This window comes from Ovis canadensis, chromosome 10 (genome assembly GCF_042477335.2).
Source record: "Ovis canadensis isolate MfBH-ARS-UI-01 breed Bighorn chromosome 10, ARS-UI_OviCan_v2, whole genome shotgun sequence".
Lineage (NCBI taxonomy): Eukaryota > Metazoa > Chordata > Mammalia > Artiodactyla > Bovidae > Ovis > Ovis canadensis.
In genome coordinates, this window is record NC_091254.1 from 68,528,343 (window position 1) to 68,600,431 (window position 72,089).

Sequence of the window (72,089 nt, forward strand, 5' to 3'; positions counted from 1 at the left end):
TTTGTGCTGATTGAACAGGGTCGTGTACTTGTAGAAACCACTTCTTAGGTTAGGTAGGACTCAAGGGCCCTTGGGGTTAGGGGTGTTGTGAGGTAATGTCTGGGAGCACTTTGAGCTCCATTGAGAAAGGTGCTATGTCAATATCATGTATGATTCTGCATTTTCAGCGTGAGAGGAAAGGTAGGCAGGAGATGCTTCTGTCTCCTCCCCTGGGCACAATAGTGCGGTGGCTTTAGGTAGATTTCAGCTGGAGGAATGTTCTGGCACCTGCAGGCTTGGATGGAAAGGATGCCGGCTGCTTCAGGAACATTCCAGGAACAGAGGATCAGTGTAGTGACACAGATGAGGAGGGACAGAGTCTGTGGTTGTGCATGCCCAGCGTACTCTCTCTTAACAATGACTGGAAGCTATGCTAACCATACCGGGGGAATTGAAGTTTGCAGGGGAGAGGGGATGGATTTTGTGTATCTGGCAGTAATGAAGCACTCTTAAAAAAAAAAAATCAGATATGCAGTAACATCTGACCTGGAGTCTGTCACACCCTGTTCAATTCTGTTTGTAAAATGCATGCACATCCCAAGTTAACCAGATTGAGCTCAAGTTGTCCCTCAGTGTCCCCAGATGAACCTCATCCTTCTTGGCTGCTCTAAAATTCAAGTTATCTTTTAAGTCCCAGCTTACATGTCATGATTTACTCCTTGTGTGTGTTAGTCAGTCAGTCCTGTCCAACTCTTTGCGAACCCCATGGACTGTGGCCCACCAGGCTCCTCTGTCCATGGAATTCTCCAGGCAAGAATAGTGGAGTGGATTGCTCTTCCCTTCTCCAACGGATCTTCCCGACCCAGGGACAGAACCAGGGTTTCCTACATTGCAAGCAGATTCTTTACCATCTGAGCCACTAGGGAAGCCCTGATTTCTCCTTAAGCTTTTCTAAATAGCTGTTTTGGGGGAATGGTGTCCCTCATAGTATTTACATACTGAAGTTGAAATTTCCTGTCTTTGAACATGACTGTATTAGGACATAGGGTCTTTAAAGAGGTAATTAAAGTTAAATGAGGTCTTTGGGGATAGGCCCTAGTCCAATATTATTGGGGTCCCTATAGGAAGAGTAGATTAGGACACAGACAGTCACAGAGGGAGGGCCATGTGAAGACACAGGAGGGAGAGAGCCATCTGCAAGCTGAGGAGAAAGACATTAGAAGAAAGCAACCCTGCTGACCCCTTGATCTTGGACTTCTAGTCTCTAGAATTATAAGAAAGTAAATTTTTGTTTTCGAAGACACCCAGCCTGTGGTACTTTGTTATGGCAGCTCTAGCAGGCTAATAGCCAAAAAGTAATTAAAGAAAAAGATTACATTCTTACCAAAAGTTTCTGCTTAAACTGCAGGTCATAGGCCAACAGCATTCATATCACCTTTGCCTGGTGAACGCTGCAGACTCTCAAGACTCACTCAGACCTTTGGAATGCAAATCCGTCCTTTGACAACATCTCTTAGTGATAGGTCTGCCTGTTAAGGTGAGAAGAGCTGCCAATGAATCGTTCAGCTTGCCCTCGAAACCAACCCCAAACTTAGTGTTTAAATGAGCAATGATTTATTATTTCTCATGATTCCCTGGAGAAGGGAATGGCAACCCACTGCAGTATTTTTGCCTGGAGAATTTCATGGGCGGAGGAGTCTGGTGGGCTACAGTCCATAGGGTCGCAAAGAGTCAGACATGACTGAAGCAACTGAGCGTGCACCCACAACTGTGCCTTTGGTCTTCTGGGCACTGCTGAGTGAAGCAGAGTCAACAGTAACTGCACGATGTCCAGGAAAGGGCAGAACCCGTGAATGGAACCTTGTGGTGGAGACTCACTGGCCCCAGATTCAGGACTGTTGATTGTTACACCAGTGTCCTTTGCAGGCCTGCCTTCTGGTCTTGATGGAGCCCTATAATACTTGACAATATCATGTGCCCTCCACAGCCCTCCCTGTCCTTCAAGCCCTAATTTGAATCAGAATTTCTTTCTCAGGTCCCTTGCGGTGGGATTTCTCTCCCTGTCTCTAAGCGTGTGTTGCGTGTTCAGTCCCTCAGTAGTGTCTGACTCTTTGCGAACCCATGGACTATAGCCAGCCAGGCTCCTCTGTCCATGGGACTTTCCAGGTAAGAATATTGGAACAGGTTGCCATTTCCTACTCCAGGGGAATTTTCCTAACCTAGAGATTGAACCTGCACCTCTTGTGTCTCCTGCACTGGCGGGCAGATTCTTTATGACTAGCCCCACCTGGGAAGCCTCTCTCTCTTGGAGAGTTTCCTAGAAATGTTAAGGTTTCCCTATTATACCATTTATTTTAAATGACTTTGTTCTGGCATTGGTTATGATTGTGTCTATTTCTAGTCTGTAAGAGCTGACATGAAATTCTACCCATGTATATATTGGTCCCAGCCCCTGGATGGGGGCTTTGTGCCCCTGACAATAGAACATGATACAAGGTATTGGATTGACCATAAAGTTCATTGGGTTTTTCCACGAGACATTACTGGAAAATCTGAATGAAATCTTTGGTCAACCCGATATTACCAAACAAAGAAAAATTCTAACATACTGTTTTTCATCAATATCTGTTTGAAACTTTTATATTTTGTAAACTGTAGTCCAGGGGTAAACTTCCGTGGTATAATTCACTTTTACATTTTCTATCATCCCTTGTAGATGTGGAAGTTCAGGGCCATCGAGGAGCCAAGGTTAAATCAAATGCTGCAATCCTGTAGGTCTCTGAGCGGATGTTTTAAATTTTAAATTTGTAAAAATTTCCACTCCTTAACTAAGTTTTAAAAATTGTAGGCATACATTTTATGAAACATTGCTGCTTTTCTTAGGGAGTTATGTAGTTCCTTAGACACGCTTATGTGTTCAGAATATTCCAGATGCTATCACTTGAAGAAGATCATAACTGGTGGAAATAATACTACAGATGACAATTTAATAATTTGCACTAGAGTTATGATTGATTGAACACTCAAAATAAAGACTTTAAATAAGCAGGCATAGCATTGTGCAGTTACCTTTTAAGTTTCTGTGTAGCCTGTAATGAAATGCTAGAAATCTTCCAGTCATTCTATGGAACAAAAACTTGAATTTCTTTCAACACCTGGTTTCCATCTGAGGATGGCACTGGACCTTTTAATTACCAAGTTCTCTGGTGGCTCAGGTGGTAAAGAATGTCTGTAATGCAGGAATTCCAGGCTCAATCCTTGGATTTGGAAGATCCCCTAGAGAAGGGAATGGCTACCCACTCCAGTATTCTTGCCTGAAGGAGTCCATGGACAGAGGAGCCTGGTGGGCTACAGTCTATGGGGTCGCAAAGATTCGGACACAACTGAGCGACTAACACTTTTTTTCTTCCTGACTTTTACTAAAGGAACGTGTCAAGCATTATTTCAAGGCTGAAGAGTGTTTCTGATGATAAGCCCTGGACACATTTTGTTTGTGTGATTACTCCTCTTAGCTGTGAGAATCTGAAAGTGCAGAAGTGCAGATTCAAGAACAAAATCTGCTCACCTTATTGTATTTGTTCCATATGTGGATTAAAAAAAACCCCACATATTCTGTAGTAAGATGATGATAAGCTAAAAATGGTCCCTAAAATGTCCTTTCCCAACTTCCCATGGGAAAAAAAAACACACAATGAGCTTTATGTCTTTTAGAGAACACAGGTTCTTTTAAACTTCCAAATTGTGTTGTGGGGAAGTGAAATGTACAGAAACAGAAAGAACTACAGAAGAAAATAACTATTGATTGATACTTCAAAAAACAAGGGAAAGATGGGTTAAGATGTATGTATTTTAATCAAAATTAAAAGTATATTAAAGGAAATTTAAATGGAAAATTTGAAAGACTTGAACACTCTTGAAAATTAAAGCCAACACTCAACCATATGGCAGAATCCAGGAGGGGTGTTTGCCATCTGTGGTTTGGAGACACTAGTTTGAAGAACCTAGTTATAGCCCATATATGCACTCTGAATGTGAACAGCCTGGCTGGCTTGTAAGTAGGATGGGGGTCATGCGAGTCTTTGCTTCAGCCTGCCTCTTGGGTAAAGGAGTAGGGTGAATGACCGAGCAGCTGTCGCCTGCTACTTGGAAATGTCTCCTTGTTTGGCCAAAACAGAAGCAGCCTTTCTTTCTGTACCTGCTATTACTTCTAGCATCAGTATACCTGGAGTGGAAGAGTGGACTGGAGCATTCTACAATTGTGGAGCAAATGTTGTTATAGACAAAGGTTAAGTACACACACAGGCTTCCTGGATGGCTTCACGGTAGAGAATCTGATGCAGGTAAAGTGGATTAGATTCTTAAGTCAGAAAGATTTCCTGGAGAAGGAAATGGTTCTTGCCTGGAAAATCCCATGGATGGAGAAGTCTGGTGGCCTACAGTCCGTGGGGTCATAAGAGTCAGACACGACGTAGTGACGAAATGACAAGTACACACACTCACACATGAGTGTACATGTGCTTATGTGCCCTTAGGGAAATTTTAGAGAATTTGGCAGTTGTCATTTGTAAGATTATTAGGCCACATCCTCTCAATAAGAAATTTTAAGCTATTTAAATAGAAATTTCCAGGCCCTTAAAAATTAAAAAAATTGCTTTCCTAATAACTTTGTCAATGTAGAAAACAATGAAGTTGTGGGTCACTTCAAACACACATATATGAGAATATTATGTATCAAAACATGAATAAATTTAAAGGTATGCTCAGAAACATTAGTTATTAAAAGAGAGAAAGTGAATCATTGAATGATTGAGTTTAACATTTAGAAGAAAGCAAAGAAAACCCCACAAGGAAAGTAAAAAGATGAAAATAAGAAAACTAATGGTAGAAATTAGTGATATGGAGAACACCATGCATGATCAGAAAATGAATATAAAAACTGTTTTTTTTAAAGAAATTCAGCAAACTAGATAAACACTTAACAAAGCTAATGAATAATTAAAAAGAAAATACAAGTACATGAAATTAGAAATAAGAAAAAAGTTATTATAATGTCTTGCATGAGCATACTGTGGACAATTTTATATGAATAATTTGTCTAAATGAAATATATGATTCTTTGAGGAAAAAGATATGCACACAAAGGTGACAATAGAAAGCATGCAAAATAATTTTAAAATCATAAAAAATTAGGAAATCAATCACCAAGACAATTGTTCAACTCATAATAAGAAAGGCTGCAAAATTCACTGAGGACAAATATACAGAGAAAAAGGGATACATATTTGGGCAGACAGTAACATGACTTCAGTGACTCCAGAAGCAGGTGTGAAGATGGATCAGCCTGGATTCCTGTTGACTATGATAAACAGAGCCCTACTGACCCCAGAGTACATGTAACCTGAGTGAGATACAAACTTTTTTTAAACCATTGATAGCTGAGGTTCTTTGTAACTATCTATTCTAACTTGATTGACAACACACTAATATAAAAATACAATCAACAGCGTAGAAAAAAACTTAGGCTCATCATCCAAAAAGAATACTGTATGTGGTATAGAGGTATCACAGATAAGTGGGGAAAGAACAAAGATTAGTTATTTAGACAAAGAGAAATTTTAATTCACACTTCACACCGTAGAACAAAGTTCATGTGGATTAAAGAGTTAAACGTAAAAATTCAAGACTTAAATGTAAAAAGAACAATGAAAGTGATTACTAAAAGTCTGAATAGGGCTGTATGTTTTTGAGGGGCTTAAAAAGACTTTGGAACTGACAAAAGTTATGCCAAAGAAAGCCCCATAAAAGTCAAATTAATAAATGCTGAATTAAATATTAAGAAACCAAAATCTATTCAATTGCCACTCAAATGTAATTATATATGAGTTTAAATCAGAAGAATAAAGTCAAATAAATAATTTATGCTCAGCAAAACTCATATTTTAGCTTATAAGAACTTATAATCAACATTGAATTCACATTGAATTCATCTCCTAGAATTCCAGGGCATCACTTGGTAAGAGTTAAGAGTATAGTTTCTTGACTTGACTTTTCTATATACTAATTAGCGCCATGAACTCCTACAGTCATTTAACCTCTAAGAGATAGTTCCTTTTACTGTAAGTAAGTGTACTGGACTAGATGAATTTAAGGTCTTTCCCAATTGTTAAATACTGTGACAAAGTAGTTGTCACTGTGACTAGTGAAGCTATCCGCAGCAAACAAAGTATTAAGAAAATATTGTAATAAGGGGACATTAAATAGTAAGCAAAACAAGCTGGTTAAAGGGAAAACATTTATAAAAGTATAGTTGTATTTTTCTCTTAGGATTTGAATATATAATATGTGTGTATACTTAGATAAGGTACAAAGAAAATACGTTATTTCTTTACTGAAGCACAACTCCAGAATTTTAGTCATAAATTCACCCCAGTAACATGATGACCTATTTTTGCTGGGTGATTTTTTTGCAGATTATCCAGTAAGCAAGCCAACCCATAAAGTAAAAGGATAATATATCATAGAAAGTAGGAAAGTTTCTATGAAACTTAGGCCATTCATAGAAAGTTAGGCCATTTTTTTGGATATGTGAGGTTCGATTTTAATTATTTATACAATTTCATAGTGCAGTAGTAAGTATCATGTAGTATTTTTCTAAAAAAGTAATGAAGATGTCTAAACATGAGCTCTCACTAGTTTTTGTGTTAAATTTTCACAAAAACATTTATTTAGTGAAACTTACTGAATCTGAAAATAAATTATATTTATTTATTTAACTTTACAATATTGTATTGGTTTTGCCATACATCAACATGAATCCACCACGGGTGTACACGTGTTCCTAATCCTGAACTTCCCTCCCACTGCCCTCCCCATACCATCCCTCTGGGTCATCCCAGCGCACCAGCCTCAAGCATCCTGTATCCTGCATCGAACCTAGACTGGCGATTCATTTCTTATATGATATTATACATGTTTCAATGCCATTCTCCCAAATCATCCCACCCTCTCTCTCTCCCACAGAGTCAAAAAGCCTGTTCTATACATATGTGTTTCTTTTGCTGTCTTGCATACAAGGTTATCGTTACCATCTTTCTAAATTCCATATATTTGCATTAGTATACTGTATTGGTGTTTTTCTTTCTGGCTTACTTCACTCTGTATAATCGGCTCCAGTTTCATCAGTTGGGTTCTGATAAACAAGATGTGTTTTTCACTTACAGAATGAGGAATGCTAAAGAGGAGGAAATGAAGTTACCCAATAATAATTCATACCTTTACTCATTTGAGCCCTGCTTCTTCTCAAGACCTTTTGTGAGACTTTGGACTTGGGAATGAAATCCGAGCTTTTCCTACCACATTTAAGGATGAGAAGTCTATCACTGATGGAAGAATGATTGTCAGCAAGCAGTTGTGTGTGTATCCACTCAGTTGCTAAGTCATGTTTGACTCTTTGCAACCCCATGGACTGTAGCCCATCTGGCTCCTCTCTCCATGGGATTTCCCAGCCAAGAATACTGGAGTGGGTTACCATTCCCTTCTCCAGGGGATCTTCCCAACCCAGGGATCAAAATCACATCTTCTACACTGGTAAGCAGGTTCTCCACCATTTGAGCCACCTGGGAAGCAGTTATGAGGCAGCTTCTCTGTGTCAGGTACCATTTGGGCTCCAGGAGTATAAAGGTGAACACAGAACAGTTCTTACTCTCAGTGACCCCAGAGTCTACTGTGGAGATGAGTATATATTTATATATATATAAAATAATATAAACATATAAATAAATAAATATATAAAATATATAATGTATAATATATACATATGCATATGTATATATGTATAACATGTATATACACATACATTATATTATATAATATATAATACACTATATATAAAATATATATAATAATATGTATATAAATAAATATATATATATGGGTAAATAACATTATGTTATATAATGTATAATATATACATATGCATATGTATATATGTATAACATGTATATACACATACATTATATTATATAATATATAATACACTATATATAAAATATATATAATAATATGTATATAAATAAATATATATATATAAGGGTAAATAACATTATGTTCTGTAATACAGACACCCAAAGTTTAGTGGCTTTCAGTTTAGTTCAGTTGCTCAGTCGTGTCTGACTCTGCGACCCCATGAATTGCAGCACGCCAGGCCTCCCTGTCCATCACCAATTCCCGGAGTTCACTCAGATTCATGTTCATCGAGTCAGTGATGCCATCCAGCCATCTCATCCTCTGTCGTCCCCTTCTCCTCCTGCCTCCAATCCCTCCCAGCATCAAAGTCTTTTCCAATGAGTCAACTCTTTGCATGAGGTGGCCAAAGTACTGAAGTTTCAGCTTTAGCATCATTCCTTCCAAAGAAATCCCAGGGCTGATCTCCTTCAGAATGGACTGGTTGGATCTCCTTGCAGTCCAAGGGACTCTCAAGAGTCTTCTCCAACACCGCAGTTCAAAAGCCTCAGTTCTTTGGTGCTCAGCGTTCTTCACAGTCCAACTCTCACATCCATACATGACTACTGGAAAAACCATAGCCTTGACTAGATGGACCTTAGTCGGCAAAGTAATGTCTCTGCTTTTGAATATGCTATCTAGGTTGGTCATAACTTTTCTTCCAAGGAGTAACTGTCTTTTAATTTCATGGCTGCAGTCACCATCTGCAGTGATTTTGGAGCCCAAAAAATTAGTCTGACACTGTTTCCACTGTTTGCCCATCTATTTCCCATGAAGTGATGGGACCAGATGCCATGACCTTCGTTTTCTGAATGTTGAGCTTTAAGCCAACTTTTTCACTTTCCTCTTTCACTTTCATCAATAGGCTTTTTAGTTCCTCTTCACTTTCTGCCATAAGGGTGGTGTCATCTGCATATCTGAGGTTATTGATATTTCTCCCAGCAATCTTGATTCCAGCTTGTGTTTCTTTCAGTCCGGCATTTCTCATGATGTACTCTGCATATAAGTTAAATAAGCAGGGTGACAATATACAGCCTTGGCGGACTCCTTTTCCTATTTGGAACCAGTCTGAAGGACTGTCCTGAAGACCACTTGCCAATAAGAACTAAATTTATATTGTGTTAAGCCACTAGCACAATATAAATTTAGTTCTTATTGGCAGGTGGTCTTTAGGACAGTCCTTCAGAGTCTCAGGCTTCCCCTATTGTGAGTTTGCTTTGTCCTAAGACAGTGGGGTCCTCTGCTGAATCCTGGTACCCAGACAGAAAGGAGAGTGTGGAAGATCACACAAGCAGACGGGGATTGATATACATCAATTTTGCCTACATTCTATGGCCCAGAACTTGGTCACAATGTTATGCTTAACTGGCAAGAAGGCTGGGGAACGTGTACCAGGCTGTACCTAGGAGGTAACAGAAATGCATTATCAAAAACACATTTTGTGTCTGCCATAACACAGGAAGAAAAGGGCCCCCAATCAGTGTATAGCTACTATTACAGTTCATTGTGAGGGCCAAAGGAAGGAGAGGATGATCCCAGCTGGGTAAGCTGACACATGATAGGAATTCCGTAAATGGCAAATGTCAAACTTCTATTGAAATTACAGACTCAATACATCCTTATAGAATAAAAAGAACAGAAAATACTCCTGTCGTTCAGTCGCTAAGTCATGTCTGACTCTTCGTATTATGTTCAATGAAACCTCAGTTACTTTATAAAACAGAACCATAGCATTTTAAACATTGAAATCTTTACTGAGATACTTGTTGATTCATATTCTGTTTCAAGAAACAAAAGAGTGATCTCTTGTGAAACTTTAACTGGTTTCATCTAATGGTCATATTTTGAAATAACTCTAGTAGAGTATCATGACCAGGAAATTGACATTGATGTAATCCACACCATCTACCAAATATATTCAGGTTTCCCCAATTTTATTGGTCTATTTATTTCTGTCAGTGTTTATCACATGTATGGATTCATGTACCCACCACCACAATCAAGATACAGGACAGATCCATCACCACAAAGACCCTTCCACCTCCCTCCTCTATTTCTGACCTCTGATAGCATCCTGCTTTTTTTCAATTTTATTAAAGTATAGTTGATTTACAATGTTGTGTTAATTTCAGCTGTACAGCAAAGTGATTCAGTTATACATATATATTTTTTTACATATTCTTTTCTGTTATGGTTTATCATAGGATATTGAATATAGTTCCCTGTGCTATACAGTGGGACCTTGTTGTTAACTCCAACTATATAGAATAGTTTGCATCTGCTAATCCCAAACTCCCAATCCTTCCCTTCTCCACCCCCTCCCCTTTGTCAACTGCAAGTCTGTCCTCTATATCGATGAGTCTGTTTCTGTTTCATAGATATGTTGATTTGTTCTGCATTTTAGATTCCACATGTAAGTGATATATGGTATTTGTCTTTCTCTTTCTGACTTACTTCACTTTGTGTGATAATCTCTAGGTCCCTCCATGTTGCTATAAATGACATTATTTTGTCCTTTTTTATGTCTGAGTAATATTCCATTGTGTAAACATGTATACCACATTTTTAAAAATCCATTCACCAGTCAATGGACATTTAGGTCACTTCCATGTTTCAGTTCAGTTCAGTTCAGTCACTCAGTCATGTCCGACTCTTTGCGACCACATGAATCGCAGCGCGCCAGGCCTCCCTGTCTATCACCAACTCCCGGAGTTCATTCAAACTCACATCCATCGAGTCGGTGATGCCATCCAGCCATCTCATCCTCTGTAATTCCCTTTTCCTCCTGCCCCCAATCCCTCCCAGCATCAGAGTCTTTTCCAATGAGTCAACTCTTTGCATGAGGTGGCCAAAGTACTGGAGTTTCAACTTTAGCATCATTCCTTCCAAAGAAATCCCAGGGCTGATCTCCTTCAGAATGGACTGGTTGGATCTCCTTGCAGTCCAAGGGACTCTCAAGAGTCTTCTCCAACACCACAGTTCAAAAGCATCAATTCTTCGGCCCTCAGCTTTCTTCACAGTCCAACTCTCACAACCATACATGACCACAGGAAAAACCATAGCCTTGACTAGACGGACCTTAGTCGGCAAAGTAATGTCTCTGCTTTTCAATATGCTATATAGGTTGGTCATAACTTTCCTTCCAAGGAGTAAGCATCTTTTAATTTCATGGCTACAGTCACCATCTGCAGTGATTTTGGAGCCCAAAAAATTAGTCTGACACTGTTTCCACTGTTTCCCCATCTATTTCCCATGAAGTGATGGGACCGGATGCCATGATCTTAGTTTTCTGAATGTTGAGCTTTAAGCCAACTTTTCACTCTCCTCTTTCACTTTCATCAAGAGGCTTTTTAGCTCCTCTTCACTTTCTGCCATAAGGGTGGTGTCATCTGCATATCTGAGGTGATTGATATTTCTCCTGGCAATCTTGATTCCAGCTTGTGCTTCTTCCAGCCCAGCATTTCTCATGATGCACTCTGCATATAAGTTACATAATAGGGTGAAAATATACAGCCTTGATGTACTCATTTTCCTATTTGGAACTAGTCTATTGTTCCATGTCCAGTTCTAACTGTTGCTTCCTGACCTGCATACAGATTTCTCAAGAGGCAGGTCAGGTGGTCTGGTATTCCCATCTCTTTTTTTTTCCACAGTTTATTGTGATCCACACAGTCAGATGCTTTGGCATAGTCAATAAGGTAGAAATAGATGTTTTGGAACTCTCTTGCTTTTTTGATGATCCAACGGATGTTGGCAATTTGATCTCTGGTTCCTCTGCCTTTTCTAAAACCAGCTTGAACATCTGGAAGTGCACAGTTCACGTACTGCTGAATCTTGGTTTGGAGAATTTTGAGCATTACTCTACTAGCGTGTGAGATGAGTACAATTGTGTGGTAGTTTGAGCATTCTTTGGCATTACCTTTCTTTGAGATTGGAATGAAAACTGACCTTTTCCAGTCCTGTGGCCACTGCCGAGTTTTCCAATTTTGCTGGCATATTGAGTGCAGCACTTTCACAGCATCATCTTTCAGGATTTGAAATAGCTCAAATGGAATTCCATCACCTCCACTAGCTTTGTTCACAGTGATGCTTTCTAAGGCCCACCTGACTTCACATTCCAGGATGTCTCGCTCTAGATGAGTGATCATACCATCGTGATTATCTTGGTCATGAAGATCTTTTTTGCTGCTATGAATATTGGGGTGCCTGTATCTTTTCAAATTATAGTTTTGTCTGGACATGTAGCAACCATTATTCTTTAACTTCATTTCTAAAATTTTATTACTTAAAAAAAAATGTTTTACATACAGAAGCAAACAGGTATAACCTTTGGTTACTAGCTTCTTTTCCCACTTAGCGTAACTCTCTGCAATCATCAAAACTGTGTTTATCAATAATTCCTTCTTTTTATTGTTGAGTACTATTCCATGGTTTGGATGTACCACAGTTTGTTTAACCAGTGGCTAGCTGAAAAACATCTAGACTAATTCCAGTGTTATGACTATTACAAGTAAAGCTGCTAAGAACACTTCTGTATAGTTTTCCTGTTTTTTTTTGTTTTGTTTTGTTTTGTTTTTTGAGAGGAGGCAAGAGGGAAAGTCTCCATTTTTGTGGGATAAATGCTCAACAGTGCCATTTGCTAGGTCACATAGAAGTTGCATATTATATTTTATAAGAAATTGTTAAAATGTTTCCCAGAATGTCTTACAATTTTACATTTTCTTCAGAAGTATATGAGAGATCCAATTTCTCCATACCTTAGCCAGGATTTAATGTTGTCCTTATTTTTAATTTTGGTTATTTTGATGGTTGTGGTTTCAATTTGTATTTTTCTACCTGTGCTCATTTGCCATCTGAATATCAGAACCATAGTGTTTTTTATTTGAAACAGATTTTAGAAATTTTCTCATTCTTGCAAATAACTTCTTCTTTTTAACTTAAAAATTTCTGGAAAATTCCCATTGATTCTCTTACTCTCCATCTGAAAGCCCCATTTTCTTTGAAGCACTCTTCAACTCCTGAGCCCGAGTTAATTACACCTTTCTTTGCAGATAAATTTACAATGTATGTCTGTCTTCTCTGGATTCCAGTTTGTTCTCTTTCAATTGTAGCAGTTATTAAAGTGTGTTTTCATGAAGATATTTACCTGTCTGTGCTTCCCACTAAACTGTGCTCTGAGAGAAAGGATTGTCTTACATATTTTTGCTTCTCTGGCCCCTTTTATGGTGTCTGGTACATTTAAATGCTTAATAAACATTTACAGTCAGCTTGGTTACTTCCTTATGTTCTGCCTCTTTCTCAGAAGAATTTGAACATCTACGACACTGGGCACCTGCACAAATGCTAACTCATTTAGAACTCATAACCAGCCTGAGGAATAGGGATCTAACTCAGAGAATTAAGTAATTTGAAATTTTCCATCCCAGAAAGTGGTGGAGCTGAAGCTTGGCTGTGGATCTTCTTGTTGCTATGTCACAGTTGTCCAGAGGGGGAGCAATTGAGTTGCATTCTTTTCCTTGCACCATGTAGATGGTGCATCCTTTTCTCATTCATTGGCTGCTATAGAGTTTGCTCAGGCATCCTATTGACTGCTGCACCTCCTTGGCCCATGACCAACTCAGAATGGGCAAAAACCATTTCTACACTTCCCTTCCCCACAAGGCTTTGCTCTGAACACCTCCTTCCTCACCAGCCTTCAGGCTTAAAGGTTCTATTAACCATTTAATTGCCAGTTGCCCATGACCTTCCATTCTCTCTAATAACTCCTGTGTCCTTGGCCTTTGGATTTTCCCTTCACATGTCACCTCCTTTTCCCCTTCATTCTTCTAGTTTTACTCCAAGGCCATGATTTTGCAGGACAATAGTGCTGAGTTATCACAAATCTGACTTTGCCTCATCAAAGTGAAAGTGAAAGTCACTCAGTCGTGTCTGACTTCTTGCGACCCATGGACTGTAACCTGCCAGACTCCTCTGTCCATGGTATTCTCCAAGCCAGAATACTGGAGTGGGTAGCCATTCTCTTCTCCAGGGGATCTTCCCAGCCCAGGGACTGAACCCAAGTCTCCCACATTGCAAGTGGATTCTCTACCGTCTGAGCCACCAGAGAAGCCCAAGAATATTGGAGTGGGGCTTCTATCCCTTCTCCAGGGGATCATCCCAACCCTGGTGATATCACCATTTTCTTGTATCATCAAGAAAAAACTAAGTACTTAATATATGTCATTTCAGATTAAGGGAGAGTTTAGAACTGATGAAAAGCAGCTTCTAAAAATGTCCACCAAAATAAGAGAAAAAGATGAAAACATTTCAATATGCTTCAGAACAAAATGCTTTTCTGTTAAATATTTACTAACTTAATGTAGGTTATATTTAGTTAACTGAACTTTTCAAGTTTTAAAAGATGATAAAGTTGTAAGTATGGGTATTATATAAGGAAATTTGTTGTATAAAAAGTATTATTTTTGTTTGTATTTTGAGAACTTTGTTTTAGTTCTTATTTGGACCTCTGAATCTCCAACTATAAGAAGGAAAGGGCTCTCATACTTCAATGTGAACAGAAGAAAGTGACTTTCTAAAACAGAAAAAAGAGAAAGGGTACAAATATATGTCCTTTTCTCCTTATGTCTAATTAGTAAGATAACTATTATCAGGTTCTCAAATCATTTTTTGTGCTAATGCCCTGGTAAAACAAAGTTTAAACTTTGAAATTACTTCCAATATCTAGTAATAGACTAGATACCAGTGAAATTCGCTAACCTGTTTGCCAAAGAGCAAGCAGTTCTTCCCTATGTCCACCACGTGGCTCCAGCTCTTTAGCGCCCCCTGGCTATTGCTCACTCATGCCTGGCATAACTTCTGCTGCTGCTGCTGCTGCTGCTGCTGCTGCTGCTGCTGCTGCTGCTGCTGCTGCTGCTGCTGCTGCTGCTGCTGCTGCTGCTGCTGCTGCTGCTAAGTCGCTTCAGTCGTGTCCGACTGTGAGACCCCATAGAGGGCAGCCCACGAGGCTCCCCCGTCCCTGGGATTCTCCAGGCAAGAACACTGGAGTGGGGTGCCATTTCCTTCCCCAGTGCATGAAAGTGAAAAGTAAAAGTGAAGACGCTCAGTCGTGTCCGCCTCTTAGCGACCCCATGGACTGCAGCCCACCAGGCTCCTCCGTCCATGGGATTTTCCAGGCAAGAGTACTGGAGTAGGGTGCCATTGCCTTCTCCATAACTTCTGTTGGTTAGTCGCTAAAGTTGTGCCCGCCCCTTTGCCACCTCAAGGACTGTAGTCCACCAGGCTCCTGTTAATCTAAAGCCACGTCAAACTTCTTATAAATGGCTAAGCCTTTGCCCTCTCCCCTTTCTCTTTTTATCCTGGTGAGACACTGTGTTTTGCAATTATACTATGTTTATTTGATATCACCAAGGAGTAAATTCTTATTGACTAGGGAATTTCAAGAACATTAAAGTGTCAAGACTTTTTGGAGTATTACTCAGCCATTAAAAAGAATTCATTTGAATCAGTTCTGATGAGATGGATGAAACTGGAGCCGATTATACAGAGTGAAGTAAGCCAGAAAGAAAAACACCAATACAGTATACTAACACATATATATGGAATTTAGGAAGATGGCAATGACGACCCTGTATGCAAGACAGGAAAAAAGACACAGATGTGTATAATGGACTTTTGGACTCAGAGGGAGAGGGAGAGGGTGGGATGATTTGGGAGAATGGCATTCTAACATGTATACTATCATGTAAGAATTGAATCGCCAGTCTATGTCTAACGCAGGATACAGCATGCTTGGGGCCTCTCTGCCAAAGCAGAAGCAGTATAGGCCCGGCAGATGCACCTCTAAACACACGCTGGAATAGAATCCAAAGCTTTTAATTCTCTCTGGTGCATGGGGATGACCCAGAGAGATGTTATGGGGAGGGAGGTGGGAGGGGGGTTCATGTTTGGGAACGCATGTAAGAATTAAAGATTTTAAAATTTAAAAAATAAAAAACTAAAAAAAAATGTGCTATTGATGAAAGTTTTTCACAATATATCACACATTTCCATGCCTATGAAACTGACCAAAGTTTGAATTTTTCTTACAAAACAGTTAGGTGAAAATGTAAAACAGTGTCTTAGAAACTGAGTTTTATAGGCTCAGTTTACTTTTATTTATTATTTCAACTAAGATTTATTAAGCACACATTATATTCTACATACCCATTTGTGTCTTCATATTTAATTTCTCCTGATTGCCATGAGGCTACTGAAGCAACCAGGACTACATAATTTCCCTTACATTAAGGTTTTTGTTTGTTTGTTTTAAGGAAGCAAGAGAGAAAACAAGGAAAAAATCAGTCAAAACATACTAGAATTTGACATATTTACATGATATCTATTCAAGCCATTTTATCTGCTTTTCTCAGTCTCAGCCACCCTCACCTTCCTATGCAGACTCAAACACAGACGAAAAACAGAAGAAAGTGAAAATGTATCTGAATCTGATAAAATAATTATAGTAGAGACCAAGGATATCACTCTAATGAGATGAAAGGAGCAATACCCTGCTTTTTCAAGAGACTATATTTGATCAAATGTAAACACAGATGAGACTCTCTGCTTATACTTGACAACCTTCAGTCCTGCGGGGAAGCAAACAGCAGAGACTACAGACAATTATGATGATTTTAAAAGTGGCTAGTGTGATGGCTGGGAGGGTAAGTGGCACTAAAGCCCACTGGTACATGGTAGCAAGAACCAACCAAAGTATAACCACCGATTCTGCTGATAAAGACTGGATTTTAGCATGAACTTGAGAAATTGCAAAGAGCAACTGAAAAAAATCTTCAAGCGACTTATACAAGCCAATCAGAAAATATTCAGAAATATCTTCGGTAATATTTTTGATATAATGGTTTTCTGTGAGTACACGCACACTTTTTTATTTTCTATAAAAATGGGATTATGCTTTGTCTTCCTTTTGTTTATTATATTGTGCACTGTTCTGTGACCTTATGCTGTTGCATGGCTGCACTGTAGAGGCTGGGTGGTTTTGGAGGCAGGATATCTGTGGGATCATCTCTCTTCTTATCCTGCCCAGGTCTTGCCCGGCTCCAAGGCTCAACTTCCATGTCAGCCCTGTTGTGAACCACTTTGTCCAGGAATCCCTTCCTTCTTTGAACCCCTGTGACAGTGTCTGTTCTCATTCAACTGTTTGTTTCCTGACCTATTTCAGAGGAGGACTTAAAATATTCTTTTTTTAAAATTTAATTTATTTTCAATTGAAGTATAATTGCTTTACAGTGTTGGTTTCTGCAATACATCAACATGAATCAGCCATAGGTATACATAGGTCCCCTCCCTGTTGAGCTTCCCTCCCACCTACCGCATCATCCCACCCCTCTAGGTGGTCACAGAGCAGTGGGTCTGAGCTCCCTGTGTCATACAGCAAATTTCCACTGGCTCTCTGTTTTACATATGGAAATGCATATGTGTCAGTGCTTCTGTCTCAATTCATACTACCCTCTCCTTCCCCCACTGTGTCCACAAGTCTGTTCTGTATTAATGGAATATATAAATGGAATCTAGAAAGAGTGCTGATGAACCCACTTGCAGGATAATATAGTCTTTATAAATATGTTCTGTCTCCCCAAGCGGAGGGTATTCCTCGTCTCTCACATATCCCAGTGCCTTACACAGAGGTGATTAATAGATGATAGTTGATGGTAGCTGCTCAGTGTAGACAGAATACTTCCGAAAATCAATCTGAGTTTCTAGGAATTATCTCTACTTCTAGGGTAATTTTATATTGTGACTGGTGATTGACTACACTCGAAGCCATAGAGGCAGGAAATAGACAGACCTATTTCTGTCTCCACATTTAAGCGTTCTTGAGTGAGTATTCTTTTCAAGATCACAGGCTAAACTGTAGCCTCCATAAAAGGGAAGGCCCTTGTATGTGAGCCCTATAGAAGCCAACTGCATAGCACACAGGTATCCCGTCTTGTTCATTCCCTTCCTGCCACCTGCTCAGCACCCCTCATCTCATCTCCCTGATTGGCTGCTTGCTGATCACCCTGTCTCTTTCCCTCAGCTGCTATGGTTTGGGTGCCTTTCTTTTTGCCTCCATAAAGTCAGGTCTTCGTTCCTCAGTGGGGCTCCATTATCTGGCCACAGATGACCATTTCCAGCCTGATGAATCCCTGCATTTCTTCATACATCTACAGCGAATGAACCGCATGTCATCCCAGGAGTGAAAGTGAAAGTTCAGTCGCTCAGTTGTGTCTGACTCTTTGCAACCCCATGGATTGTAGCCTACTAGGCTCCTCCTTCCATGGGATTTTCCATGCAATATTACTGGAGTGGGTTGCCATTTCCCTCTCCAGAGGATCTTCCCAACCCAAGAATCGAACCCAGGTCTCCCACATTGTAGGCAGACACCATCTGAGCCACCAGGGAGTACCAAGCCATTTAATGCTTCTTTGCTTTTGATCTTGCTGAAATACCATGTTCTTAGGAATTCCCTGGTGTTCAAGTGGTTAGGGGGGCTTCCCGGGTGGAGCTAGTGGTAAAGAACGCATCTGCCAATGCAGGAGATGAAAGAGACTCAGGTTCCATCCCTGGGTCGGGAAGATCCCCTGGAAGAGGGCGTGGCAATCCACTCGAGTACTCTTGCCTGGAGAATGTGACAGACAGAGGATCCTGGTGGGCTACAGTTCATAGGGTTGCAAAGAGTCAGACATGACTGAAGCGACTTAGCATGCACGCACACAGCAGTGGTTAGAACTCTGCACTTCCACCCTGTTCTTTTCTTCCTTTGCTCCTCTTCTGTTCCATGTATGGAAATCATGCTCACTCTCTGAGTAAGATTTCAGCTCAAATGTTATCTTCCAAGTGAAGTCGGAATTCTCCCTTCTTCTGTGTGTGTGTGCAGCACTTTTACTATACGTTTATTCCACTGTTATATTTTATTAAGGGTTGTATATTTCTCCTAGCTTCCCTGGTGGCTCAGTGGTGAAGAATCTGCCTGCCAATGCAGGAGACACAGAAGATGCAGGTTCGATCTCTGGGTTGGGAAGATGCCCTGGGGTAGGAAATGGCAACCCACTCCAGTATTCTTGCCTGGGAAATTCCATGGACAGAGGAGCCTGGCAGGCTACAGTCCATCGGGCTGCAAAGAGTTGGACACAACTGAGCATGAACCACAATACTAGGTATGGCAAGGGTGCTACAAAAGTTGAGTGAAAAGAGCAAGCTGGGTAACAGGAAGTAATTCCCACGATGCGGGGAACAATATGGTTAAAAGATGAGGATAAGATGGACTTTCCTGGTGCTCCAGTCGTTAGGAATCCACCTACCAATTCAGGGGACCCAGGTTCAATCTCTGGTCTGGAAAGATCCCACATGCTACTGGAGCCTACATACCCTAGAGCCCTTACTCTGCAACAAGGAAAGCCACTGCAATGCACAGCCATACACTGCAATTAGAGAAAGCCTGTGTACAGTAAGGAAGACTCAGGGCTGCCAAAAACAATAATTAAATTTAAAAGATGAGGCTAAGAATGATAAAGAGGAGTTAGATCAAAAGGGTGTAGTAAGCAATCTTGCAGGAGGGAAGTTAGGAAACCATTGAAGGTTGAAGCTCAGGAATGGCATGATCAGATTTGTGTTTTGAAAAGATGATTGGCAATAGGATGAGAGGAAAAAGAAGGTGAGCCTAGAGGCAGCCAAGATACTGAAAAATGACAAAACTCAGGCAACAGGGGCTGATGGCTTGAATGATGTGCTGGTTTTGGAAGTAGAGAGAAATGGACAGTTTGCAAAAACATTGGGGAAATTGAAGCATTAAAACTTGGTAATTGATTGGAAGTAGGGTGAGAATTTGAAAAACACCTTAAGAAAGGTGTTTTGTTGTTTCTCTTTAGGATGGCAATATACATGCAAAAGCTATAGGATTTGAAACATTTTACTGCAAACTAGGAGCCACTGTATATACTTACCTGTCTTTCTAATTTTACTACTTTTCTGAAGCTGCACAGAAAGTGCTTACAATCCAAACTTCTGTTTTTGAAATGCAGTTGGATCTGCATTAACTTGGAATATTGATAGGCATGTTTGGTCTGCAACATTGAACGCCTATCTGGAACTTTAAAAGCAGAGCTGAAATGTGTTTAAATATGTGGAACATATGGAAATTGACATCTAAGCTTACATTTAACTGTCATCTCATAGCCTTTTATGTAGCAATTGGTCTATACAGTGCTGAAAATTTGCATGTTATTGAGAAGTCATATTTAGAGACTTAGGATATCTCAAATTTGTTGCCTTTAGTTTAGAAATAGATTGCTGGTGGCGAGAACCTATATAATTGAGTTCACAGAGAAATAATTCGATGAAATTAATAAAGTTAATGTTCTCCAGGCAGTTGTAGGCTGCCAACATGCTAAATCTTTGTCCGTTAACTTATTAAATTATTGTTTTATGAATCTTCTGTAGGACTCTATCCAAATTGAATGTTTTGCCAATATTAATCCCCTACCGGTGGTTCTAACAAAGAGTTCTCTTTCAGGGACAGGTCTTTTTCCTTGGGGAAGTAAATAGAGTCAGTGATTTACTGATAAAGCCACCCAGTATATACATCATCTCTGTCCCATATATCAATGTCACAGGCAACAGCTTGCTTTACTAAGTGATTCTGCAGTATCTTCTCAAAGACTGTTTTGTTTAGCAATCAGATTGAAGTGCCAACATGCATATATTTTAGCATCCTTTGAATTGTTTTTATCTTTAATAGCACAATCAGTTCAGAGACATTTTTATGGAATGGTTTCCACTGCTGCAATTTTATCCAGCCGTATTGGTCTACTTAAAAATAATGTTAGCCAGTACATCACTTTTGTGCACATTGGGCATGCTTTCTTTGCAGCAGCACACTATATACTTAAAGCTGAGATGTTATTCTTGTTAACAATTGGAGAATGCTCCTATTTGCAGCTCTCCCTAACTGGCCAGTTTTTAATTGGGTGTTAATTATCTAAAACTGTTTGGGAGACAAAACTGCCTTTCCGTTTTGTGCGATTAAGTGGCATTAAACATTCCCTCCTAAGCCTTGAACATGGACTGTGAAACTAATGAGTGATGGCTTTGTGAAAATTTACATGGGGGTGGATAGAAAACCGTAGAGGAAAAAAGGGTCCCTTTGATGATGACTGACAGTTAATGACAGAGTCTTTCTGTCTTGGTTTGAAAAAGGTTTTTCTGAGTGGGTAGTTCAGTTTAACATCTTTGTAGGTCGATCCTGGAAAGGACTTCAGGAAGATGACTGAAGGACACAGATTTTTTTTTAAATAAAACATTAAGACAAAAGTTTGCTAAAAATCATATTTTAAAACCAAGTTATTGATTTTCTTTTGGTATTTGTGAGGCAGGCTTTCTTAACGAGTACCATTTCAAACTGTTTCTCGGGAGAGGCGTGTTGTGCTATGTACATAATCTTCGGTAAGGAATTCTACTTGCAGCATATTTTTCTTCAAAGGCTTTGCATTTCTGCATAAAAAGCTTATTAATTATTTGTGGCTGCTTGTCATCGTGTTCTGATAATAGAAGGCTGGTCAAGGATAATAATTACCACTTCACCTTTTTGGATCATATATATCCACTATTCCTACTGCAGTATTACCCAAAGCATCTCTCTTCTCCCTGTACACAGGACCAAAAGTGCAGGCACATCATTTATTGATAAGACAAAAAGAATGTAATGAAATTATCAATGTTCTTGAATTAATTATGAACATGATTAAGAAAGCTAAAATCTCAGGAGCCAGGATCTCATTACCCATTCAGTCTTAGGGATTGCTTTCATTCAGCTAGGCAAAAAGGCTTCAAGCAGCCCCACAATTGCCTTTCTCTCATTTATTTGTGCTAGAATTAAGCTTTATTTGTTTTCTGTTTTCTTCTCCTTCAGACCGTTTCCTCTGTCTTTATCCATTTAACAAACTGTTTCCTCCTGTATCTCAGAAGGCTACAGCGACAGGGCCTACATCTGTCTGCAGCTGCTCACCTTCTTTTGAGTGCATTTCTCTCACCTCATTTTGTTGGAGCTCCTAAATATCTCTCAAGGTAAGTCTGAGAATGTAGCCAAAAAGTTCTTTCAGATTTATGTCTGCAGCTATACAACAGTTCTGTCTGAATCCCATTCAGCCAGGAGTCTTAATGACATCATTATTACGCTGTCTGTACTGGGCTAGATTTTACTTGGCGCCTGCACTGTATTATTACTTATCTTCCTTTCTGTGTGAATGTACGAATAATACTTGTTTAGGGTGGGGGAAGTGGTTCAAACCTAAGAGGGGAGTACATTTTTTATTCAAATCAAATTTCCACAAGTAGTATAAACAGGAAGCAAAAGCAAATCTATTTAAAATTTATATTTGCTGTACAGATATCCTCATTGCACTGGAATGCCTGCCCTCTCCTCTGTGCTATTATAACTGAACTGAGAAAGACAACCAAAATATGTATTCTATTTAGATTTATTTAAAGATTTCCAAGTGTTGCCTTTTGAAAGGCCCTCTGAATTCCTGGGATTGTAATGTAAAATGCAGAGGAATATTGAATTGGTGTCTGATATAAATGTCTTGAAATTGTCCTCATAACCCCTGACTGAATTTTTTTTTTTTTTTTTTTTTTTGGTAAAATTGGCCAAAGGTAGTTTGACAGCAAACTTTTCTGAAATGTGACCATAGGTCACTTCCTAACAAGGTCACGTCAGCATGTGCTTACAGTCACATCCAGAGTGATGGAAAAATCATACAGTTGGATGTGACTTTGGTTTAAAAATATTAGTACAGGACTCCTTGTTTGAGAGAATTAAGTCTTGCAAAGATAAGACAGGAGAGAAGAATGATAGCTTTAGGCCACTGAATAAATATGGTGTATGTGATACTAAATCCATTGATCCTGGTTTCCTTTAACATCGAGGTCTGATAAGATGGCTAAAACATCCAGGAATCTCAATGCATAAAATCATTGAAAAACCCAAGCATGTCAAAGCGATAAGTGACAAAGTGATTTGATTATGGCACACAAAATATAAAAATGCCCATCTCTTAAATCTTAGGAACAACCTTGACGTTTGAAGATTTGCTAGAAAATGGGGTGAAGGAACACAAAGGAAAAAGGCTATTTGACTGTTTCTACAAACCTGCAGTCTCTGCATACAATAGTTAGATAATTACGTATGTTACATGAAGAAATGTTTGCTTCGTATTAACTAAATATCTAAGATATTAAAATGTTATTGTGGGGTATTATATGGTTCATGAGCATCATATCTTTTAATTTGGGGGCACATAAAAGCTTTTGGTCTTTGTATGCTTCCTGCTGCATTTTTGAGTTTTATTTATTTGGTAAGCAGATAGTTAGTGGTGTTTACTGAAACTGCAGTTGCTAGTCTGCTGCTATTAGTTCTCATGTTAATCAGATCTACCAAGATAGCTGATTACATTTGAAAGGGTAAAAATGCAGAAGATGCCATATCTTGTTTTCAGACATCAAACAAAAATAGCAGTAAAAATAATTTTCTTTTTTTGTGGACCCAGAATGCCAGGGGAAAAATAAAAGCATGTTTCTTAAATAGAAGCTCCTTGTACTTCCATCTCATTCGGAGAAAATGGAAATATCTCTGAATTTCTTTTGATATTTCTTTCATATCTTATCAAAAAGAGAAAAATGAATCATAAAATATCCTGCATGCCGTTTTGACATGAAAGGAAGGAACAAAAATCCCATGTGGCTCTCTCGAGGGAAAGCCCATTATTGTGGTTTTCTAGGTGGTCGTCTGCACTTCAGCAATTGGACACCATCAGGTGAAGGAGTCTGGGAGCTGAAAGAGACACAAATAGCAGAAGCTGAGGTGGAAGAGAAGGTGGAGAAGAAGGAACTAGCAAAAAAGTTGGTAAAGAGCATTTTTCTTTTCAGTTCATTGGCGTCTAGTATCAGTACATTTCTAAACAATAAAATACAAAAATATCAGTATTAGTGCTGTAGTGGGCCAGATGCAATGAATTAGTGGAACCTTTAATAAACTTTAGAAAAGTTGCATTAATGAGATGTGTTTCAATGCTGGTCTCAGAAAATCAAAAAGCAGGCTTCTGTTTGACAAGGCAATTGTGAGAAGCATTGTGGCTTACAGGTTTCATTAATTTCTATTGCTGTAAAATGAAATGACAACCTAGTGTGTCATCACTAACTTCGAGTTCACAGAGTCTGAAAACGAACAACTGAATAACAGTTGAATAATAATTGGAGAAGTTTGAATATTTACCCCATTTTTTGACGGCAACATTATATGGTGCAGGGGGGTAGGGATGCTGTTCAAAACTGGGCCGAGTTGTTGCTGGATTTTATTTTTCTATATGTATCTGACATTGACACTTTACAGTCCTGATACTGAGTGAAAAGGTGAATGTATTCAAATCTAATTGATATGGAAATAAAACATCAACCAAAAGTCAACATAACTAATCTTAAATATTTAATACATGACTACTGTTTTTGTTCATGGCTTGAATTAGTTGTGAACCCCAGAAAGTGCTAAAATCTCATATGTATGTGGAGTTATGTATATTCACAAAGACTTCTGTTTAAAAGCAGCAAGTATACAAGAAAAAGCATTAGCAAGTGTTAGGAGATTTCAATTCTGTCAATATCTAGTGGTGACCTTGGATAAGTTATTGAATGTCTCAGAGCCTCCTTTTTCTCTCTGTAAAACTAGTGAGGTAAATTGGTAATATTTAAGGGCACTTCACACACTGAAATCTATTATTTTATAACTACAGGTGTAGGGAAAAATATTTGACCAAACAAGTAACACTGAAATCTATCTTTAGCACTTTTTATCCAGCTGTTAAGCTATTCAAGAACATTTTTTTGTTTAGAACCTCTAAACCATATGCCCATCTGATAACCTCAATAACTTAATTCCTGAAATGCAGGGCTTAATTTGCTCTTAAACATTCCTCACATTTATGCTGAATTGTGCCTACCAACAGTGGGGGCTTGTTTCCTAGCAAATGCATCTTTAACAAAATCCCCTATGTGTAGAAAGAGGAAGTTATTACATCTTCAAGTTCCTCACAGCAAGTTGTTGGGTCTTAGCAAATTGCTAATAGGCTCATTAAGCTCCTGCTACGAATATCTACAGAGCAAACACAGAATTGATCATGATAACTAAAACTGGGTTTCCGATTTTGGTCAGGAGCCTCCATTCTGCAGTCTTTCAGAGCGGTGAGGTGTTTTAAAAGATGCTTGGTTTAGAGGACGCAGTGTTTTGCTGTTGGTGTCTCGCTAGTGAGTTTCTGTATCTGGGGAGTGTTTGAAGTTCTCTGTGGTGGGGTCAGGTCTGCTCTGAATGGGTTAAGGAGGACTACCTGCTGGAGATTGACTGAAATCAGTAATGGATCATCTCATAAAACTGCTGTTACTAGATACTACCCCGCTATCTCAGTCCTTTGATAGCACAGATAAGAAGTGCTTACCGCAGAGGAGGTTCTGAGAGGACAGATACAGTTTCCTGTACCTTAGGGAGTAAAAAGCCATAGTGCTGGATCAGTGACTTTTCCTAACAGCAAGTAAATTCAGGCCTTATCAAGTTACAGCACAAACTGCACTCATGTTTTATTATTCTCATTAGAGATTTAAGGACTAATTCCAGTTGTTAGTGCTTAGCAGTTTAATGTTTTCCATAGATAAGAATTAAGATTCTTCTGGGGGATTTTTTTTTTTTTTTTTTTGCTAAAGCTTGCAAAATAGAATGCAGTGATGCACTTACTGTCATGTCAGGCAGTAGATTTTCTAAATGTCCTAAGCATTCTGAAGGCACACATTTTAAAAATTTAAATCTGATGACTGTATTTTTCCAAGTTGGATGTTCACCCATTCCATGGAAACATGCCTTTCTTTGTCTGAAAACCCAAATCTGCTGTCCCTCAGGAAATAGGACACCAGAGATGGGACGGGAGACTGCGGGGTAACTCGTCTTTAACTGTCTTGTATTTTCTCAAAGTAAATTCACTTAATCAAGAGACTGATTCTAAAGAAAAGACCTGTTTTGTAGTAAACTTGGCTTTAAATTCATTCCTTATAGTGAAGCTGGCTTACCTTCCCAAACAGGTGGAAGAAAGCTGTGACTGGCATGTTCATTCTATTTCTGTTTTCAAAGAGATGACAAAGTTTGGGTTGAAAAGCAAAAATTTAGGCTTACCGTCTGCTTGGATATTAACATTAAATCAATATTTCAGTGACTTTTCAGTAATGTGAGCCTGTAGTTTCCCCAAATTAGTCTTCCTGACATTCTTGAAGGAAAAAAAAAAAGATTTTTGAAAAAGAACATTTAATGTAAGTCACAAGTGTGATAACATTGTTATTGGAGTTAAAGCTCAATGATTAATGTCTTATCTGGAGGTTATATTTATTAAAATTAGTCTTTTTGTATGACAAATCTATTGTGAAAAACCTTATTTTAGCCCTTTGTTTTCCTTGGATTTAGCTTCAGATTTTTCATCACATGTGGTTTGAGGCTGTGTGGTGCTTTCAGAGGTGGCTGAATTTTTCAGTAGTGTCAGTCACAAAGCCTATTGTCAAGTTTTGGAGTCCTTTAGAAGAAAATGTGCTACACACAAATGAAAGTTATGGTCTTTGGGAGGCATTCATCGGCTGACATCCTGATGGCTGTTCTTGGAAAAACCTTTTCCTAAGGTAAAATAGTTCTAGCAGCGATGCTAGAAGAATGGTCTACTTTATGGCAGCTTGGGAATCCTGAATACATCTGCTAGGTAAGGATTAATGGTATAATAATAATATAAATAGCAGCTATCCTTTATTGTGTGCCAGACACTGTGATAGAGGTTTTAAAGGCATTACCTTAGGTATCAATTGTTTTTTCAGGAAAATCTCAATGTGTTCAATGGACCTTTTTTTTTTTTTTTTCATTTTTAAGACAGGAGGACCTATTCTTGTTAATGTTTTTGCTTCTTCCTGGCTTTTCCGGTTTCATGCCTGTTTGTGCCCTGGTTTGTTTCCCCCTTTTATCCAGTGATATTCTATCCGCCAGAAAAAATGTAACATGCTTGTTCCAGTTATCTTACTGGGTGCAATTCTCCTTATACAGGAAATAAATTTATTATGAAGAACTCCCAGTAGAAGCCTTGGAAAACTTACACAGAGCTGTGCTGTGTCCAAAATGCTGTTCAGTAGGTTTTCGAAAGCACCCAGGTAACAGCTGGTGCAGGCCATGTGCCAGCTTTGACAGCCCATATGCTCTCTTTAGTGCAGTAATTATCTCAACACAAAACTCTGATAGCCTAGTCTGCTGGGTCCAGTTTCTCTGGGTTAAATTGACTCAGTGGCTTTGTTAGTAAGTTCCTTTGGCACAGTAAGAACTTCATCAAGAGTTTAAGTATTGGGGTAGGCTTCAAAGACCAATATGACTGCTACTTTCAAGACAGGTGGCTTATTAACCCTGAGAGATTCTAGGTGGCGGTTCATTAGGTTGTCACCCCCAGCAATACTCTAGTTAAAGGTCTGTCATTGTTTCTACCAGATCCTCAGCTAAGGGAGGATGACTCACTCGTCTATTTTGGTCAGAGGCTAAGAGTTTAATTTTTGCGTTTCAGTTCTAAGATAGGCACAAGAGACTGAAATACACCACTGAATTTCAGTGGTGGTGCTGGGCGTGGAAGTGTTGGGATGAGGCATGGTAGGACAGAAGAGGTGAAAAATAGCTGGATTCAAACGGGTATAGGCATTGTTAGTTGGACCATCGCAAGCAAGACTTCCCTCTCTTTATATGTCCCTCTTTTCTCTAGCATGTTAATAATTTCTCTCTGTGTGTAAAATTCACATGTTAGAAGTTTGGAGTCCATATTTGTGAGTGGTTGGTTTCTTCTCTCCCTCCCTCCCTCCTTCCTTCTTCCCTTTTCTCTCTCTTTTTCTTCTTATTCCTTTACCCCCTTTCATCTTCTCTTCTTTCTTTTCTTCTGAGAAACACACATAGCCAAAGAGCCAGCTGCAATAAAACGATTAATACAAACCCGCAGTGGTAGTAGAGAGAAAACTTCCCATGCACTGAGCAGCCGTGACCTTGAAAAGTGTTGCCTGGTGTGCAATCAGAATTCAGCCGCAGATGTTTGAAGTTAAGCAAGTGTGATATGCCATCAGCATTTCAGCTTCTTTTCTGTCTTCTGTTCTTAGCATAGACTTTGAGTGATAACTGTGCTTGTCATGACATGCTATTATATCAAGAATGAGTTTCAACCTTACTTTTGGTCTTTTCATAAGATGATACTAGGCTCATAATCTTAGCAAGAACATTGAGCCACTAGGTCTTTTGGCCAAGAGCAGCTTTCCCTGTGCTAAGCCTGTGGGGGTAAAATGAATGGTTGAGTCTCTAATAGAGCTTGGGTACAGAATGGCTTCAGACAGCTCCCAAAGAGAGGATGGCGTTCTACCCATTGGAATCACTAGGTGGCATAAAATAATTAGACTGTCTCACAATTATTCTTGAACCTAAAGAAGGCTCGAAGCAAGGGCTGTCTGCTTTGTCAGTATACTTTTAATTTCTTGTGCTGAAGAAGAGGAATGCACAAAAATAAGTGCAATACAAGGTCCAGGAGAGACGGGGTCCTACCTTATAATGCTATATAACTCCATAGCCCCTGTAATACTCTGATCATCATGCTTCTTTCCTTCCTTACTCCATATACGCTAATCTGGTTCTTGCCAGACCTTTTGTATCTCTCATGTTCATTATTGTAACGTCCCAAGATAGAGGGCTGTCTGGCAAGTAAATATTGGCTAAGTGAATGAATAAATGGAGTGAAGTAGGTGCTTCTCTTTATGGAAATAACTCCAACTCTAAGTGGCAGTGTATAACTTTCCAGGTGGTGCTAGTGCTAAAGAACCCGCCTGCCAATGCAGGAGACACAAGAGATGCAGGTTCGACTCCTGGGTCAGAAAGATCCCCTGGAGTAGGAAATGGCTCTTACCTGGAAAATTCTATGGACAGAGGAGACTGGTAAGGTACAGTTTATGGGGTTGCACAGTCGGACACAACTGAGAGTCTGAGCACACACCAACCCACCCACACACACACACAATGGATGAGTCAGGGAAGTGGAGTCAATGTGGTCCTGAGTGCTGGGCCGTCCAGTTGGATGAGAAGATTGGATCTTTTGGAGACAATTCTTGGCTTTAAGGATTCTAAGGAAAGTCTGGAGGCCCCAGATCCTTAGTGACCAAGGTCCAGGGTAGGGACATGCCCAGGGTTAATTTATTTCAAGCTGGATTCTAGGTTGAAATTGGTTCATTACTAATGTAATGTCATTGCACTAGTGTGTTTTCAATTTAATACTGCGCATTAAAACCCTAAAGAGCTTTTGTAGAAAGCTAGACCAGCTAGTTTATAAAAACTCAAACACAGACCTTCATTATTTAGTTTTCAAATACAGGTAGTTATACTTCTAAAGTCATTATTTATATGTTGTCAGGAGTACTCACCAAATTTATTGACTTGTACATTATTCTTTGCAAATAAGTTCTGGCTGCTCTCTGCATATTATAATTAAAACGACAGGGACTTTAATCATTTATGAAATTTTAAACTACATACTGAATATAAATGTATCATTCAATGTGATAGAATGAATTAAATTCATCACTGTCAAATAACTGTATAAAAGATGAAATATCTCTCATCCCACATCATTAACTTATTAAAAAAAAGAACCAGATTTGCAAGCATTGTAATAATACTTTTATGGTCTTCTAAGGACACTTTGAAAACTAAGACATTTGGCATATATAAGAAAAATATTGTTGACCAAAAAGTTGATTTCTAATTTTATCTGTAAAAGTTCTATTTGAATTGGTAATGAAGAGTAGCTTTCAGATGGAATCAAATATATGGAAATTCTTTTATGAGAACATGAAGCATTTTTATCACCATGGTATACATAGGTAAAACAGAGGTTTGGCCATCCACATCACTTAGGTGAAAATTCTTTCTGTGAATTGAAAGGCTAATTTGGGGCAGGAAGGGAATTGAAATATTTATCTGGTATAGGTAAGTACCAGGTGATATTTGACCACTTTTCAAGCAACATTCTGGGCATGTTTAGATACAGTGTCACACCGAGATGTCTAAGAAAAACCAAACAGAATTGGCAAGCCATGATTCTGATAATTATTTTTATTTTCTAGTTTGCTATAATCGCTACCATTTTCAGCTAACATATGTACTTATGAAACCCTATGAGATTCTATTCAAAATAAATTTTGTGAGATAATTTTATACCAGAATGTTTTCTAAAGTGTGAAAACCTCCATGTATCATTTATTTCAGGAAACTATAGACTATAAAGTTTTAAATACTTCTCCCCCAATCTAACTGAGTCTTTGGAAGTTTCAATTATTTTATCTATGTTTCTTGGTTTCCATCTCTTCTTGGGCAAGACATTTGTTAATCTTCTGATTGATTCACTCATTTAAGAAATTTTTATTGAGCCCAGCAAGACATCAGGGGCAGGGAAAAAGGGGACGTGGTTGGGGATGAGATGAGAATCTGAGCCCTTCCTTTCGAGAAATAGCTATTTAATGGAGGTAACACAGGTCTTGATAAAACCTGAAATGGGCAATTCTTTCATCAACTTATGAAATTAACCAGTTAACTTTTAATTTGGGGGGAACAAAAGTATAAATTAAGTAAAATTATTTTCCCACATCTCAATTTGTTTAATCTCACTCCTAGCCGTGAACTTCATGCAGTGTTTCCAACGAGACATAACTAGAAGGAAATAAGCCTTTGGTGGTATTCTAGGATACTCAATATAATTTTCATGAAAGTGAAAATAGGAAGAAAATCTTAAGTCCAAACAAGACAAGATATGTCACAGTGGAAATCAAATCTCTGAGTTTTCAGTGTTATATTCAGTGATATTTTATCTTGTCAATAATTTTAGATTGGGTGTTTTCAGAGTGCAGTTAAATAATACTGAGTTCCTTCTATTCTCTGGCCCATTAAGTTATTGTCAGATAGCACCAGAACCCACAAAAATCAATGTCATCTAGAATTTTATATCATATTAGCTGTAAGATACCTCACTGACTTGTAGTTCCTTGTAACTATTTTTGAAAAGTAAGAATTGTTTCCAGCAGGGAAACAATTCCAGAATTAGGAAGCGTGTATAGGATTTGGGAATCGATATAGCAAAAACACTTATTGTTGTTGATTAATATACTCTGCCCTGACAGAGTCTGTTAAAAGCTGACTAGAAACCAATTTAGTCTGACTTTTAATTATAAAGTTAACTTTAGCTTTATATTAACCAGCAAGTTTGAATAACAGTGAAACTACAAAATGACTAATAATTCAAAAGAAAAACCACACACACACACATATACACAAACCAGAGAGTGGAATAATGATTTAAAGAAATATTTTAGATGAAAACATTTGTTCTCAAAAGTATTTTTGTTGCAGCACACACAGGTTTTTGCCCCCAAACATGGGTCCTGATCTGTGAAATGTATTCCATATACATTTTGCCTTTCTTTAAAAAACAGCGTTACAACTTACTTGGTGTTCTTTCTTGCTCTTGCTTTTTTTGTGTGTTTTCGTAGAGCAGTATTTTCTTATTAGCCTGCTTTAGGAGTTTATGGAAGACAAATTTTAGTACCTACCCTCATCATTAAGAACCTGATATGAAAATGATCATCTGTTTGAAAGCAAGGCTTCTTGCTTAAATGCCTTCCCAAGATGTCTAGCAGCTTACAGCTATGTTTTAGACCTGTAACTGTATACAGTGGTAGTTGGCATGAAGCAACAAAGCCTGGCTAAGACAGAAAGACACCAGCAACTGAAGCATTGTTTTCTAAGGCTCTATGATCAGACCCCTTTTACTGAGAGATTTTATTAGGTTTGAAATATAATTTTCACAAAGTAGCCACGGATTCAGAGTAAAGTGCATTGGCTAAACACTTTATCTCCTTTCCCACCTGCTTCTCAGTATTATTTCAGAATAGAAGGTGAAACTGTATTCCTTGGTGTGCAGTTTAAAGTCAAGAGCAGCAATATTTAGCACATGCTTGGGCAACCTTGTTTGAAATCCATGCGGCCCCTCTCTGGTGTTCTGATGTGCCTTTAGGGGATGCTTGCCTGTTTGTAGTTTGTTTTCTTTTGTTTAAGATTTCAGCTACTGCATTGACTAATGATTATATAGCAGTAAACTCTCGTCCCTGCTAAATTCAGTAGTGATGCCTCAAAAGCATTTTTCCCTTGTGTGATATAAAACAATAAAAGAACTAGACAAACCCCTTTTGAGGAAGAATAATCCTTTGTTTAAAGAAAAGAAAAGGCATCTCCTTGACGCCAGAGACTGGAGAATTCAAATCAAAGCCTGAGCTAATTGATTAAAAATAAAAAAAGTGTTAATTTAGAAAAATATTCATGGGGAGTTGTGATCGATTAGAAGTTATTACTAATATCCCATTTGTATGTGCATAACCTCTCTATTCTGCTAATTCTCTAATATTTATTTAACACATTATTACTTGATTGACACCCTCTGCTCTTAAATCTAAACTCTAAATAATGAATCTGTTTCTTCAGATTTATTTCATGTTGCCAGCATAATTCATTGATGGGATTTTGGTCAGACAGCTGTATGTTATTTCTCTGAAGATAGCTAAATGTATCATTACCTTCTGCATTTGTTCTTTAATAAAAATTAAAACAATCTATTTAGAAATACAATGTATATATCATAAATTTGACTAAAAAATTAAACAAACCATAGATTTACAAAATCTTAGCCTTCAGGTTTACCAATGCCAAATGCAAAGAATTTGAACACGCCATTTAATTGTCCTCCCTGCAATGTTTTTAATGAGACTTGTAGCCATGATTCTAAGTGATAAATTCTTCTTGATTTGCCTCCAGTTGTCACTGGCCAAACCTTAGGGAATGAGAGATTAGTTATGGTTGCAAAAGACTTATTATTTTAAACTGGAGAATTTTTAATGTCCTTAACCCAATTAAGCAGAGAGTGAAGAATCTATCAATATTGTTGTCAGTTTATGAGACAAGAATATCTTCCAAATTTTAATTTAGTTAGAGATGCTGTTCAATTTCTGCCTTTAACTTAGAATAGAAGAATGTATTAAATTAGTAGTTGACCCTGGTACCTAAATGTCACATCACTAACATTAAAAAAAAATGCCTTGTGCTTTAAACAAAGATTCCATCAATGGGCAGGATTTCAGCTCTCATCCAATTTTTAATAGCATTTGTGTTTTATCACCCAAGTCCTTGAGGAACATAAACAAGCTGTACCATGCCTATGTGCTTGGTCCTACAGTGACATTAATATGTGCTTTCACAATTTTAATCCCCACTTACAAAACCCCAGGGAAAAGAAGTTTCGTGTTATATTTAAGTAAAGAATCTCAGAGACCACTTTCAGGCCACAAAATGGTCCAAGTTGGCCCCAAACACAGGTGCTCCCAGTTTGAACATCACGTCTGGCTTTTCTGCAGAGAAACAAAATGAAAGAGCAACTTCAAACACAGGTGCGAATCCCCACATCTGTGAGGGACAGCCCGAAACCATGGCTTTCTCCTGACCGTTTTCGGCTTGTAAACCTCATCCTCCATGGAGCACCTGTGTCAGAACCAATCAGAGACGTGTATAAATGTTATCAACACCTACACATCATTACTTATTTATCAACATCAGCACCAAATATTGATGCAAACATGCAAGACTGTTGGGTTGTTTGTTTGTTTTCCTCCGGAGCTGCTCTTTTCTGAAGCTCATGTCCGTTTGCCCGACAGCCGATAAGAACGAGTGCAATACACAGAAAAGAAAAAAATGGGAATGAATATTTCAGGCTTTAAATCCTCCAATCATCTGTATCAGTGTCACTTTTTAATCTTTAAATTGAATTCCTTTGATGGGAAAAATAGGGTGCACACAAAAGATTTAAACATATTGATTGCCTAAAGGCCTAATTGCAGTAATTCCATCCTTGGTGGAAGACTTTTGTGCAGGCGCTTCCTCCTTGGTGGTCAGGTTCGTTCTCACTGTTTGATGAGCCCTCAAAGAACCTACATTAGAAGCTGTGTAAGACTGTGTTTTTTCCACAGCAGTAGCAAGCAGCAGAAGCAGCAGGGGCTGGCTCCCTGGCAAACTCCACAGGCATTTGGTTTAGTGGCTTTGTATTTGCCTCTGGGTCTTTCCTGAACAGGCAGGGCTGGGGAGGGGCGGCTGGGCTGTCAGAGGCTTTGGAAACCATTTCTTCTTTGACAATTGAAATTTATGTGGTTTTTAATTGTCTGTAAACAAAGCCTTTTAAATCTAGCACTAAATCTCCATCGAGGTCAGCTGGCATACAGAGGGATGGTTGCTGAATTAGTTTGGAGTCTGTGTTTCTTTTCCTAAAAAAACCCCCTCTCAATCAGTTTATTGTCCTCCAATAGAGAGATACAAAACACACAAATCACTTGGCCCCTCCTTCCCACTTTGAATGAATAGATAAAAATCCATCTGTTTTTTATCTGCCTGTTTTGAGGGGCCAAATCCATGTCCTTTGTAAAAAATGGCCTCAGCGAAACAATTTCTAGGTAGTCAGCAGCTAAGAAGACTGACCAAACACTCAGTGATGATCATAGTTGAGAAAATTTCAGTCTGGCTTTGGTACTAAATGGTCATTAGATAAAGATCATTTATAATGTGAATAATTAAGGGCTGAAGATGTAATAAATGTGTATTGGTTACACATTTATTAATAAATGTGAAGATACAATAAATGTGTATTGGTTATCAGGGTTCACAGTTAGACTATGGATTACATGACTTTATTATAAAGTAAAAAATATGAAAAATTGAGGGAACAGGCCAAAGAGTGTGAATGTTTGGTTTTCTATAGATTGTCATACCATTGACAGTAGTCTTTGACAATCAGAACTTAAGACACAAATGCCTGGCTGCAGGCCCCAGGTGCCCTGGAGCTCCAGAAAGCTTGGGACACACTTCCTGTTTGTAGCATCTTCTGTGCTGGTCCTCACTGCTCTCTTGTTGTCGGACCTGCAGGCTCCCTGTTGCAGTTCTCCCATTTCTCTGACAGCTACTTCTCTGTCTCAAATGAGAAAAAAGTGAACCATTGTGGATAAGGAGAGACAGAGAGCTCTCAGGGGGAAAAAAGAAAAAAAAAGGATGCTAAAACACACAGAGCAACCAGGTTCAAATAAAAGCTGTCACTGCTAAGCGAACTGAAGATTCAAATTCTGGCATAGGATTCCTAATTTCAAGCAGCTCTGGCTTGGGGCTTTTGAATATTCCTTTCTTTGTCTCTTCTGAGCCCCCAGTTCCTGCTTTGAAGAACCATAAAACCGAAAAAAAACATTTTGGTTTCTTTTTCTAAATGTATCTCTGTGAGGAATTATCTCATATGAAGGATGGATTTTTTTCTTCCAAGTCTATTTCTGGTTTGGAGTGATGTCAGATATTTTGAAGGAACCTGCCTGTGTTTTTAGCAGAAAGTGGACTAAAATTCCTGACTCTGTTATATATTTTTGGACAAACCACTTAGTTTTCTTAGTCTATTTTTCTCATCTGTAGAATGGGAATAATAGTATCTACGACATGGGTATTGAATTATGGACTAAAATCAGATCATTTAAAATGTAATTTCCTATAGTACCTGGCACATATCTGTACCAAAACCTTTCTAGACCAAGGAATAATTCGAGAACAAAAAATAAATGATAACCCCCCCCACCTCCCAACCAAAACAAGAAAAGGAAAGAAAATTTAGAAAGCCCTAGCAGATGAAAAGAAAATTCAGTGAATCTCTAAAATATAAAATTATGAGAATTAAGTTAGGACCGTAAAAAATCAGGAATTAAAATAAAAATTATATATTATTATGTCACTGGTTAAAAGTAAGTGGAATTTGTTGCTTTAAAAATAGTTCATTACAGAGAGTAGATACTAAAATGGAATAGAAAAACTATCCCCCATGTATGGATGTGAGAGTTGAACCAGAAAGAAGGGCTTAGTGCCGAAGAATTGATGCTTTTGAATTGCGGTGCTGGAGAAGACTCTTGAGAGTCCCTTGGACTGCAAGGAGATCCAACCAGTCAATCCTAAAGGAAATCAAGGCTGAATATTCATTGGAAGGACTGGTGCTGAAGCTGAAGCTCCAATACTTTGGCCACCTGATGTGAAGACCCGACTCCTTGGAAAAGACCCTGATGCTGGGAAATATTGAAGACAGGAGGAGGGGGAGGCACCTCCAAAGGGGGTGACAGAAGATGAGATGGTTAGATAGCATCAGTGACTCAATGGACCTGACTTTGCACAAACTCCAGGAGATAGGGAACAGGGAAGCCTGGTGTGCTGCAGTTCGTGGGGTCACGAAGAGTCGGACATGACTTAGCAACTGAACAAGAACAACCTCCTGATGCAGGGGTGAGGAAGTTTGAGGCACAAAAGTCGGCGAGAACAGAAGCTGAAATGTTGATCAAACCCTGGCCACACTACTTGGCCACCCAGAAGCAGTGACAGCACCCCTCCAGGATCTCCAGAGAGGACCTTTCAGGTAAGGCCCACCCTCCTCCACACCTTCCTCCCACCTGTGCAGTCACTAGTCCACCAATGGATTTTCACTGAACTCTTCTGCAATAAAATCACACTTGGAATTTCAAAGCCATTCAGGATGAAAATGCTGGGGAAGCCAGATTCCTACTCCTTTACTGTGGGGTCTCAGTGCAAATTCATTCATTCATTCATTCAGTCACTTGTTCAACTGACTTGTTACATGTCTACTGAAAGGAGGCACTGTGCTAAGCTCTGGGAATGAAGCTGAATTACAGAGACCTGGCTGGTGTCTGGCTTCTAAGAGCTATAATTATTTGAGATGGTCTCACCCAATCCTATCAGCATCTCTACCGATACTGGGAGATGTGATACATTTCTACTGATGTACTGTGGCTTTGGGGTCCTAGGGATTCCCTGTTGATCAAAATGCACCCAGCTGCCTTTTAACAAGGTGGAGGTACAGTAAAGTCACCAGGGCTTGTCATTAAGACATTAGCTGAATTTAGGTAGATCCTGAGAGGAAGTAGTTGGATTAGACCTATTGGGGTTAATCTGAGATCTAAGGTCAGATGGGAGTAAAAGATATCAAAGTTGTGTCCAAATAGTAAATAATGAAGATGAAGTAAGTTAATAGCAGATTGATTGACAGATGAAACATGATATGGACATACATTCTTGATCACACTCTCCTCTATGGTCTTCCTTTCTGGTTTCACCTTATTTCAGTTGGACTAGAATATTAATTCTGTATAATTAACAAATATTATTACTTTAATTATACTATGTGATTATTATAAATTCAGCTATTTGTTAGCTATTAATAATAACTAATATTATGTAATACAATAATAGCTGCTTCATAATGTTTTGTTATGTGCCAGATACTGTGCTAAATTCACCTCATTTAATTCTCACTTCAGGGCGATGGAAATTATTATTACCGTTTTGCAGGTAAGAAAACTGAGGGGCAGAGAGGTCAAGTAAACCTTCCAAGAGCATGTGCAGCTAGCGTTCAAACCCAGGAGCTTGTCTCTAGAACTGACATTCTTCTCTCTCGATTCTGCCTCCGTCAATCATTTTGCTCTCTTTCCTTGACCAGATTGATTAGGCAAGTTGATCTTCATCTCTTGTGTTTTTGACCTGGACTTTTCTCTATCTTTAACATTTTCTTTAAGAAAATTCTAAGCAAACAAAAGTGGAAAGAACAGTATACCAAACCCTATGTATGCATCAATCTTGGATTGTCTTTGCTTTGACCTCAGATCTTGATCTGGTTTATTCAGTCTTGCAGATAAACTTTAAATTTCTATTTCTCCCACTGATTTTTAAAAAATTAATTTATTTATTTTAATTAGAGGCTAATTACTTTACAATATTGTAGTGGTTTTTGCCATACATTGACATGAATCAGCCATGGGTGTACATGTGTCCCCCATCCTGACCCCCCCCTCCCGCCTCCCTCCCCATCCCATCCCTCAAGGTCATCCCAGTGCACCAGCCCTGAGCACCCTGTCTCATGTGTCAAACCTGGACTGATGATCTCTTTCACATATGGTAATATTCATGTTTCAATGCTGTTCTCTCAAATCATCCCACCCTTGCCTTCCCCCACAGAGTCCAAAAGTCTGTTCTTTACATTTGTGTCTCTTTTGCTGTCTCACATATAGGGTCATCATTACGATCTTTCTAAATTCCATATATACGCATTAATATACTGTATTGGTATTTTTCTTTCTGACTTACTTCACTCTGTATGATAGGCTCCAGTTTCACCCACCTCATTAGAACTGTTTCAAATGTGTTCTTTTTAACGGCTGAGTAATATTCCATTGTGTATATGTACCACAGCTTGCTTATCCATTCATCTGCCAATGGACATCTAGGTTGCTTCCATGTCCTAGCTATTGTAAACAGTGCTGCGATGAACATTGGGGTACACGTGTCCCTTTTAATCCTCGTTTCCTCGGTGTGTATGCCCAGCAGTGGGATTGCTGGGTCGTATGGGAGTTCTATTTCCAGTTTTTTAGGGGATCTCCACACTGTTCTCCATAGTGGCTGTACTAGTTTGCATTTCCACCAACAGTGTTAAGAGGGTTCCCTTTCCCCCCACTGATTTGATGATTTGATTGTGGCAGTCTTTATGTTTTACTGTATTCCAATGGCCACGGTAGTTCAGAAGGAATGCCCCAAGGAATCTCCTTCCCCCTCCCAGATTTATTGAGATTTACTTGACTTATTAAGTGTCAGGTGTACAATGCAATGACTTGATGCACATATATATCATGAAATGACTACCCCATGATGTTAGTTAATGCATCTCTCACATTTTTTTGTAATGAGAATATTTTATCTATTCTCTTAGCAACTTGCAAGTGTGTAATAAAGTGTTGTTAACTTTAGTCACATGCTGTACATTAGATCCCTAGAACTTGTCTTAGCTAATTATGGCTTCCCTGGTGGCTCAGAGGGTAAAGTGTCTGCCTGCAATGTGGGAGATCTGGGTTTGATGCCAGGGTCAGGAAGATCCCATGGAGAAGGAAATGGCAACCCACTCCGGTACTCTTGCCTGGGAAGATCCCATGGACGGAGAAACCTAGTAAACTATAGTCCATGGGGTTGCAAAGAGTTGGACACAACTGAATGACTTCACTTTCACTTTCATAGTATATTATTATATCTTATAATATATTATTATAAAATAAGCTACTTAGCTATTATTGGTAAATAATGGTTAATATTTAATAGTGTTTTATTATGTGGCAGATATTGTGCTAAATTTATCTTCATTTAGTTCCCACTTCAATGATCTTTGACCATTGCCTCTCTTTTTCCCCTGCCCACCAGCCCTGGCAACCATCATTACACTCTCTGTTTCTATGAATTGTCCTTTTAAGATTCCTATATGAGTGAAAATATATAGTTATTGGTCTTTGTCTGACTTATTTCATTTAGCATAATGCCCTTTAAGGTCCATCGCTGTTGTTACAAATCTGTTAACATTTGGGTGGTTTCCATGTCTGTCTTGGCAATTGTGAGTAATGCTTGCAATGAACATGGCGTGCTCATATTCCTTCAGGATAGTGATTTCATTTCTTTCAGATATATGTTCAGAAGTGGGATTGATGGATGATATGGTAATTCTATTTAAAAATTTTTGAAGTTCCTTCATATTGTTTTTCATAGTGGCTGTATGAATTTACATTCCCACCAATGGTGTACAAGGGTTCCTTTTTTCTCTACATCCTTGCCAATAATTGCTATCTTTTATCTTTTTGATGATAGCCATTCCAATAGATGGAAGATGATATCTCATGGTGATTTTTATTTGTATTTCCATGATTAGTGATGGTAAGCATCTTTGCATGTACCTTTGACCATTTGTATGTCTTCTTTGAAAGAAAAGTCTGTTCAGGCCCTCTCTCCAGTTTTAACTAGATTATTTGTTTTTAGCTATTGAGTTATAAGAATTTTTTATGTATTTTGGATATTAATAGCTTATCAGATATGTTGTTTGCAAGTTTTTTTTACCATTTTATAGGTTGCATTTCATTTTGTTGGTGGTTTCCTTTGCTGTGAACTACATTTTAGTTCAATGTAGCCCTTCTTGGTTACTTTTTGTTTTATTGCTTGTGATTTTCATGTTATATCCAAAAATTATTGCCCAGAACAATGTCAAGGAAATTTTTCCATATATTTTCTTCTAGTATCTTACAGGTTCAGGCCATAAATTTTATTATTTAATCCATTTTGAGTTCATTTTTCTAAGTGGTTTAAGATAGAGGTCCAGTTTCACTCTCTTGCATGTAAATATGATTTTCCCAACATCACTTGTTGAGGAGATTATTCTTTTCCCATTGGATATTCTTGTCAAATATTGAAAAATATTGAGTCCCTTGTCAAATATTTTTTGACTATATATGTCTGGGTATATGTATGATTATGTTCCAATGGTCTATGTCTGTTTTTATGTCAATTTTATGTTTGATTACTATCAGTTCAGTTCAGTTCAGTCACTCAGTCATGTCCGACTCTTTGTGACCCCAGGAATCGCAGCATGCCAGGCCTCCCTGTCCATCACCAACTCCCGAAGTTCACTCAGACTCACGTCCACTGAGTCAGTGATGCCATCCAGCCATCTCATCCTCTGTCGTCCCCTTCTCCTCCTGCCCCCAAACCCTCCCAGCATCAGAGTCTTTTCCAATGAGTCAACTCTTTGCATGAGGTGGCCAAAGTACTGGAGTTTCAGCTTTAGAATCATTCCTTCCAAAGAAATCCCAGGGCTGATCTCCTTCAGAATGGACTGGTTGGATCTCCTTGCAGTCCAAGGGACTCTCAAGAGTCTTCTCCAACACCGCAGTTCAAAAGCATCAATTCTTCGGCGCTCAGCCTTCTTCACAGTCCTACTCTCACAACCATACATGACCACAGGAAAAACCATAGCTTTGACTAGATGGACCTTATTCGGCAGAGTAATATCTCTGCTTTTGAATATGCTATCTAGGTTGGTCATAACTTTTCTTCCAAGGAGTAAGCGCCTTTTAATTTCATGGCTGCAGTCACCATCTGCAGTGATTTTGGAGCCCCCCAAAATAAAGTCTGACACTGTTTCCACTGTTTCCCCATCTATTTCCCATGAAGTGATGGGACCAGATGCCATGATCTTTGTTTTCTGAATGTTGAGCTTTAAGCCAACTTTTTCACTCTCCTCTTTCACTTTCATCAAGAGGCTTTTTAGTTCCTCTTCACTTTCTGCCATAAGGGTGGTGTCATCTGCATATCTGAGGTGACTGATATTTCTCCCGGCAATCTTGATTCCAGCTTGTGTTTCTTCCAGTCCAGCGTTTCTCGTGATGTACTCTGCATATAAGCAGGGTAACAATATACAGGCTTGACATACTCCTTTTCCTATTTCGAACCAGTCTGTTGTTCCATGTCCAGTTCTAACTGTTGCTTCTTGACCTGCATACAGATTTCTCAAGAGGCAGGTCAGGTGGTCTGGTATTCCCATCTCTCTCAGAACTTTCCACAGTTTATTGTGATCCACCCAGTCAAAGGCTTTGGCATAGTCAATAAAGCAGAAGTAGATGTTTTTCTGGAACTCTCTTGCTTTTTCCATGATCCAGTGGATGTTGGCAATTTGATCTCTGGTTCCTCTGCCTTTGCTAAAACCAGCTTGAACATAAGGGATTTCACAGTTCACGTATTGCTGAAGCCTGGCTTGGAGAATTTTGAGCATTGCTTTACTAGTATCTGAGATGAGTGCAATTGTGCGGTAGTTTGAGCATTCTTTGGCATTACCTTTCTTTGGAATTGGAATGAAAACTGGCCTTTTCCAGTCCTGTGGCCACTGCTGAGTTTTCCAAATTTGCTGGCATATTGAGTGCAGCACTTTCACAGCATCATCTTTCAGGATTTGAAACAGCTCCACTGGAATTCCATCACCTCCACTAGCTTTGTTCGTAGTGATGCTTTCTAAGGCCCACTTGACTTCACATTCCAAGATGTCTGGCTCTAGATTAGTGATCACATCATCATGATTATCTGGGTCTTGAAGATCTTTATTGTACAGTTCTTCTGTGTATTCTTGCCACCTCTTCTTAATATCTTCTGCTTCTGTTAGGTCCAGACCATTTCTGTCCTTTATCGAGCCCATCTTTGCATGAAATGTTCTCTTGATATCGCTAATTTTCTTGAAGAGATCTCTAGTCTTTCCCATTCTGTTGTTTTCCTCTATTTCTTTGCATTGATCATAGCTTTGTAGTATAGTTTGAAATTAGGATGTGTGATGCCTTCAACTCTGTTCTTTTTTCTTAGGACTGCTTTGGATGTTTGGGGGTCTTTGGTAGTTTCATATGAATTTTAGAGTTATTTTTACTTTTTCTATAAAAAAATGCCATTGAAATTTTGGTGTGAATTTCATGAAATCTATCGATGACTAGGAATAGTATGGACATTATAACAATAACAATTCTTCCAATCTAGGAACATGGATATCTTTCCACTTATTTTGCTTTATTCAGTTTCTTTTATATATGTCATAAATTTCAGTGTTCAGATGTTTCACCTACTTGGTTAAATTCATTCCTAAGTTTTTTTTTTTTAATTGTTTTTGATGCTATTGTAAATGGGATTATTTTATTTCTTTTTTTAGGAAGTTTGTTGTTGGATATAGAAATGAAACTGATTTTTATGTTAATTTTGTATCCTTCAACTTTACTAAATTCATCTATTAGTTCTAGGAGGTTTTGGTGGAATCTTTAGGGTTTTCTGCATGTAAGATAATATTATCTACAAACAGAGACAATTTTCCTTCCTTCTTTCTGTAATGGGTGCATGTTATTTCTTTTCCTTGCCTAATTACTCTGGCTAGATCTTTCAATATTATGTTGAATAGGAGTGATGGGCTGGGAATTTTCCATACTTTAACCACCTCCAAAGTCTTAATTATCAATAATGTGATTCTAGGGCTTAAATGGGATGGATTACCAGTTTCTAGGGTTTCTTATCTGCTTAACTCTGTAGTGACACATACCCATACATCAGTATGTTAATTGAAAAAAGACTCTTCATTAACGTTGTTTAATAATTTAGCTAAATTAAGCAGCATGCAATATTTTAAGAATTGTGACTGGGAGGAGGGAAAGCATGAGTATTCTTTTAACTTTTCTGATGGAAGTAGAATAGTTTGCACCTTTTTTTTTTTTTTTCTCTTGTGCCAGGGCATTTTTCAAAGAATTTTTCTTACTTTAAGGAGAAATAAAGCTTTCATAATCTGCTCCTAAAGACTCCCAAGAAGAGACTTTTTCATGGCAGCTCTTGTTAAAATGTTGATAAAGAAGGGTTAGGAAGTATTCTACTTGACTTAGATTAGTGAGGAGTAGAATTCTGGCAGAGGCCAAGGTGAGTAAAATATCACAGCAGGCATAGCCTTGCAAAAGCCTTTCCTTTGAAGTAGTAGTCTCTTCCCCTTCGTGGTTGAATGCTGTCTGAGGCTTAGTGTTTCGTGAAGTTCCTTCCAAATGTTAGTTCTCTTTAGACTCTATACACTGACCTTAACAATCTCACCCTCTACCATGGACAAAATGAACAAATATAAGGAATTGAGTCTTAAATATCTAATTTGAGCCCTAAGTCTCTCTCGTTTCCAGACGCATTTATCCAACTGCCTACTGGAAACTGACATTTAGATGTCTCACTTTTTCTTTGAACCCAAGATGTCTGAAATAAAATTCATCATCTTTCCATTAACTACTGCTTCTTCCATTTTTCCTGCAACACAAAATGACTTGCCCCAGTTGCATAACCCAAACCCTCATTCCTCATTGTCTCTTCTCCATTTCCCATTAATCACAATGTCCTGTTGGATCAGCTTCCTAAATATATCTCTAATTTGTCACCTCTCTTCACCCTCACTATGCATGCCATGCCTCCTTCATCTCTAGACTAGAGAACTGTTAGACTCCTAATTATATCCCTTCTTCTAGTCTTGTTTCCCTTTAATTCATCTTCCTCCTTCTCATGAACGTGCTTGCTCTGAAATGCAAATATAACCGTGTAATGGCCAGTTTAAAACTCTTCAAAGGGTCCATTGCACAAAGTACAAACAATTTAATTTAGCAAAACTCTCCAGCTACCTTCTTTCTGCATTTCTCTTTGTACCCTGGATTCAGATATTGGTAGTTACCAGGATATACTGATGGTTCCCCAATTTTGTGCTTTTGCTCTGAAATTTTTCTAGAAGAAAGCCTTTACCTTTTTCTCTTTCTCATACACTTACCATGGCAACCTACTTCACCTTCAACATTTTTCAGACTCAACTCAAGAGTTCCCTCCTCTACAAAGTATGATCTGAACCATTCTGTAACTGCAAGGGTAGAACTGACTATAGGAACTCATTTGCACTTCTACTGTACCCATTAGAATGTAAAATATACCTAAGTTTTAATTCACTCACATTTTAATATATCTGTCTTTTTTTATGAATAGGTTTTTTTGGGTTTTTTTTGCTTCCTCAACCCCTAGCATCAGTTTCTGGCATATAGTATACTAAATATATTTTATTTGCTTGCTTGCTTAAGAGACTGATAGAATAAGTAAATGTGTACCCCTGAAGAATCTTATTACAGTGGGTAAGGTCTTCCATTTTGTTTCCTTTCTGTTATTATAAAACTTTCTTCTATCTGTACTGCTAAGTGCTGCTATGGAATAATTATATTGTTTTATATTGTTTTCTATCCTCCATACTTCTTTCAGTTTAGTTCATTTCAGTCACTCAGTCACATCCGACTCTTTGCAACCCCATAAATCACAGCACGCCAGGCCTCCCTGTCCTTCACCAACTCCCAGAGTTCACTCAGACTCACGTCCATCGAGTCCATGATGCCATCCAGCCATCTCATCCTCTGTCGTCCCCTTCTCCTCCTGCCCCCAATCCCTCCCAGCCTCAGAGTCTTTTCCAATGAGTCAACTGTTCCCATGAGGCGGCCAAAGTACTGGAGCTTCAGCTTTAGCATCATTCTTTCCAAAGAAATCCCAGGGCTGATCTCCTTCAGAATGGACTGGTTGGATCTCCTTGCAGTCCAAGGGACTCTCAGGAGTCTTCTCCAACACCACAGTTCAAAAGCATCAATTCTTCGGCACTCAGCCTTCTTCACAGTCCAACTCTCACATCCATACATGACCACAGGAAAAACCATAGCCTTGACAAGATGGACCTTAGTCGGCAGAGTAATATCTCTGCTTTTGAATATGCTATCTAGGTTGGTCATAACTTTTCTTCCAAGGAGTAAGCGTCTTTTATTTTCATGGCTGCAGTCACCATCTGCAGTGATTTTGGAGCCCCCCAAAATAAAGTCTGACACTGTTTCCACTGTTTCTCCATCTATTTCCCATGAAGTGATGGGACCGGATGCCATGATCTTCGTTTTCTGAATGTTGAGCTTTAAGCCAACTTTTTCACTCTCCTCTTTCACTTTCATCAGGAGGCTTTTTAGTTCCTCTTCACTTTCTGCCATAAGGGTGGTGTCATCTGCATATCTGAGGTGATTGATATTTCTCCCGGCAATCTTGATTCCAGCTTGTGTTTCTTCCAGTCCAGCATTTCTCATGATGTACTCTGCATATAAGTTAAATAAGTAGGGTGACAATATACAGCCTAAGCCCCCCATTTATTTATTTTGTTACATAGTTAAAACCTTCTTAATATTAGAATTTAAACAGATTTATATAATGACTTTAAAAGAGATACTTATGGTTTTTGCTATTATTATGTTTAAAATCTCATCTTTCACTTTATTTGGGCACTATTGTTGTTGTTGTTTAGTCACTAAGTTGTGTCCGACTCTTTTGCAACCCCACGAATTTTTGGCCGCCAGGCTTCTCTGTCCTTGGGATTTTCCAGGCAGACATTCTGGAGGGGGTTGCCATTCCCTTCCCCAGGGGATATTCCCAACCCAGAGATCAAACCTGTGTCTCCTGCACTGTAGGCAGATTCTTTACCACTGAGCCACCAGGGAAGCCTTTAGGCACCATTGCCTCTTGCTAATTATAGTAAATATGTAGAGATAGTTAACCTTTTAACACTTCTAATTTGATAATTTGATATACTTGGATACTGTTATTAGAAACTGACTCATTTGGGGTGAGGATTTGGCGTATTTTACTAGTTGTTTCCAAGCAAAATCTTCTTCACTCCTTACTTTGGAAATTTCATTCAGACTGTGTTGAGAGTTTAGCCTTTTCCAGGCATACGTATCCTAGGTAGGAATATAAAGAGAGCAAGCACAGCTGCTTACCTGAAGGAAATTACAATGTCGAAGGAAGATCAGATTGTTGTACAGAGAGCTGTAACGTAAAAGAGAGGGGAAATACACAAAGTGCTGTGGGACTATAGAAGAGAAACTTATTTCCAAAAAGAGGACCTAAAGAAAGCTGCTTGGTAGAAGGGAGCTTTTAAACTTGACTTTGAAAATGAAGTACGATTTCAATAGGTAAGGATTGGGGAAGGAAAGTGGTGACGAGCTGAGGCGTGAAAGTATAGGATGCATGGAGAAAACAAAAGTGAAGCAGGCAGTTTCCAGGGCACACGCAGGGTGGGTTGATACTTCTAGAGGATGTTGAAAACTGGAAAGATAAGTTATAGTCCTAGTTAAGAAGCTCTTGAATGCGTCACCAACAATCAAGGCTCACATGAGACTGAACAAATTGATGACCTTCTTTCTGTCTGCCATTATCTACCCACAGCAGTGTATTAGGTTCCCCTTATCTTTTATACTCTACATTTGCAAAGAAATTGCCATGATATCACTTCTGTTTGCCGACCTTCTCTAGCCACTTTGAAATCATGCTTTTTTTCCCTCCCTTACTCAGTCTTTTGGCTCAATGTTCTACTATTAGAACTTTAGCCACTCTTTTTTTTGTTGTTGTTGTTGTTTCTCTGGGGGGCGCTGCTATTAGAAACTAACTGATATGGAGTATAAATTGTTCTGTAATTATACTTACTGTAATAAAGGATGCATATCAAAACCTTCTAGCTTTCTACCTGTCATGAGATTTAGATACTATAAACGCACCTAATATCTGTTGGTCGCATTAATTATACACACAGAGAGATGTTCTCTTGGGAACGTCATGCTACTTCTTTTACTCATTATTCCTTTTAAACTCAAAGATTGAGATTTTACCCACTTTTGAGGGTACGGGGTGCACATCGTGTGAGACGTATGTTGCAATTTTTCTCTTCCAGTTGTGACTTGCTTCTTCCTTCATCATAAATTTTTTAAACAGTTTTATTCAGACATAATTTGTATACCATAAACTCACCATTTCAAGGGTCCAGTTCAATGAATTTTTGTTTAGAGTTGTACCACAATCACCACACCATGATTTTAGAGTATTTCTATTAACCTAAAAAGAAATATTTTTTTTTTCTTTCTTTCTTTTTCTGGCTGCACCACCCAGCATGTGGAATCTTAGTTCCCATACTCGTTCTCCCTGCTTGGAAAGGTGGAGCCTTAACCACTGGACCTCCTGGAAAGTCCAGAGAAATCTTCTATCTAATTACAGCTGTTCCCCATTTCCAGTCTCAGGTCTAGACAATGACTAATCTACTCTTTTTATATTTCCGAATTTGGACATTTTATATAGATGGGTTATACAATGTGTGTTTTTTCTTATCTGGCCCTTTGCTTAGCATGGTTTTGAAGTTCATCCACATAGTAACATATGTCAGTACTTCTTTTTTATTGTCAGAAGTTTTCCATTGCATGTATGAACTTCATTTTGTTTATCCTTTCACCAGCTGATGGACATTTGAGTTACTTCCACTTTTTGGCTCATGTGAATAATACTGCTGTGAACATTAGTGTACAAGTTTTTGTGTGGATATGTTTTCATATATTTTTGGTAGATTCCTAGGAGTAGGATTGCTGGGTGGCCTGATATATTTGTGTTTAGCCTTATAAGAAAGTACCAACATGCTCCAGTTTACATTGTCATAGTTGTTCAGTGACTCAGGCATGTCCATCTCTTTGCGACCCCATGGACTCCAGCACGCCAGGCTTCTCTGACCTTCACCATCTCCTGGAGCTTGCTCAAACTTGTGTCCATTGAGTTAGTGATGCCATCCCACCATCTCATCCTCTGTCATCCCCTTCTCCTTCTGCCTTCCATCTTTCCCAGCATCAGGGTCTTTTCCAATGAGTTGGTTCTTTGTATCATGTGGCCAAAAGTACTGGAGCTTCAGCTTCAGCTTACATAGCCTCCAGGAACGAATAAGGCCCAAGATTCTCTGCATCCTCATCAACACTTGTTATTGTCTCTCTTTTTTGATTTAGTCATTTTAGTGGGGAGGTGGCATTATTATGGTTTTGACTTGCATTTCCCTAATGAATAATGATGTTGAAAATCTTTTTGTGGTATTATTAACCATTTGTACATTTTCTATAGATAAATGTCTATTCACATCCTTTGCTTATTTTTAAATTATTTATCTTTTTCTTATTGAGTTCTCAGTGTTTTATGAGGCTTCCCAGGTGACTCAGTGGTAAAGAATCCACCTGTCAATGTAGGAGATGCCAGAGATGCAAGTTTGATCCCTGGGTTGGAAAGATTCTCTGAAGGAGGAAATGACAACCCACTCCAGTATATTTGCCTGAAGAATTCAATGGACAGAGTAGCCTGGCGGGCTCCAGTCCATAGGGTGTGAAGAGTCAGAAACAAGTGATCGATTGGGCACATAGAAATGTTTTTATACATAACCCAATACAAGTCCTCTATCAGATGTATGATTTGCAACATCTTTTCCCATTCCATGGGTTATTTTTTCCTTCTTTCTTCTTTTTGTGTCTTTTTACTTTCTGAAGCACAAATCTCTTAAAAATTGTTTACAGAATTCAGTTTATCAATTTTTACTTTCATCTCTGGGCTTTCAGTGATCACTCAGCCTTTTTGGAGGCTTGGGTCAGATTAATTTATGAAAACTCTATTTGCTATGTTTATGATGACATAACAAACTGAGGCTTTTATTACCTTATTTGTGAGGTGATCATGCCTGCTTCTCCATGCAGCATTCATTGATCTACTGTGGATTTCCTGAAATTACATCAGTGAATTAAATTTACCTTCCACTTTGGGGATTCACTGCCTACACAAACTTTCTATTTTCCTTCCCACCATCCTGTCCTTACCCTTCAAGCAGTAAGGAATCTCTGTCCAAAGAGCTTCAGAACATCAGTTTCCAGCTCCTGAAGCGTTCTGGGGACACAGCAAGCACCCACAGGATATTTGGAGATGACCCATGTGTTGTTGGAAATGGATTATCCAAGCGTGCTCTCTGGAGTCTGTCCAGGTGTCCAGAACTCACGCATGCATGCTCAGTCGTGTTTGACACTTTGTGATCCCATAGACTACAGCCCACCACCTCCTTTATCCATGGGATTTCCCAGGCAAGAATACTGGGTTGGGTTGCCATGCCCTCCTCCAGGACATTTTCCTGACCCAGGGATTGAACTAGCATCTCCTGCATTGGCAGGCAGATTCTTAACTACTGAGCCACCAGGGAAGCCCAGAATTCTGAGTGGCAGAATGAAGTTATGACAGAGCTGGAACTAGGAGCCAAAAGACCCAGGTTCTAGTCCTGAATCTACCCAGCCAAGTTACTTGAACTTGCTATAGTTTAACTTCTTCATTTAGAAAGTGAGCTTTTGGATATCTAATGCTTCTTCTTCTTCTTCTTTTTTATAGCAGTGGTTCTCAGTAGGGGGAAGAAATTGCCCAGAAGCATTTGCAAGACATCTTTAGTTACAAAAACTGAGGGGAGCATTACTGCATTTCTTGAGCCGAAGCACTGATGCTATTAAACATTCTATGATGCACATCCCAGCTACTACGACAAAGAATCACCCAGTCCAAATAGCAGGAGTGCCAAGCTTGAGAAGTCCTGTTTAGCGTATCTGTTTTGTTAGTTTCTTTAATAGAAAATTCCCCTCTCTTGTTGTATATGAACGCATCCTTTTTTCTAAAGCTCAGGTCCAGAATGGAACCTTCTTTGGTCATTTTAATTCATAATGATTATTTTTTCTTATTTTCAGAATTCCTGTGCTACTTATTATTATGTCACTAGTAAGTATAGTAAAACAAAAAATAAAATTATAATTGTAGACAACTTATATTTTAAGCAATAAGTATATATTTATGAAGCTAATTAATGTATTATAATCTATAAGATGTTTGCTTTTGATCATCAAATAATTCTGAAAGTAATGAAAATTTTTATCCCAGCTGATCTGCTTGAGATACTTGCAGCCTCCAGTACTAACTTCCCAACTTCCCTGTGCTGGGCTTCCTTAGTGGCTCAGACAGTAAGGAATCTGCCTGCAATGCAGGAGACCTGGGTTTAATCTCTGGGTCGGGAAGATTCCCTGGAGAAGGGATAGGCTATCCACTCCAGTATTCTTGGCTGGGGAATCCCACAGACAGAGGAGTTTCATGGGCTACAGTCCATGGGGTTACAAAGAGTCAGATGTGACTGAGCAAGTAATACTTCAGTACTGACAGCTAACAGTAATATGGAAGCTAAGAATTTTGCCAGTTTACATGTCAAGATCTTTTGCAGGCCCAGACCATTCCAGCCTCTTCACTGGGGCCCAATTCAGGGAGGAGTGTCTCAGGTGGTTTCACTGAAGGAAGTCAAAACCCTGCTCAGGCTCTCTTAGGCACAGTCTGGCAGCCAGAGTAATGAAGGCAAGACCTGAATGGAAATTTCAATGCAGGGCTATTCTAAGGTACATACAGGGTATTTGTTTTCTAAAATAAATTCCCTGCACTTCCACAGTTTTCACATCTATCTATTTCTCCATGATCTGTCTGATAGATCATGAATTATTGTTACTAAAATTTGGACCTGCTTAAGCAACACAATCTAAGCAACTGGCTTAAGCAACACATCATTAGAGTCACGTTAAACAGCACCAGGTGCAGGACTGACCCCTTGAGGACCACCATTCAATATGCCCCCAAGGCTGACATTTAACCATTGATGACTGCTGAGTAGAGCCCTCTGACCAATAGAACATCAATCAATAGTGTTCTTCCAGTCCCGCATTCCCAGAATCTCTGCTTCTCTTTAGAGCTGGCCCTATTTGTTTTCGTTAGTTTTTGGATTGAACAGTATAGCTAAAATTTAAAGGCAACTGCAAATGATTTATAAAGAGCATAGGCTCAGTTGCATTAGGGACATCAATTGTCTAGCAAACATATTAATAAAAACACAATGACTTTTCACCTTGCATTTTACTAGAATAGGTTACTAAAAGAATCTCTAATCTCCTTTTGTGGAAGCTGCTTTTCCAAATTGACTTCCCTGAGCCTTAGTTTGACCATATGGACTCGTGTGTGTGTGTGTGTGTGTGTGTGTGTGCGCGCGCGTGTGAGGGAGCAGGCAGAGGGGTTAATCTGCCCAATTAGCATTGGATTTTGCTTGATGTTCTCTCTGTGGAATATCTACCAATTTTATACTCTTATAAAATAAATTCAGTCAGTAGACTTTCTGCTTTATTCATTTGTTTAATTGAAATGTGATAAAAGATTTTTAGGAGTTAAATAGATGTTTTTGTTAATAAACTTTATTTTTCTAGAAGATTTAGATTTATAGAAAAATCAAACAGAAGGTACAGAGAGTTGCTATACATGGTCTGCAGCCTACCCTCACTTTTTCTCCTGTTAACATCTTGCTTTGGTATGGTTGGGCTTCCCAGGAAGCTCAGCAGTAAAGTATCTGCCTGCTAATTCAGGAGATGCAGGAGATGCAGGTTCAGTCCTTGGATTGGGGAGTTCCGCTGAAAGAGGAAATGCCAACCCACTCCAGTATTCTTGCCTGGGAAATCCCATGGACAGAGGAGCCTGGCAGGCTATGGTCCATGGGAACGCAAAGATTGGGACATGACTGAGTGAGTGAGCACACACATATGCATTGGTATGGTACATTTGTTACAATTGATGAGCTGATATAGGTACAGCAATATCAACTAAAGTCCATAGTTTACATTAGAGTTTACATTAGAGTTATTCTTAGTTTAGTATCATTCTATAAGTTTTGCCAAATGCCTAATATTATGTAACCACCATTACAGTATCAGATAGCATCGCTTCAGGGCCCTAATGAGCTCCACCTATGCCTGCATCCCTTTCTCTTCCTTGCCTCCCCTCACCTCCTGGCACCGCTATCTTTTTACTGTCTTCATAGTTTTGCCCTTGTTCATATAATAGGAATCATACAGTATGCAGCCTTTTCTGATTGGTCTCTTTCACTTAGAAATATGCATTGTTTCCTTCTTTTGGGGGGCTTGATACGGTATTTCTTATTTCTTTTTCAGAGTACTATTCCGTTGTAGAGATGTACTGCAATTGTTTATCCATTCATCTCTTGAAGACCATATTGTTTGTTTCCAATTTTTATAGCTGTAAATAGAGATGCTATTAAACTTTCTTATGCAAATTTTGTGTGGACAAAGGTTTCATCTCACTTCGCTTAATAACTAGATGTGCAATTGCTGAATCATAGATAAGAATATGTTTAGCTTTGCAAACACAAAAAGAGAAACCCAAACTGTTTTTCAAAGTGGCTGTATCATGTCATATTCCCACCAGCAGTGAATAAGAGTTCCTCATGCTCCAGGTTTTCTCTAGCATTTGGTTTTGTTCCTGTTTTGGATTTTAGTCATTCTACTAAGTATGTAGAGGTATCTTGTTTTAATTTGCAGCTTTGTAATGATGGAATGATGCTAATCATCTTTTCATATGCTTACCTGTTATCTATGTATTTTCTTTGAGGAAATGTCGATTCAGATCTTGTACCCACTTTTACATTGGATTGCTTTCTTTAGAACTCTGTGTGTTTTGGATACAAGCCTTTTATCAGATAGGTTTTTTGCAAGCATTGCTTCCCAGTCTGTATCTTTTTCTTTCATTCTCTTAGCAGTGTCTTTTACACAGCGGGAGTTTTTAATTTTAATGAAGTCTAACAGTAATACTTCTCTTTCATGGATTGTTTTGGCATTGTATCTAAAAACTTCTTACCAAATTCAAGGTCAACTAAATTTTCTCCTATACTATCTTCTGGAAGTTTTATTATTTTGCATCTTATATTTAGGTCTGTGATCAATTTTGAGTTAATTTTTGTGAAAGGTATAAGGTCAGTTTTTCATTTTTTTTTGCATTTGGATGTTCAGCATCATTTGTTGAAAATACCACCATTTCTCCTTTAATTTGCTTTTCTCTTTTATTAAGGATCAGTTGTCTGAATAAATCTGTGTGAATCTATTTTTTAGTTCTATCTTCTGTTTCATTGACTTGTCTATCCTCTCACCGATATTGTGTGTCCTCAGATGCTCAGTGATATCTGACTCTTTGTAACCCTTATTGACTGTAGCCTGCCAGACTCCTCTGGCCATGGGATTTTCCAGGCAAGAATCCTGGAGTGGGTTGCCATTTCCTGCTCCAGAGGATCTTCCCCATTCAGGGATCAAAGCCATGTCTCTTGCGTCTCCTGCATTGGCAGGAGGATTCTTTACCACTGAGCCACCTTGTGAAGCCCCTCTCACCAATATCACCCTTTGTTAATTCCTAATAGTATTATGGTAGGGCAGTATCAGTCCTTGACTTTGTTCTTCAGTTTTAATGCTCTATTGTCTCTCTGGATCTTTCACCTCTTTGTATGCACTTTAGAATCAGTTTGTGAATATCCACAATGTAACTTTCTGGAATTTGGGTTTTGATTGCATTGAATATATAGGTCAAGTTGAGAAGAACTGACATCTTAACAATACTGTTTTCCCATCCATGAACATAAACTGTATTTCCATTTATCTTGAACTTCTTTGATTTTGTTCATCAGAATTTGTAGTTTTCTTTATATAGATCTTACGGATACTTTGTTAGATTTATAACCAGTTGTTTAATTTGCTTTGTGCTGATGTAAATAGTGTTGTTGTTAATTTCAAAATTCCATTGTTCACTGCTGCTAGGAAAGCAATTGAATTTGTATATTAGCCTTATATCTTGCAATCTCGCTCTAAGAGTTAGTTTCAGGAGTTTGTTGTTCTTTTAAAGTTTTGGGGATTTTCTACATAGATAATCAAGCTATCTGTGAACAAAAGTGGTTTTATTTCTTCCTTCCCAACCTATACATCTAACATCTTTTCTTATTTTTATAAGGAAAAAGTTCCTTCTATTAACAACATTTGCTAGAACTTCCAGTATGATGTTAAAAAGCAGTGATGAGTGGGGATAACTTTGCTTGTTCCTGATCTTAGAAGGAAAGCATTTCATTTCCTACCTTTTAATAAGACATTACCTGTAAGTTTTCTGTAAATATTCTTTGTCAAGTTGAGGAAGTTGTCCTTTATTTACAGTTTGCTGAGGTGTTTTGTTTTTTTTTTTTGCATCCCTTTGCTTTTTCTGCATCCTTTGAAATGATTATATGTTTTTTTCTTATTTAACCTGTTGATGGGAGTGGATTAAATTAATTGATTTTTGAGGGTTAAACTAGCTTTATATGACTGGAATAAATTCCAATTGAACATGGTAAATACTGTTTTTTTCATACATTTTTGAACTTGATTTGACTGCATTTTCTTGAGGACTTTTGTGTCTATATTAATGATAGATACTGTAAGGTCTCTGAAAATAGCTTTCTATTTTACTTCTGCCTAACTATGCCAAAGCCTTTGACTGTGTGGATCACAATAAACTGTGGAAAATTCTGAAAGAGATGGGAATAACAGACCACCTAACCTGCCTCTTGAGAAATCTGTATGCAGGCCAGGAAGCAACAGTTAGAACTGGACGTGGAACAACAGACTGGGTCCAAATAGGAAAAGGAGTCCGCCAAGGCTGTATATTGTCACCCTGCTTATTTAACTTATATGCAGAGTACATCATGAGAAACGCTGGACTGGAAGAAACACAAGCTGGAATCAAGATTGCCAGGAGAAATATCAATAACCTCAGATATGCAGATGACATTACCCTTATGGCAGAAAGTGAAGAGGAACTAAAAAAAAAGTAAAGGAGAGTGAAAAAGTTGGCTTAAAGCTCAACATTCAGAAAATGAAGATCATGGCATCCGGTCCTATCACTCCATGAGAAATAGATGGAGAAACAGTGGAAACAGTGTCAGACTTTATTTTGGGGGGCTCCAAAATCACTGCAGATGGTGATTGAAACCATGAAATTAAAAGACACTTACTCCTTGGAAGAAAAGTTATGACCAACCTTGATAGTATATTTAAAAGCAGAGCCAGTACTCTGCCGACTAAGGTCCATCTAGTCAAGGCTATGGTTTTTCCAGCAGTCATGTATGGATGTGAGAGTTGGACTGTGAGGAAGGCTGAGCGCTGAAGAATTGATGCTTTTGAACTGTGGTGTTGGAGAAGACTCTTGAGAGTCCCTTGGACTGCAAGGAGATCCAACCAGTCCATTCTGAAGGAGATCAGCCCTGGGATTTCTTTGGAAGGAATGATGCTAAAGCTGAAACTCCAGTACTTTGGCCACCTCACGCGAAGAGTTGACTCATTGGAAAAGACTCTGATGCTGGGAGGGATTGGGGGCAGGAGGAAAAGGGGACGACCGAGGATGAGATGGCATCACGGACTCGATGAACGTGATGGCATCACGGACTCAATGAACGTGAGTCTGAGTGAACTCCGGGAGATGGTGATGGACAGGGAGGCCTGGCGTGCTGCGGTTCATGGGGTCACAAAGAGTCAGACATGACTGAGCGACTGAACTGAACTGAACTGAACTACTCCTTGTAAGAAAAGTTATGACCAAACTAGATAGCATATTCAAAAGCAGAGATATTACTTTGCCGACTAAGGTCCGTCTAGTCAAGGCTATGGTTTTTCCAGCAGTCATGTATAGATGTGAGAGTTGGACTGTGAAGAAGGCTGAGCACCGAAGAATTGATGCTTTTTAACTGTGGTGTTGGAGAAGACTCTTGGACTGCAAGGAGATCCAACCAGTCCATTCTGAAGGAGATCAGCCCTGGGATTTCTTTGGAAGGAATGATGCTAAAGCTGAAACTCCAGTACTTTGGCCACCTCATGCAAAAAGTTGACTCATTGGAAAAGACTCTGATGCTGCGAGGCATTGAGGGCAGGAGAAGTTGGGGACGACTGAGGATGAGATGGCTGGATGGCATCACTGACTCGATGGACGCGAGTCTGAGTGAACTCTGGGAGTTGGTGATGGACAGGGAGGCCTGGCGTGCTGCAATTCATGGGGTCGCAAAGAGTTGGACATGACTGAGTGACTGAACTGAACTGAACTGAACTGAAGATCATGGTTCTGAGACAGATTTTTTCTTTCAAATTTATCAAAAGCTTAAGTAAATGTGGCTGAGGAACAAACTGCAAAGACAAACCCAATTTATAGCACAATATTAAGATTAGAAGATTAGAATGATTTATATTTTCACTTATTTATTAGTTAGAATTTTGAAAAATGGTTCACACATTGGAGAGGATAAGTGACCCATAAAGTTTAAAGGTATAGCTCTAATAAGAAGGATCATGAGTGTTTGATAGGACATGATTAAGACTTAAATTACTATATTTATATTTGACTTGTCTTGAGCAATGAGTATGTACATTGTCATATTTGCAAATGGCATACCAAGGTAATTGGAAACAGTATAACTCAAATGACTTATTTTTATATTATTCATCCAGTTGTTTATATAAGTGGCCTACCCAGTGTTTCTGGAGACCAATGTTAGTGTCATTTAACAATTACATGTTTAAGAGCCTGGCATAGTGATCACTGACTTCCCAGGAACCCGCCTGCTAAAGCAGGTGGTGCAAGTTTGATCCCTGGGTCAGGAAATCTGCTGGAGGAGGAAATGGCAATCCAGTCCAGCATTCTTGCCTGGAAAATCCCATGGACAGAGGAGCCAGGAGGCCACAGTCCATGGAGTCACGAAAGTCTGATACAACTTGGCACACAGACATAATGATCACCACTCCCAGACTTACTTGAAATACTCTTATGCAGAATAAAAATTCCACAATCTGATAGTACTCCACCTTGTTAGTCCTTAATAATAATGGTAAGTAAGGTTAATACAGTGCTTTAGTGTGCCAGCTGCTAATGCGTCACAGGCATCAAATCTTTACCACAATAACCTCACATGGCAGGTACTTTCCTCTACTTTATCCATGAGGTACCTGAAGCATAGAGAACTTCCATAATGTGTACAGTGTGGTCACCTAGCTGGTGCCACCAAGACTTCGACCCAGTTGAGATGAATTTAGAAGTTTCCCATATCTACTCTGCTATGCCACGTGGCGCATGCTAAGTCACTTAGTCATGTCCGATTCTTTGCAACTTTATGGACTGTGGCCTGTCAGGCTCCTCTGTCCATGGGATTCTCCAGGCAGGAATACTGGAGTGGGTTGCTGTGCCCTCCTCCAGGGGATCTTCCTGACCCAGAGATTGAACCTATGTCTCCTGCATTGTAGGCAGATTCTTTACCACTGGGCCACCAGAGTGGGGAGGCCCCTACTCTGCTATACTGACTTCCAATTAGAGAAGAAACAAAAATAAGCAAATGCTTTAATCTCTCTTTAAACAAGTTCTACTTTTCATCTGTTGGAATTTTGTAGACATTTTGGGAAGAATACAGAAAGAAAATAATTTTTATGTATGTCCTGTTTAAGTAATCTTTATATTTCTTTATTAATTTGAAGAAATTAATCAACTTCATTAACTTCATGTAACCTAATTTAATGATATAACTCCTCAAAGGGGATATATTAATTCTCTTGATTGAGAAATCTAGGAATAGTTCTGACTTCAGGCACAGCTGGATCCAGGAGACACACATCCTATTAGGTTGATCTCTTTCTACATCCCTGAGAAACATTTTCTTCATGGGGTGGGCCACATGGCCTCCACTGGTTACCTCCTAGCAGCTTAACAACTCCAGTGGAATAGTAAATTATGTTTCTATTAATAGTGTAACATTTTTATCAGAGCTCAAGAATCAATCTCCGGATTTTGCTCAGATCTATTTAATTTTGAAACCTCCTGGATGGGTCTCTGTGCCACTATAAGTTGTAGCAACTTTTAGAACTTTGGCCTCTGATGTTTACTCTTAAATGAGGATATAAATTATCACCTTTGTCCACATTTTACACTATCTAACTTCTGATGTAGAATTGAGTTAAAACACCTATATAGAGATGCTCATCCTGATTTAGCTCCCTGAATACTGCCCCACATGATTCTGATTCTGAGGTGGGAGAGGAAGGAAAACCCCTCCTCAGAGTGTGAAAAGATGAACTATTAATAGACCTGAGTAAAGTCATTAACCTGGATACAGACTCAACAAGGAAGGGCTGGCTGTTGTACTATCTTCACATGAATTTCTCTGCCTGACAGCTTGGGCCTTCAGCAGTACTCCAATTCCTTGCTGACAGTGTCATGAAGGCCTGGTAAGCTCTCCGTGTAATAGGATATTACTATTATCTGAAGCTCTAGCGTGCCCTGTTTGGTCTCCATGGGTATACCTGAGAGTTCGGCTCTCTCCTGACCACGTGGATGGCCTAGGTATCCCCTGGGGCTTATGAGTGTTCCAGGAAAGAGCAGAGAAGTGTCTTCAAGGGGGAGGTAAATGATTTTTGCAAAGATTCAAGGCGTCACCGGTGTAATGATCATTTTCCTCCCCATAGTTGTTTTCTCACTCATCCGGCTGATTGGCAGGTGACATTTAGCAATGCAGCATCCTCTGTGAGTTGTCTAGAGTATTAGAGCTAGAGCTGGATTTCTGGTCCACAATAGGACCTATCCACTGGAACAATATTTTTTACAGTGATGCTTTTCCTGGTCTCCTTCCTGGTACTTTTCTGAAATATATGCACCCTGAGACCTTGCTCTAGGAGGACACCTTATGTAGACATTTCAAGCTTCAAAGCTATGGAGCGCTCCCTTGCTTGGCCCTCTCCTCCTTCTCCAATGTTAAGGTATGTATCTTAAAAGATATTTTGTTTATTGATTGATTTCAGCTTTAGGTTGACTGTAAAATTGAGAAGAAGGTACAGAGATGTCCCATATACTCCTAGCCTCTACTTAATATTTCTTTAAGAACTATATTCCATGGCAAAATAGTCAGTAAGATTCATAGGTGTCTTTATCACAATACTTATACTCTGAAAAATATCAGAAGTCAAATAAATTAAGGTACATGCCTTGGATGTTAAAAATCTTGGTTTAACAAATTTAAAAATATATATTATGTGTATAATTAGAAAAATTGAAAAATACACCAAAATATTAATGGTTTTATTTTTTTTAATAATGAGCACATGGATGATTTAGTTGCTTGTTTATATTTTCCTTATCAATTTTAAATTTTAGAAAACAAGTAAGGATGACTTCTTGAGTGAGAACATCTTGAAAAGAGTTGTAAATATGACAGAAAGCATGGGAAACAAGAATTGAGAAAAGAGCATTGGATTTGACAACTAGAAGGTCAGTGATAGAATTGAATTTGATAGAATGAATTAAGGTAGACATGTCAGAAGATATTGAAGGGATCAGAGCTTGAGTGGGAGTAGAAATCAGAAAGCAGCAGCTTCTTCTGCCTTGCCTTCAATGTATGGAAGGAGAAATATACATCATAATCACATCATCTTTTGAGAGTCTACTAGGTATCGCATTTGATTTTCACATTATGCTGATAAAACAATTAAACATTGTAATATCCATGCAGGCTGCCCTGGTGGTTCAATGGTAAAGAGTCCACTTGTAATGCAGGAGATGCAGGAGACTAGCGTTCAATTCCTGGGCTGGAAAGATTCCCTGGAATGGCAACCTGCTGCAGTATTCTTGCCTGGAGAATCCCATGGACAGAGGAGCCTGATGGCCTACAGTCAATGAGGTTGCAAAGAGTGGAACAAGACTGAGGAACTGAGCACAGACAGGACAAGAAAACTGAGACTTGGAGAAAAACAAGGCAACTGCTACTAAGATCTGGGGACTTTCCGCCATGGTCCACTGTCTCTTGCAGGATGATATGTAAGATCAAGGAAATGTATATTTTTATTTTTTATTTTTTCAGCTAGTAAAAACCCATCTGAACAAGGAGGAAAGAATCACAGGGGCCTGAGCTCTCCTAAGTATTTAGTTTCCTCGACAGTAAAGCAGAGCGGCTAACATGACTTTGGACTCAAGCCAGCTTGAATCAAATTCCTGCTCCACCGTATACTCCCTGAAGGACTGGGCACAGAATTGAGCGCCTCCAGCCTCGGTTTTCTCCTTTATCTAGTGGAGATTAACAACATCTACCTGGGGGTTGTTATGAAGATCAGAAAGATAATATAGGTAAAACCATCTAGCACAGCCTCTGGCCCAGATTAACCTTCACACCTGGTTGGTGTAGCTGTTGAAATTCTCTTTGTTATAACATGATTGAGTTGCCCTTGATTTCTCTGAGGTGGTAGAGAATGGGTCTTGACCCTGTGCTATATTTAGAAGCATTCTGTATTTAGGGCTTGCTTGTGGCATCCAGTCCCATCACTTCATGGGAAATAGATGGGCAAACAGTGGAAACAGTGTCAGACTTTATTTTTCTGGGCTCCAAAATCACTGCAGATGGTGACTGCAGCCATGAAATTAAAAGATGCTTACTCCTTGGAAGAAAAGTTATGAGCAACCTAGATAGCATATTCAAAAGCAGAGATATTACTTTGCCGACTAAGGTCCATCTAGTCAAGGCTATGGTTTTTCCAGTAGTCATGTATGGATGTGAGAGTTGGACTGTGAAGAAGGCTGAGTGCCGAAGAAGTGATGCTTTTGAACTGTGGTGTTGGAGAAGACTCTTGAGAGTCCCTTGGACTGCAAGGAGATCCAACCAGTCCATTCTGAAGGAGATCAACCCTGGGATATCTTTGGAAGGAATGATGCTAAAGCTGAAACTCCAGTACTTTGGCCACCTCAATGAGTCAGCGAAGAGCTGACTCATTGGAAAAGACTCTGATGCTGGGAGGGATTGAGGGCAGGAGAAGAAGGGGACGACCGAGGATGAGATGGCTGGATGGCATCACTGACTCGATGGACGCGAGTCTGAGTGAACTCCGGGAGTTGGTGATGGACAGGGAGGCCTGGCGTGCTGCGATTCATGGGGTCGCAAAGAGTCGGACACGACTGAGCGACTGAACTGAACTGAACTGAACTGAACTGTGTGCTCAGTCACTTCAGTCGTGTCCAACTCTTTGTGAACCTGTGGGCTGTATCCTGCCAGGCTCCTGTGTGCATGGGATTCTCTAGGCAATGATGCTGGAGTGAGTTGCCATGCCCTCCTCCGGGGGATCTTCCCGACCAACGGATTGGACCTGTGTCTCCTCCTGCTTTGCAGGCGGATTCTTTACCACTGAGCCACCAGCAAAGATCCTATGTATTTTAGTATGCAAAGACAAATAAAATTTTAGTCTCTGGCTAATTCATTCCCTTAGCAAACATCTGGTAATGCCAGTCAGGTAGGTGCCCAGTACGGTGCTAGGAAGTAGAGATGGAAGAATGGCTGAGACATGGGCCCTCTTCTCAGAAGCAAGTGGGAAGACACTTATGTACAGTGAATATGATACACCAATTAATAACTGCCTGATAGACATATGAGCTGAGCACTAAGAAAGCCTGTGGGAGGTAACACTGCCTGGGGCTATTGCAAAAAGGCATTGGCAAGAAGGTGACATGTATCTGTATCTAATATAGATGTATATAAAGAATTGTTTTATTTATTTATTTCTGGCTGCTTTGCAAGGCATGTGGGATCTTAGTTCTGCAACCAGGGATCCCCAGCAGTGGAAGTATGGAGTCCTAACCACTGGGCTGCTGGGGAAAGCCCAAGAAGGTGACTTTATAGTAATAAAAAGCAAATAACATCTGTTAGGGTCCAAGAACTGTACTGAATTTTTTCACTTTTTATTCATTTGCACTACATCAAGACCCTCAATGAGCTGTTATGATAAAGCAAGTCCCCTCCTGTGCCACTCAGAACAAGGGAAGGCCCAGGGGTCTTCTCCAGGTGTTTCTATGGGAAACTGTCCCTCACAGATGCTACCTGAAAAAGATCCCACAGTCCAATATATTTAAAGAATAAATTATGTTTTGCGTCTTGAACTATTGCAATGCAGAGTGATATTTTACAGATGCTGAGAAGACTTCGAGATTTTTAAACTCAGATGCCCAAATATTTTACTGAAATAGCAACGCCACTTTATAAAAAAGTAACAATTATAAATAAATTAAGGAATTGAGTTCTGTGGAATTGTGGGAATGCTCATTTAGGCAATGGTTTGCATTCTGAGCAAATGTCTGTGTTTTCTGAAATGCTCTTGTAGTAGAGAGAGCCCTGTAAGGAAGGATGGTCAGCGACTTCCATTCTATTTTAAGCTATTTCTGAATGAAAATGGCCCAGCCTCGACATAGGTGGAGATGGTAGTAGAAGTTGGAAAATTGTGAAGCAGTATGAAGTGAGGACTAGAAAATGGCAAAGCTGTGGAAGACTGTTGTGCAGAAGAAAGGCAACTTGATAAAAAATTAAGGTGAAAAGCTCTGGTAAAATTTCAGGCTGATGATATGATGACAAAATGTTTAGAAATGTTAAGCATAATTATCATTATCCTCACATGAAATAATATCCTTAGTTTATATTCTTTTGTTTGATTTTACTTTATCTTAACCATTCCAAATGAAAATCTCCTCAGTTATCTTTTTTTCCCCTATTCTCCCAATATTTTAGATTTGGTTTTGCAGTATGACCTTTCCATGGGTAAGCCTTCTGAAATCAGTGGCAAAGTGCTTTAAACAGTTTACAGTATTTAATTGCATGATTGGTTTTCAGTGATATTGTGGTCATGACCTGAATTTTCTTATCAAGCATAATGAATCTTTTCTCATATCTGGTTAATTATTACAATTTGATGAATATCTGTTTAATGTAATGAAATTGAAGTGAGTCTAACACTTGTGCTTTCCTCTAGTAATATGATGCCAGTGGTTCTGGAAGATTATTAAATGATAAAAAGACATATTCCAGGGACATCCCTTTCTAGCCTGATCTCACCTCTTTTGCATAAGGGCTTTTAAGTTTTCTGAAAGTGAAAGTAAAGTGTTAAGTCAGACTCTTTCTGACCCCATGGACTACATGTAGCCCTCCAGGCTCTTCTGTTCATAGAATTCTCCAGGCAAGAATGCTGGAGTGGGTTGGCCTTCCCTTTTCCAAGGAATCTTCCCGACCCAGGAATTGAACTGGGTCTCCTCTATCACAGTCAGATTCTTCACCACTTGAGCCACCAGGGAGTTTTCTAATTTTCATAAAATCAGAATTTCCCAGAGGTGGCAAACACTCCAGTTTTGAGTCACATTTTAACACCTGGGACAGTAGTTCAAACACGCTGCCCGTCAGAAAAATCTGAAAGGCCCCAGCAGAGGGAGATGGGGTTTGACAACGATCAGGGGCTGTCTGGTGTCCTTTGGTTTGGCACAAGTTTTCTGGGTTGCAAGGTGAGAATTCTCCAGCACTAATGAGTCATTTACCTCTCCAGGAGGGGAGAGGGCTAGAAGCAGCAGGGTCCCAGTGTTCTGATCGGCTTTATTTCCTCTCTAGGGTCAACTCACATTTTAGAAGGTACATCTTGCATTTCCCTTTCTTTTTCCTATAGTACAGTAATGAAGAAAAAGAAATTAACCAGGGTTTACTTTTTAATTAAATGTAGTACCACTTAGGAAGATGTATGCTAATCTGAGGCCAAATCTGCCGCCCTCAGCTTTACAAGATGCTGGCCCCAGCAGAGGCTGTAAAGCTCTCGATAAGAGAGGTGAGGAGCAAGGTGCAGGTCCCTCAGCGATAACCTCCTGACTCTGACATTATAGGACTTTCTGCTGGAATTGAGTTCTACATCTTACTCGATGGGCTATTGTCACCGATGAGTAATGAACGCACCCAGCTCAGTCCCAGGGTACAGGAAGCAGGCCAGCTGGCCACGGGGTGGCCCAGCTGCTGGCAGCGGAGTGGGGGGCTGCAGGGGAGGCAGTTAAAGGCACAGAGACAGCGATGATGCCCTGGACCTGCGAGGGAGTAGCCTCGGGCCAGGGGCAGGGAGCATGGGCATTAATCACGGAGGTCCTCGGGCTACAGGGAGATGCAGCAAAAGCAGCTCTGACTCTAGAACAAAGGCAGAAAGTCATGAAGAAGGTACCTCCGCCAGTTTGCAGCACTGGGCTTCAGAGAGTGAAATAAACAGCAGTTTCCATCACTGGCAACTGGAGGCGTGAGGCCTGATGAGACAGCCCGTCCCGTGTTGTCTGTTTTCATTCCTTCCAGTGTTACTTGGTGAAGCTGAATCTATTTGGATGTCTGATTTCCTTGCAGCCTTCAAAGGAGCTGATGTCAGTGGGCAAGGGACTTCTTTCTGAGAAACAGCACTGCTGGCTTGATGTGAACTCTTCATTCCTTTCTGGTTATAATTTTAAAAATGACATTTGGGTAACTTCAGAGGTATAACAGATGGCATCATTAGCTATGATTTTAAAATCCTTCTGTGCGATGCCTTTAGATAGCAGTCTTAAAATTACTATTGAATTGATTTATCAAGGAGATCTCCATTAAAAAGCAAGAAGAACCTGACCAGATGTCTGCAGTGAGTTCTGATGGTCTGATAGACTGTTTTCTCTTCTGAAGTTCCATAGGAAAGAGAAGGAAAGAATACTTCTAGCCCAGAACAGCAAAATGTTAAGAGCACACATTGAAAATATGTGACCTATTACTCTGAGCTTAAGATATTCACAACTTTCAGGAATGATGATTTAGAGGAAGTTGAACCAATCGATGTTTTCTTTGGTAGTTTTACAGCAATTGTATTGCACTGAATTACAAGATAAGGTGATTTATTTATAATTATTTTTATTTAGAAAGATTTTTATAGTCTTCCCACAAGGCAAAATAATAGTTCTAATGCTTATTTTTTAAAAGGGAGCAAGTCAGAAATTCTTGGAGGAAAAGGAGGGAGAAGATGGAATGAAGTAATAAGGGGCATCCTAAGTAGAGCTCTAGTTCAAGTTGGGAAAAATAGGAAAGACAAAGTTTCTCGCCTTCACACCAAGAGCTCTAAGGGTGTCCAGCTTGAGGGACAGGGGCAGTGAACTTCTGACCAACCCATCACTTGGACCAAACAGTTGCCTGCATTCCCTTTTCTTTGAGATTATTAGATTGTGTTTGAGATATCTAGTGACCTGGGAAAGCCAGGGGTAATTCAGTTCTCTCTGTTAACTTCTTTTGCTGTTTTTAGTAACTGTAGTAATCTCCACCTCTGCACCCCCAAACTCTATACTGATGAGAGATGCAGCATGTTAAGGACATCTAACTATTAATAGTTGTCAGACAGTCTGCTTTGCCAGTTGCAAACTGTTTGACCTTTAGCAAGTGGTTTTATTTGGGGGAGTAGCAGAAGCCTCATTTTTTTTTCTTTTCATCTGTAAAACTTGGATTTGGTAATGGAGTTTCATTGATTCTTTGCTCATTTTCCTTAAATGCAATTAGACTACAAAATCTTCACTTGCTTCTACCTGTCTTTGAACAAAGGATTCAAAAATTTCAATGAAAGTTTCTATCATGAATTAAGATATGCTACCTATGCCAATAATAACAGTGTATGCTATATGGTGTATGGTATATAGTACCTTAAATATGGGAAAATCTGAGGTTTTTAGATAATGATGTAGGGCATTTTAATAACTTCAAGATTAACACATCAATTACCATAAGTTATGGACTCTAGTTTGCAGGACTTTCCTGGGATTTCTTTTCTCAGCCTATCTGGGTGTTTCTGCCTCACTTCCTGACAGCAATTGAATCCTCACCCATCGCTGTAATGTAGTGACCTGAGTAGAGAGCAGACTGTTCCTGTTAGAACTGTGGTTCAGTGAATTAGTGTGAAGTCCATGCAAAAATAACCTAGGTTTTTGTGGGGTTACAGGACTCTCCTAATGGTTGGTCATCATCTGGATAAATACATTTGGTTTCCATGGTCCTAAAAAATGGAAGAGTCTTAGCAAATTACTCAGCTGCTCCCATTTCAGGACTGTTAAATGTTCCATCATTTAGAGTAAATCAGGGAGTTCTGTTTTGAGCCAGGAAAGAAGGAGACTGAATGTGTACATCATGATTTGGAAAGTCAGTCTTAGTTAATCTTCAACCCACAGCAATACCCAGATGGGCTCAGGTCAGATGAGTGTCCATGAATTGCTTTTGTGAATGCATGAGTCTCTTGGATTCAGTCATCATCATATTAGTACTTTTTGCACTAAATTCTTAAATTTTACAAATGGCTGAATTAAAAATATACAACATGCATGAATTTCAAAAGGGGGATCCCATAAGTAGAAAACCCTAAGCATAAAACTTTGTGCATAATCTTGAAAGTCTAATTTAAAGACATTAGCTATAGAGAATCTGGAAATGTTATTTAACTACTGCTACTGCTGCTGCTGCTAAGTCGCTTCAGTTGTGTCCAACTCTGTGTGACCCCATAGATGGCAGCCCGCCAGGCTCCCCTGTCCCTGGGATTCTCCAGGCAAGAATACTGGAATGGGTTGCCATTTCCTACTCCAATGGATGAAAGTGAAAAGTGAAAGTGAAGTTGCTCAGTCTGCAGAACTCATCAAATAAATATACATATTTCCCCATGTTAAGATTTGCTTAGATAGTGTGCATTTTGAATCCTGCAGAAATATCAAGAAGTAAGCTTCATAGTGTAATAACAACTGATAACAGCAGATACAGGCTTCCTCGATGGTTCAGTGATAAAGAATCCACCTGTAATGCAGGATACTTAGGAGACGTGGGTTCAATCCCCGGCCAGGAAGAGCCCCTGGAGGAGGAAATGGCAACAGACTCCAGTATTCTTGCCTGGAAAATCCCATGGACAGAGGAGCCTGGTGGGTTATAATCCATGGGATGGGAAACAGTCAGACACGACTGAGCAACTGAACATGCACACGCATAGCAGATATAATCATGGAAAACATGAGTAAGTGTTTATTCCTTGCTGCATAAAGGATAACTGGTAAGAAAAAATCTGAAATGAAAATAATTCCAACACCCGCTCTTCTGAAATGGAGTTCTCTTTTTTTAGAGTTTGCTATGGTCTGTGCCTTAACACATTCTAATGTATTTGAATTGCTACTAAAAAGAAACTAAGTTCTTGTTAGAATTTAAAACACAAGGATCCATTTCTGCCTAACAATCTTGTAGCTGCGCATTCCCTGAAGTGTATCCCATCTGCTTTGGGGAGCTCTCATTGCAATATGCGGTGATTGCAGGATAAGCACACCATTTTCCTGTCAATACTTTCCTATTAGCCTCCTGGATCCATACATCATCATCTTGCTGGCCTGCAGTTTGCTTATCTTTGTCTCTGAGGCTGCCTTTGATTTATCTAACACCCAAGCTAATGAGGCATGGAGCCCAGGGTGGCTCCAAGGATAATGCACTCCTGTATAAAAATGCTTAAGGAAGGATCAAGTGCTAATCCATCCTAGACTAAAAGGCCTAGTCCTTCAACAAACGTTGTATTTCTTAATCACTAAACTAAGACTGTAATAGCTCCCTTTAAGCTACTACCATTGGTAAAACTATACACACTAAATACATACAATTTACCAAAAGAACTGAAAATTGGATTTTAATTTGTGCTTCAAAAAAAAAAAAGCCAAAAAATAGTTTCTGTTTTAGCAACAGTTATCACCATTATTTGACAGCACTCTTATGCAAAAATAAGTTAGCTTTAATATTTAATTTACTGTAATAGTTTTATATTCCCTCTCTGGGACCTATGTTTTTCTGAAGACAAAAATAACAGAAGCTACTATGTTACTGTGGCAAGGATGAATCAAGCCAGCTATTTCAATAATGGAGGTAATTACAAAGTGTACATATCTGAAATGTACCCAGTGGTTAGGGGTTATTTAATTAACATGAAAATTTCAGTATTGGTAACAAGTGTGTTAATATCACAAAAGCATTGTTATAATGTATTTGAAAATAGTAATGATTTTCACCATTTTAATTATACACATTTTAGTCTTGAAAACACTTTTTACTGATACATGGTTGATTCTACAGCATTGCAGCTATATATAGAACAGCATAAAAAAAGCTAGAGACTATTAATTTGGTCAAATTAAATAACTAACCTAGAAACATAGGCACAAAATATTTGTCTTAAAAATAATGTCCAAATGGGATATGTATATTAATGTATGCATAGAAAATACCCAAATATCTACTCTCTTTATTTTTCTTAAAGTATAAATTCAATGTGTAGAGATTTTCTTAAAATATTTTGCTCATTCTATTAATCACATGCAAGGAGAAGTAGGTTGTGAAAAATTCTTCCCTTTATAAATCTTTTGCCTGTATTAGGTTGAAAACAATTCTGTTTAAAAGCAAATACAGAAGGAAGGAAGAGAGGGCAAGAAGATATGAGAGAGAGGAAGAGAGAGAGGAGGGGAAAAAAGCCATCCTGCAACTAAATCGTGGTAAATGTCCCAGGAGAGGAAAGGTTTACCGAATCACGGTGCAATGAGAAAATCCTTCACCCACTGGTTCACTCTAAGCCCTGAGGACCTGACCAAGGTAATAAGTCCTTTTATTGGTCACTAACCAATATTATTGAGAACCCGGGTGGAATTTAATGATGTGACATTATTAGGAATTGTTATTCAGATGTAAATGATCTTCAGTTGGTTTATTTAAGTCACATAAAGAACCTAGTTTAGAATGAAAATTACTTATTGATTATTAGAGCAATTAACAGAATAAATTTTAGTGCTGGTATTAACATTTTCCTAAAGTCCAAAACTGTTGCTACTTAAACTCAGCAGAACACTTAATAGGTCTGGGACTCAAAGATTATCTTCTTTGGGGAGATTTATCCTTAAAGGATTCTTTTAAAAAACCAAGAGACCAGTTGCCAAAATCCATTATAAAATATTTGAAGTGCTTCCATTTTGGCTTTTAGTAGGGGAGAAAAAACCATGCCAGAATAAGATGGAGCTGCATAAACTTAATTGCTTGAGTAAAAGGATGAAATATTCCATTTTTGCTCTATTAAATAAAAAACAAAACCTTCGAGGTCAATTAAAGTGATATCTGTGTTGTAGATTTCCTATTTCCTTTCCTTTTGCTAATATCCTTCAGTCAGTCAGAATCATTCATCATTTATGGGGCTGACTTTCCTTAGTTATAATTTTTTCTCTTTCAGTTGTCTTCATTTTAAAAAGAGGATCACTTCTTAGAATATGGCTTTTGTCAGAACTGATCATTCTTTCTGTGATTTTCAAGAAGTAGCAATAGTGTATACAGTTATATACACAAAGGTATACAGTAGAGCTCAATGAAGGCATAAATTCAATACCCAAATCTTTAAAAGCTATTTGAATTATTTTGATGTCAAGGGTAAAAGTTCTTTTGATTTCTTAAAAAAAAAATTTTATTGCCACTAGCCTCATCCCAGTGTACCAGCCCATCCATGCCAGTGTACTGGATAATCTTCAAAGGGAATTTCTAAGAGGGCTAATCCATTAATTGATATCATATTCTATATTCCTAAGAGCTATTACAGACGCTTGAGTGAGAATGTGGGCTAAATTATTGTATTGGTTTCTTGGTGCTGCTATGACAAAGTGATTAACACAATAGAAATGTATCTTTTCACAGTCTGGAGGTTAGACATCCAAAATCAAAGTGTCAGCAGAGCTATGTTCCTTCTGACGGTTCTAACCAAGAATTCTTTGTAGCTTCTACTACTACCTGCTAGCTTCTAGTAGCTTCTGTGAATCCTTGGCATTTCTTGTCTTATAGCTGCATCACTGCAGTCTCTACATGTGCCTTCACATGACCTCTGTGTGTTTCTGTGTCTTTATGTCCTCACCTGTACTTATGTGAACACCAGGCATCGGATTCAGGGTCCACCCTATTCCAATATAGTGAAAATGAAAATGTTAGCTGCTCAGTCATGTTCAACTTTTTGCGACCCCATGGACTGTAGCCCACCAGGCTCCTCTGTTCATGGAATTCTCCAGGCAAGACTACTGGAGTGGGTTGCCACTCCCTTTTCCAGGAGATCTTCCCTACCCAGGGATCAAATCCAGGTCTCCTGCATTACAGGCAGATTTTTTACTGTCTGAGTCTCCAGGGAAGCCCCATTCCAGATGTAATCAAGTTAGGATGAGGTTATAAATATTCCAGTATAACCTCACCCTAACTTGATTACATCTACAAAAACTCTGAAAAGACTCTACCTCCCAATAAGTTCACATTCACAATTTTCAGAAATTAGGACTTGGTCCTTTCTTTTAGGGTTCATGATTCAATCCACTGCAGTCATATAAATAATAATTTTCATATTTCACATGCTTCACTAATAATGGCTACTCTTTTGTGAGTGCCTGGCATGTGCCAAACACACTATAAGCTTTTTCCGACCTATACAAGAAAGAACTGTAATTCCAATTTGCACATTAAAAAAACAAACTTTAGATACCTTAATCCAGATCACAAAGCTTGTGAGTGGTAAAGCCAGTATTTAAATTGAGGTCTTTCCTATGACACTTTTCCCTATGGGGTCTTCAGGAATTAAATAAAACACAATGTACTTATACTTGGTTTTGTAGTAGATTCAGTCTTTGCATAGAGATGTGTTAAATATGTTTGCAAATATTCAGATTGAAGAGGAGAAAATGACATTAAGTCAAAACCACAAACAGATGCCATACCTTTGAGTATACCCAGACCTCGGGCACCCTGAAAGATAACAAGTATCAGATGGAATAAGAAGTTTCCAGCCAATGTTCACTTTGGTTGTTCCAAAGGCACCATATGTTTTAAGAAAGATGTCTGTTAAAAGACATTCATATGGAAGATCAATGAAATTTTCTAAGAGATTGAAATAGCTGAAATAGCTGATAACTAGATACATCACTTTGGAGAAGTCTCATGGAGATAATTTTAGACGTGGGTACTTTATTTATAATAATACATGTATTTTATTTTCAAAGTGCTTTAGTGTAAAGTTTCTGACTCAACATTATGCTTGCTGAAGCTTTAAGTACTTTATAAAAACAGAGCTTAATTCTATCTCCAAGTGAAAAAGGGAGAATGAGCTTTTAAAATTTCTTTTATTATTTCTTTATTATAAAATTGATAGAGACAATACAATATTCTAATTAGATTTTGCATTTATTTGCCTAGTATTAGTGGAGTAAGCATTCCAAAAACTATATTTTTTGACAATTTGCACTGACTTTTTTTTTAGCCTATTTATGTCTTTTGCTCTTTGTGTGTATTTGGGGATTGGGCTTTTTTTTTTTTTTCTGATGGTTTTCAAGAGCTCTTTCTGTATTAAGGATATTAACCATTTGTCTGACATACTTGTTGCTTAATATGTTTCCCTGCTCATTTATTTCTTTTAAACTTTGTTCATATTTCTTTTCTTTTAACTCCCACTCCCCCTTTAAATTCTTACATTAGTAAAGTTATTGCTTTCTTTCTTTACAGTTCTATTTCTAAGGTAATAGTTTACCTTAGAGTTCAAAAGTTATTTCATACCTCAATATTATTATTTTCCTAGTGTTTTCACGAGTTTCACCCTCACAATTATATTTTACATTTTCATCTCTCATGCATGTGAAGATTTGCAGCCCATGCTTCAAGTTTTTATTTTCATCAAATACCTCTTCTCCTTATGGAAAGCAGCAACTATGGCATGCCAGATCAGGGGAGTTGCCGCAGAGTCCCACTGAATCTCAGGTTATTCAGCCCATGTCAAGTAATATGAGCTAAAACCCATATGCTGCCCAGTTGCTCTCCTCCTCCTTGTCTCAGTTTCAACAGTATTGAACTGTAGAATATTGT